This window comes from Calidris pugnax, unplaced genomic scaffold (genome assembly GCF_001431845.1).
Source record: "Calidris pugnax isolate Ruff unplaced genomic scaffold, ASM143184v1 scaffold27, whole genome shotgun sequence".
Classification (NCBI taxonomy): domain Eukaryota; kingdom Metazoa; phylum Chordata; class Aves; order Charadriiformes; family Scolopacidae; genus Calidris; species Calidris pugnax.
Genome location: NW_015090893.1, coordinates 924,037 through 994,319, shown reverse-complemented (window position 1 = coordinate 994,319; position 70,283 = coordinate 924,037). Strand labels below are relative to the sequence as shown.

Sequence of the window (70,283 nt, the reverse complement as noted above, 5' to 3'; positions counted from 1 at the left end):
CAGGAAGGTGTCCCATCTTCTGGCCTTGAGCATACTGTGTTGCGAGAACCAAGGAGCCAGAGCAGCCAATGTCCTATCAACTTTAGGACCTTGGTCTGCCTGTCTTGGACTGGATCTGCTCTTACTGTCACGGTGTTTTCACACCCCTCACCCCAGGACTAGGAGAGTTTAAGGCTGCAGCACCCCTTAGGTCTTTCTGCCCTTCCAACCTGGCTAAGCTTGGCTTTATATCACAAGCTTGGCCTTTGCAGTGGTTGCAGTTGAGTACTTGAGGACTTTTCTGATTTTTCTGGTTATCTCATACACATTTATTAGTGTGACAGTACTCAGATCATCTTAGCAGATGTTATGTCCATTGAGCTCCATCAGAGAATTCTGATTTTTCTGGTTATCTCATACACATTATTAGTGTGACAGTACTCAGATCATCCTAGCAGATATTATGTCCATTAAGCTCCATCAGAGAGTATGTGTTTTTGGAAAAGGGAATCAAAAGAGGGTGATAGCCACATGTGTTGTTCTAAAATGGTAAGTCTTTTGACTGGCATTATATAAAGAAGATGACTTAGAAAAGGATGTGATGAAAATTCACATTTCTCTCTCTGCCTTGACCCAGGATTTTGTGATGGCATTGTCCATTCTGTTGCGGGGAACTGTTCATGAGAAGCTAAGGTGGACGTTTAATCTGTACGACATAAATAAGGATGGCTATATAAACAAGGAGGTAAGGCTGGTTCCAACAAGTGGGGCTGATTGCTAAAGAGAGCCAACTGGTTTCTGTTGCAGAGCATAGTTAATTTTACATGTAGCTAATTAAATGCAAATGAGACTGGACTTGAGCATTTATCTGTGTAAATTGCACAGCGATCTTACATTGCATAGGTTTGTAGACATATTTTCTCTATTATACTGCCTTTAATGGATTGCCTTACCCAGGAGCAAGCCCTAGTTTACAGCTATGAGCAACATAACCTTTGCAAAGGGGAGGGTGATGGTGACAATAGCTACTCAGTGACTGAGTCGTGAGGGGTTTCAGGCTGCACTGGGAGGTATGGTGTGGGTTCACCTGAAGCACTGCAAGCCCCCAGCACCACTCCCTAATCCTGCATTATCATATGGTTTTATCTTCTTATTTGGGTTCCCTTTGTTCCCTTTGTGGGAAGCCTTGGGTTTTGAGCACAATAACCCAAATATTTTACCTGGGAAGCCTTGGGTTTTGAGCACAATAACCTGAATATTTTGCTAATACAGAATCACAGAATCATATGGGGTTGGAAGGGACCTCTGGAGATCATCTAGTCCAACCCCTGCCAAAGCAGGTTCACCCAGAGCAGGTTGCACAGGAACCTGTGCCATTGTGTCCAGGCGGGTCACGTTCTACAGTTGCACAGGAACGGGTCCAGGCGGGTCATGGTCTAGAATGTCTGTGGAAGAGAAGGAGACTTCACCACCTCTCTGGGCTGTCTGAAGCACTGCAAGCCCCCGGCACCACTCCCTAATCCTGCATTATCATATGGTTTTATCTTCTTATTTGGGTTCGCTTTGTTCCCTTTGTGGGAAGCCTTGGGTTTTGAGCACAATAACCTGAATATTTTGCTAATACAGAATCACAGAATCATATGGGGTTGGAAGGGACCTCTGGAGATCATCCAGTCCAACCCCCCTGCCAAAGCAGGTCCACCCAGAGCAGGTTGCACAGGAACGGGTCCAGGCGGGTCATGGTCTAGAATGTCTGTGGAGAAGACTCCACCACCTCTCTGGGCAGTCTCTTCCAGTGCTCTGCCACCCTCAAAGTAGAGATACATACATCTTGGTCTATCTTCTCAAAACTATTGTGTGTACCTGGAGGGTTTGCAATTGCTGCTACCAGATGTGTGGCAGTTTGTGCAAGGTGTGGGGAAGGGCTGGGTTCTCAGTGACTGCTGTGAAGGTCCCTGGCCTTGGAGGAGGCTCTGTCATGAAGGTCTGGGCCACAATACTCAGGACTGAGCATGCCACTTGCAGCCCAGCACTGTCCCCAGCAGCTGCTGTGTCAGTGTGAGTCCTGCAGTGCAGCCTGGGCAGAGGAGGGAGGTGAGCACTGCTGGCACCTCCCGTGGTGCTGTGGAAAGGTCATGGCACCATCAGAATGAAGCACTTGTGTTTTATAGACAAACCTGTCTATGATACATGTGTGTCTTTGTGCACATGTGTGGGCATTCTCTGTTCTGTTTCGTAACGGGAGGAGGAGGCTAAAGAAAAGGGTAGCAAAAGAAAGAATTGTGCTCCCATTTCTCTTAATTTCCCTTTTGTGTTTGTGCTGGCATGCCACTGCTGCAGGAAATGATGGATATTGTAAAGGCAATTTATGATATGATGGGAAAGTACACGTATCCAGTGCTCAAGGAAGATGCTCCAAGGCAACATGTAGAAGTATTCTTCCAGGTAGGTGATTTTTGATGTGTTTTTCTTAACACGTGAGCTATGCACTGATAGGTTCAATCCTATGCCCCACTATACATTCTAAAATAAACCCTGGCAGCCATTCAGCCTAACGTTACGGTGTCTGTTGATTTCCTGACTCCAAGGTATCCCATTTGTCCCTCAGCCTGATTCTTGGTATTGGGGTGTGCCACATCCAGCAAGTCTGAAGCCTCTGCATGTGTTGCAGCCCTTCTGTGCTGCTTCTCTCAACCAACCTTAGAGACAGACAGGAATATGGGTGCTGGTTGGTGAGGCAGTGAATGAATAAATGACCTAATGAGGGCGGAGGATGATGTGTATGTCAAAGAATAGTTGGAGATGACCTCAAAAGTGCTCCAAATACTAGAGTAAACAAGTAAATTGTTTACTTGTTTGGCAGTTGGCAAATTTGTCCAGTGACAGTGAGTCTGTAGTCTAAGCTTGTGAAGTCCCCTGGCTTTATTCAGGTGGCAACAAATAACATATTATACTATCACTGCAGTGTTACCTATGGAAATAAATGGGAGTTTTTTTATTTTATTTTGCAGAAAATGGACAAAAACAAAGATGGTGTTGTAACTTTAGATGAGTTTATTGAATCGTGTCAGGAGGTAAGGACAAAATTATAACCGTAATGAAAGGTCTAACTCATGCCATTGCTTTCCCTCTGGACAAACTCCATTTGAAACAAGATGCTGCTCAGGATCCCAGGTTTCCTTTGCCCTGTGAAAAAGCCAGCTTTGAGACTGAGTTTCTGGTGGTGCTCCAAGAAGTCTGTGACTGAATAGGGAAGTAGAGTCAGGCAAATCATGGAAGAGGACCACTTCATTTCCAGTGTTGGTGGCCAGTGCTTTAATTTTCCTGAGTGAACTGTAGTGCCTGATTCTGTAGACCAGCAGATAATTTTAGAGAAAGGTCATAATGTCCTTAATCTTCTTCAGTGGTTTTTTTTGTTGTTGCTGTTGGTTTTTGTGGTGTTTTTTTGTGTGGTTATTTTTTAAGACACTGATACTGTCTCTGTGTGCTACTCCTTATTAGATTACTCCTTAGGAGATACCATGTTGGTTGAACTATCTAGAGCTGAAGGTCTCTCAAAACCTTGGACTTACAGCACAGGCTTACAAAACCAGTTGGTGTTTTCATGGTCAAACATTAAAAAGAAATGCTGTCGTCATAGCAATGATTGGTTTTTTTTCTTTTTTGGAAATAAGGTCCTTCTTGCAATTCCATACGTTAGGTTGGCTGCAGTAAATATTGGCACAGTAAATATTTTTAGCGCTGGCACAAAGACATCTGCATTAACATGCAATTGCCAAGTGTCTGTTGTCTTAGACTGTAATCGACTCTGTGAATGTTTGTTCAGGTATTTCTAATATTTAATCAGTACAATAATGGCCTGTGCATTTTAGAAAATTTACAGTAGTGCAAATAATTGCATACGAGCCCTCCGGTGTATTGTATTTTCCCTGGAAAAGTCAGAGGGCTCTTCTGTAGCTGAGCAATGGGAAGGTGCTCACTGCGGGGGGCTGGGCTGGCTTCCCCTCTGTTCCTGCATTAAGTCTGGCTCTGGCAATACGCAGGTTACTTTTAAGTCAGGGACTTCAGGCAGCAAAATCCTTGTTAGCAGATGCAGAATACAAGATGATTTTTTTTTTTCAGTTACTTTATTATTCGTCCGTCCTGATTGTTTTATTATTTTTGGTCCTTATTTTTGGTCTCCTCTTGAATTGGATTATTTGTGTTGTGTGTTCACATCGGTAATTTGCCTTCAGGCTGGATGCATGTCTGTCATTAGTGGTCTCAGTATTGAAGCAGCTTTACTTCTGCCTGTTGGAGTGTGTTTAATTCTCTGCCCCAGGTTGGGTTTGGTTCCTTTCTTTGACATTCTTGCTCCTGGAGCTGTGCAGTCCCATATACTGCCATGTGTGGTGTCCTGGCAGATGGGAGTGAACCCTGTAACACTAAGACGTGGTTTTGGTTTGGATTTGCTTTTTTTTCTTTATGGGAAAGAAATCAAAGTGTGCTCTAGTGCTTGCTTCTGCCATTTCTGAGGGTGTGGCACATAGGAAGTGAACTCCTAGCATTGCTCTGGAGAGGATGATTGGTTTCCCGTGTAAGGTGGTACCTTGTACTACTACCCACCAAATTGTGTGAAAAGCGAGATGGAGGGATGCAGTCTCAAAATCAAGTAGAGGAATGAGATTCAATAGATCTCTTAGTTTCTTAATGAGGAACATTATTTTCATGTCACAGGCAAACAGTTATTCTAATTTTTGGAATAACTCAATTTCTAGAGGGAAAAAAATAACCATTATGTTTTTGAATATTACTCTGGTTATTACCTTGAAGTACAATTTCAAGACTTCATGAGAAACAGTCTGGGATTTCCCTTGTGGGTCTCCAACTTTCTTATTTGGATTTAGGAACCTCAGAGAGGCTGAGATTGCGTGTATTTTGGGTTTCAGTTGGCTGTATTTCTGGAGTGAAGTGGTCCTTCAGGGCAGCTTGCTTATCAGTTCAAAACCTGCAATTTCATTTGGACTTTTCATGAGTATTTGCATATTCAGGCTCAATGAAATGCAGTTGGACGCTGAAGCCTGAGGGTCAATGCTGGTGTCCGATTTTCTTCGTTAAAGCACAGCCCAGGCTGAATGTCAAGCTCATGAGAAGCTCCTGTGGTTGCATGCCTCAAACCATCTAAGGTGCCCAAGTAAGAGACTACTGCGTTGCTGGATCGGGATCTGATCGCTGAGTCGAATCCAGCTCATGGAGGATGAAAAGCGTTACAAAATCTAGGCTGTTGCCTGCAGGAGCAGCTGCAGAGCCCCTCCTGGGCCATGCAAAATTACCAGTTGTGCTTGGCAGTGCTGGTTTTATGAAAATGTCTTCTCCTTGCTTTCAGGACGACAACATCATGCGATCCTTACAGCTCTTTGAGAACGTGATGTAACCGTGTCTGGGGGGCGCTGGAGGAGTCAGAGACTTTCTGTGTAACAAAGACCTCCTTTCTGGGTGAAAGCTTTTTACAATTCAGCCATGTTCAGTGTGTGAGGATTTTGTATGACATCTCCAACCAAATGGCGACCGAATGCAACCGATCCCACCTCTTCTCCCCAAGAGACACCGGTGGACCTTTGTTTCGTTTTGGAAGCATGTGAATATTTTAATAAAACTCGACAAGAGAGGACTGCTGCTCGAAGTTCAATGAGTAATATACAGCATTGTTTGCTAGGCACAAATCCTGCTTTTAATCTAGCGAGCTTGATTACATATGATAGCACCTGTCGATAGCTTACTCAGCCATCTATTGTTCAGTGAAAAGCTCAGTCTATACTACCATTCGGCAAAATGTTTTATGAATGCCTTGCCGTTAATCTGCTTTGACAAAAGTCACATCTACAGGGCGGTCTGCTAAAAAATGAACAGTAAATGTACCCAGGACACTAAGGAGACAGCCTGCGTAGCCAGTATCCCCATTTCTGCAGAGATCCTGCTTTTCCTCTCACATGCACTGGTGCCACCACGCTGAGTTTGCTGGAGTTTTTCCTGAACACGTTAACTAGAGGATTAGAGCCAGGAAGGAGCAAAACATGTGTTGCACATACAAATTTCACACTACAGAACAAATCCTGTTCAATGATGGTAAGTTCTTGCAAGGGCAGGTTTGTAAAGGGCTGGTACAAGAAGATGAATACCTGCTCCAGTCCCAGCCACATTCCACAGTCCCAGCACATGGTGGGACACCAAGTGATTCTCCAGTGTGTGTCTCAGCAGCACCACGGGCATGTGCTCTGGGCCTTTAGGTGTAGTTTGGCACACGCTTCCTAGATTCAGCATTCAAACATTTGTATTTTTGCATTGGAAGTTACAGTAAGGTGTTACCCACTTTATGGATTTATTTAAGCTTTCCAGTTTTCCTTAGTGCAGAAGAGGGCCCAGATGGTGCCACTGTGTTTCCACATGCAGATCTTGGCACCCACAAAGTGCCCTGTACATTAACTGCCAGACCCGTATGTCCCTTTGGGTAATTTGACATTTTATACAGCAAATTCTTCTTTCCTACAAGGCAGTTGCATGACTTGTAAAAGTCCCATTTCCTTACTAATGCCAAATAGAGCATTGGTTTGGGGATTGGGGTTTTTTAATTAGTAAAGCAGAAAGAATCGTGTAGTGAATTTACACCAAGGTTGGGTTTTGCCCAGTAGATTATTTTTTCAGCTGAGGAACGTGTCAGAGCTTGCTTTGCAGAGGACTCTTAAGAAAGTTAGCACAGCAGAGTGCCGTTGCGGTCTCCAGGCAGCTGATGGCTGAGAAACCCAGGGAAGAAGGGAACAGCCAACTTCTCCAGCTGCTCAGACCACACAGAAAGGAGAGTCCCTGCCGTAGTGCTACATCGCTCCCGGCCAGTAAGCATATATTTTTATTATACCAGATACTATATTGCAAATATACTGTTAGCAGTGAAGATATATTTTAAAAATTATGTAAGTGGAAGCTTTTTATAATACAAAATATATAGAATGCCTCATTTCTGTAGCCCTATATTTTATAAAAATTTAATCTATGGAAGTATTCCTGACTATAGAAGTAGATCTAATCAGCACTAGTGAAATGCTATGCTAATTTCCCAAGATGGGACATTATCCCCTTTTACTGTCCTCCTCCATACACTTCTATGTAGTCTTTACTTCATTCCTTTCAGTTGCTCACAGGTCATCAAAAGTGCCATCCAAGTGAGTGAAGTTACACCTTCATGTGAATGACACCCTAGTCTATCCTATTCATTGCCTTTCATACAAATGCTGTTAATTAATTCCTTCCTGGCAATGGCACAGAGCACAGCAGCTCCAGTAACGTGCTGTGACTTGCAGAAGTGATGAGATGCTGTGGGAGTAGCTTTGTCCTCCAGTTGTCCGGTATGGTCTATTTAGTTTTTATTCAATAGGCACTTGATAAATACATCAGTTGTAGCTGAAATAAGGCACCATGTTTACACTCTTCCTTCTTGATTCTTCTTGCAATCGCTTTAGCAAATAACCGAATTTATTGTACTGAATAACCTGCTTTTTTCCCTACACCAAAAGAGCATTTATTATCAGTCTAAGCAGTTAACTTCAGCTGAGGGAAAAGTGGGCAAGATAATGGAAAACACGCAAATCACGGAATTGTCAGAGTTGGAAGGGACCTCTAGAGATCATCTAGTCCTTTGCATTGGGCTAGCACAGTGCCTTTCTCCTCTAACAGTGTTGCTCCAAACATGCTCATGAGATGGCACATACAGCCTGAAACATTTTGAATGTGCCCTTTTCAAAAGGAAACGTTATTAGTTGTGTGGCACCATAGTCCCTGAAGCTAGATTAATATCTGGAGTTACTGTGATGAATTTGCCCTCAGCAATGTTTTCTGTGTCTCTAGTAGCAGAAGTTCTGTAAGGGGGGAACGGGGGTGCCCGACTCATAGGGGCTACAACTGCTTTCTGTTGAGTGTGACCCCAGTTTGGCAACGTACTTCAAAGGTTTGGGTGTTCCTCTCCATACGTGCTGAAGTGCATTGCTGAAACCAGGCTCCCATCAGTGACCCTGCAGTTCCAGCATCTCCACAGCCTCAGTTTTCAGCTCCCAGTGCTGATGGGGGTGGTTTAGGCAGAGAGGGAGATGCTGAATGCCTGGTCCTGACTCTGCTCTTCAGGCATAATGATGATTGCAGTCCTGCAGGAGTCCAGACCCCACCTGTGCATACCTGGTGTTCAGCCCTGGGTCACTACCTCTCTGCTCCACTCCAGGTCCAGTGTAGCTGAGACAGGAGGGGTGGTGAAGTGACACCCAGCAGTTGTATTTTCACAGAGCTCTAGTCGAAAATGGTTTGTGGCAGAGTCATTGCCTTTGCAAAAGCATTTATTATCCTGTGTTTGCCTCTGATCCCACTGACACCAGCCAGAGACTGGTACATATCAGTGCATAGGTGGCCTGTGGGTTTTCTGTGAGTACCATACGTGTGTATGACGTGTGTGCTCCAGCCAACAGATGACAGAGCTCCAGTGACTGTGAGAGAATCGTACTCTGCATGGAAATGTCTTTGGGTTTGGTTTTTTTTATGTTTTCCGTGAATGTTACTTTGTAAACCTGCAAAGCCTCCCATCGCTCATAAATGGGGCTTGCAATATTTATGGCAAATACTTACTGCTGCAGCTTTCTAAATAAAACATAGTACGCTATTCTAATCTCATCCCATCATAAAGCCTACTGCCAGTATGTGGAAGGTAGTTACTAAGCTGGCTTCTAAGTTACAGTTAGACTATCTGTCAGTGCTATCAGCTGTGCACATTTTCTCAAAGTTGTGAATGTTTAAGTAACGTCTGAATCATTAGTCTGACTGTTTCGTTAGTTACAAACATTAGTCTGCACTTTTCATGCCAGCCTTTTCTAAAAAAAAAAAAAAAAAGTCTTTCTAACATGCATTTTAGGCAACCATCTGTTGAAAAATAGGAATGTGATTAATGATAATGCAAAAAAAAATAATAATGTGCCTGTTACTGTTGATGTTTGTTTTTCTGTTCCTTTGAATGCATTGCAATATTGTGAGTAATCACGAGTCAAGCTCTAATCCTGAGTACGGATATCCCAAGGCTCGAGCATTGTGGGCAGAACTGTGGCATTGCCTGACTGTGGCACGTGTTGAGAACAAGCATCTTTGTGTCCATGTGAGACCTCTGATAAGGTGGTAGCAGCAGTGTAACAACCTTTTTGCCTTCTTCGTGGAAGTGCCATGAAAGACCTGAGGAGATGTGCAAATAATATAAATTGTGATAACTAAAGCCATGTTAATGGAGCAGCAATGCATAGCTTCACAAATGCTATTCTCCAATGGTAATTTGTATGAAATTTTGTTGAATGGTTTTAAAAATGTTGGTTTTAATAATAAAAAGACAATATCTGTAGGAAGGTGTCCTTCCTTAAGCCAGTATGTACTTTTTTTTCTTAAGGGACACTGTCAGGTTAAAAATTTACAGGGAAACTTTTAAAAGCAGGACTCTTACAAACACATATCTATCTGCATAGAGGCTGTTAAACTGCTGAACTGTGCTGTGAGTGTAACATTTACATGCTAATGATTTATTTGCATCACTGATTCAGGGGTGCTCTTAGATTTGGTGCAGTGACATACGCCTAACTGATAGCCCAGCCCTTGTGTAAATAAGAGTTTAAAAATGTTCTACCTGCATCACTGATAATATCTCAGAGTAGTAAAGATTGAAGGCTTGTAGGCATGTGGTTTCTCTTCAGCATTTTTGCTTAAGTATAACTAGGGGAACAGGCAAGTAAGTAAAAAAAAAAAAAAAGGCATTTTATTTTAGAGATAAGAAAAATAAAACCTCTCTGTGTCCCTTTATCTCTAATTTGTTATAGACATCCATCCTGACACATGGAAAAATGCAGAAGAAAATTTGCAAGACTATATATATGTCTGTACATATATATATATATATATAAAAAGAATTGCTAAACTCTATTCTGTAGGGTATAGTATGTCTACCAGCACATCCCAGGAAAAAGAACATTCTCTTGCGTTCATGCAGAAATGTGAAAATAAAGATGTCTGTGTGAAACGTGGTGTTGGTCTCACTCCGGTGCCTGACCAGGTCGCGTGGCCCAGCCGAGCCCTCTCCCCCCGGCCGTCTCTTGGCTGCACAGACAGGGAGTGAGCAGCCTGGGGACAGCCACCTCTGCCACCCGGGCACCAGCCTGCTCAGAAGAGACACCAGTTTCCTGTGGAAAACACCAGACCTGACTTCTTGCTGTCCCTAGAAGGAAGAGGTGTTGAAGCTGCGTGCTCAGCGCCCCTCACTAGCTCCAAAGTGCGCCCAGCTCCTGCTGCGCCAAGCAGACTCTGGCTGACGGGCACGTGCGTATGCTTTTTATTCATTTTTCAGCATCAGGTTTGCTCAGATTGGTTGTCCAAAGTCTTAGTTACTGCTGTGAGACATTGGACACCTCTGATTTTATTCTTAGCCCATCAGCACCGCAGGCTGAGCATCCCATCCTACTGCCGTTGTGTCTGGTGGTTTGAGGAGACGGTGGGGAAGAGGGCAGGGATGCACTGGCAGTGAGAGCTGTCCCCACAGCATCTCTGGGAATGTTCTCCAGAGCATGGCAGGGTGAAACTGAGGCACGTTGTTGCAACTCAACACGTGAAAAAAGGTTACTTTTTAATGCAATAATAGCTTTTTCTTACTGTGAGATTAGTTGTGTAATTTTTGTTTATCCACACAGGTCTAGCAAAGCTGGAAACAGAAGAGACCTGAACATGTTGGCACATAAAGATGATCTGCTCCACACAAGTAGGAGTTATCACCTACCCACTTCTCTTGCATTTGGGGCTAGAAGATGCATCTCAGACAGAGAAAGATGGAGAAATCATACAGCGTTCTGGGGAAAGCGAGGCTTGTATCCCACTACAGCGAGATGGGACTGGGAGCACTGTGGGATAACAGGTATCTATCTGTATCTATCTGCAACCTCCACTTAATTTAAAAAAATTCATTAAGGGAAGAAATCCCGGATTATCATCATCTCTAAAGTCAAATATCTGGGATCAGTTCTGAGAGTTCCAAGCCTCAGTGGAGCTCAGCACTCCTGCTGGAAAGAGGGCAGATTGTTAACTTGCTGCTTTCTGTCCTGAATTGTCTCTTTAGCCAGAGTCTGTCTGGAACCACAGCACATGCCCCTCGATTCATTGCTCAGGATTATTTGAACTCCTTTGATTTTGTGAAGCAGATTCAAACTGGTGACAGACAGTAGAGTGGCAGCAGACAAGTACAGGGGACATGAGTGAGGCCATGGGATAAGGTGACTTGAATCTAGCATGCTATTCAGTCATTTAGGATGAATGAAAGGAATACTTAAGAAAGTCTTTATAAATAAAAGCTATTAAAGATAATAGACCAGACAAATTTAAAGACACAGCTGCTAATTGTGTGGCACTAATTAAAGGTTAAAGAATAATAAAAATGCAGTTAAAAACAAATTGGCAAGGTATCGGTAATAGTGATGTTAAATCCTCAATGTATTTAAGTCATCAATTTAAGTGGGAGGTTCTCAACCACAACGGGCCAGTCAAGTACAGACATCCCTTTCTAAGCTGCCCGTGTAGTGAGTGCAGTGAAATCAGTGTCAGCTAAAGCCCCATATTTGCTCGTCTCCTGGTGACAGCGTTGGCTCCAGCAGAGGTGATGCATTGTGATGTGTCCGGGTGACAGTCACCCCCATCTGCACAGCACAGGCAAGCACAGACAGGTTTCCAGTGGCAGTTTCTCTCTTTGAATTCTGTCCCAAAAGTGTGCATCTTGCAAGTCAGGAGTTAGAGTTTGGGTGGTGTAGGTGGAAGGGGTCAGGCACTGTCACCTCCCCATGGGGCTCTCCTGTTCATATCCAGAAATTGCTCAGTAAAAATTGTCAGAGACATTTTCAGCTCCTGAAATAACCAATCTGTGGGATAGCTCTTAAATACTTTAAAAAAGAAAAAGGGAGGTTAAGATAAATATGTATGTACGTAGGAGATCCAAATCGTTCACCTTTAACAAATCCAGGTATGTTATACCTGTATATATGTGTACTACACTGATTTTAGTTTGGAAAAAAAAGACTAATAATCCAATGAGACTGAGCAGCCTCCTGTTTGCTCTGAATTGCCATGTTTTTGTATTTGCTTGTATCTGGATGTGGCACAGACCCTGGAGCCAGGTTAGCTCACAGGAGCTCTGCCAGTAATGATTCTTGCTCTTCTCAGAATGAACCAGTTAGGTGCCCTGTCAGCGGCGTTTATCCCACACGGTGTCTCTCAGCTAGGAGAGCAGGTTTGGTTTCTGTAAAAATTCATGACCCTCATCATAATTTGTACCTCTTGCTTAAATAACTTGTGTTTATGTGGCCAATAAATAGAAGCCTGGGTTTCAGGAGATGGGTCTGACAAGGCAGTGGGGTGTGCTGCCTGCTGGGCTGTGGCAGGGAACACTAGATGTCACTGAGTTCCCTCCTTTCGTGTGTAGCTGGGACCAGCCAGGCAGGTTCCAGCCTGGACCATGTTTCCTTGTCCCAGGGGCAAGAGATGTCCAGTGTCACACAGTGCAAACTTCACCACTTTCATGCATAGACATCTTCCACAGCTGGCTTTGAGAACTGATTAAAGTAACGTGGGCATGTGATACTTTTTTATAAATGTGGTCACTGAAGATATATCTAAAATACAGATACGTCTATGGGTAGGGAAGATGAACTTTGAAGAACAGAGTCTAGAGGAAAGCAGTTGTTTCTAATTCACAGAAAAGGAACTGAAGCAAAATTTGGTGTCCTTCTCCTCAGGTTTGTACTGTGTGGGATAAAGCATTGGAGCTGCATAAGAAGAAATCCTGTATGTTCTAATTGTCTGGAGAGCTGGTGATGGGCCTGCTGCTTTGCCAAAAGGCTGGTTCTTTGCAAACAGGAGACTTGTCCCACTGACTCTCCAGGAGGTGGAAAATGAGCTGAGGATCTCCACATCCTCAGCTGTTGTGGTTACTTCCAACCTGGTTTGTTTAAGTTTTTCTTTCTGTCTGTAAAACAGAAGTATGTCATTGTCCATCTGTTATTGTAAAGACTCCATTGCTGTGGGGCTCGGGGTGGAAACCCCCACAGGGTTCCTCTGCCTGCAAGAGAAGGGGGCATAAGAATGATAAACCTGCGTTGCCACTTTCCTGTTGTTTTTTTTTTTCAGAGTGTGTATTTAGTTTTTATATTTGCAGGGAAAGCCAAGGAGCACGTACACTGGTGGTGTAAAGGATGGAGGGGAAAGGAGCCCTGTGAGTCATGTACAGTCAACTCTTCTGTTAAAGTGGCTGTGGAAAGTTAGTGCTGACCCAGAACTTTCCAGAAGGATGGTAAGTTATTGGAAATTGTTGATATAAACAAATCAAAGATTGATTTTTACTATCCTAGTATTAGATAGATTTTTATTGACGTTTTCACAGAAACTTATCCAACTTGTTGGTTCTAATTACCTTATTGATTTACTTACTAATCAATATAAATTGAAAATATATAACAATGTCAGTATACAAGGAGACAGCTTTCTGTCTGAGCACATACACTAAATTTTAGAGAACTTGGAACATGAAGAAGAGACTTAGGTTTCCTTCACATGGCTCGAGCTGTTGTGTAAAAGCATTTGCCATTATGTTACCAACCAGTTGTATGTAAGAAAAAATAGACAAATTTTAGTAGGAGGCCATTACACTGATGAGAGAAGACCTATCTGTGCTGTAGTTGATAATTAGTAAAACTCTGAGGGAAATCCTATGTGTTTTATGACAAGCTGAGCTGCAAAAATAATTCCAAGTTGTTCTCAATTTTTGTTTCATATTTTTTAAAATTTACCTTAAAGTAGTTATTTTGCCTTATATTTGTTTTATTTTGCACTAAGCAGTGATACTGTAAGGCTAAAATCTTTAAGGAAGTCTGCTACAAACGAGTTATTGAACTGTTTTCTAGATCTGTCTCCTTTTGTATTCTAATGCAACTGCTGGACACAAGCAAACAAGAGGCACTTTGAGATTAAAAAAAGGTAAGAGATTTCCATCAGAGCAATGTCTTGCACTGATTTTAGCAATAAATTAAAATTAACAGACTAGTAAGGCTTTTAGTTTGTCTTGCCCTAGCAGTGAATATTTAGTGCATGCTATAAAGTAATGTATCAGAACGCAAGACCAGGAACATATGGCCTTGATTTTACAGTTTCAAAGCAGAAAAAGCAGAATTTCAGAACTTGAAAATTCACATTTCCGAGAGGACATTTTATCCCCATTTGGAACAGAAATCCCATTACAGCCTGTGAAGAGGATGTTCCAGGGCTTGAGCAGCGCCCCCAGCAGGGCAGGAAAAGATCATTGCAGAAATCAGCGTGGCATTGCAGAGACCTCTAGGTAGAATCATAGAATGGTTTGGGTTGGAAGAGACCTTAAAGATCATGGAGTTCCAACCCCCTGCCATGGGCAGGGACACCTCCCACCAGACCTGGTTGCTCAAAGCTCCGTCCAACCTGGCCTTGAGTATCCCCAGGGATGGGGCGTTACCTCCGGGTGTTTTTAGATATGGTAAAAGCCATGTTCAGAAATTCAATTGACAAGGAGAGTACTGTTCCTTTACTGTAGCTTTACTATGGATTTGGTACAGTATTTATGACACTTGTGTGACCTTTATGTTGGCAGCATCTGAACACATTGCCATCTCCTGAATCTCCAAGAGCCCCCAGTGAGACTGGGAGGTGCTGCCTTGTGTCCATGTTTGTGTAGAAGCCAAGAAAAGCCATATGATTATGGAGGTAATTTTGACAGATCTGGGAACTAGACCAATCCTTCACAGACGAGATGAGTTCTTGTGCATTAGCTATTCCTTCTGTCCAAGGACAGGTCCACAGACTTAGAAGATGCCCTGCTGTAGTGGTTTGGAGAAGGCTAATGGCAGTGGGCTGGAGCTCCCTCCTGGCAGGAACCAGAGGTGCCTCATGGTACTGACAAAGTCTGGAAGGGATAGACAAACCCTGCCTGGGTCTGTTAGAGACCAGAGAGAGCAGAAAAATGTGGCAAAGCTGGTCAAACCTGTTCCCCGAGCTGGGATTTTTCTCCTTTGGCTTTTTTTTAGCACTTGGCAAAGAGGGGAGCAATAGGTGTTGTTTGGCTGGTCTTCTATGGTTTCACTCTCGAGGTATTTTTAGTGTACTGATATAGTTGCACGTGGGCCATGGCTGGGCAGGTTTCTTCCTTGTTTTCAATGAGAGGCAGCACCACAGCTCTCCCAAGCCCTCAGCTTCCACCCACAGAGTGGAATTAACCCAGAAGACAGGTGGCATTCAGATATTGTCATTATTGTGATGATGGAATAGATTTTATAGTCACCGGCTTTGTCCGGAAAACATCACCACACGTCAGTATAGTCTGAATTTCCCAGTACAATGTTTGTTTTTTTTTCTTAGCACCAAAGTGTCATTCATTAAAATCAAACAGCCTTCAAAGGCTCCTGTACTTGTACTTCTCATGTTGAGTTTTCAGGAGCAGCCATCTGGTACCTGCCACGGAGCTCCCAGCATTCAGGGGTGGTGTTGGGTAGTCAGGTAAAGGGACGGGCATAATAGTGCAGTGGTGTCTTTGGCCAGGAATAGAGGCTCTTAGGCAGTTATGGAAATGTATTTTAGCTTTTAGAGCAATAGATGATGGAGGATCTGAAGAGTGAAAGCAAATCAGCATAAGAAGAAATGACAAGATGTTGTAGGGGACCGATTTAACAACATGAGAATCCGACCGTAAGTCTGTCTGGTCTTTCAAAAGCTCATTCCTTTCTATGCACTATTATTTTTGTTGTCACAAATGCACTATACCCTCTGCTTGTTCTCTGAGGAAGTCCCACATCCTGAAAAATACCTTCAGGGGGCCTTGGTGAAACTCTGGTGAGCTGAGCTGGCCAGGGAGGAGCCAGGCGAGATGTCAAGCTTGAATAGAACCCACTGACCCTGGTGTGGGGTCCTAGGCAGCAGCTTCTGGACTGTAGTGTAGATGATCCCAGTGCAGGAAGCTGTTCACAGAGAAGAAAGGATAATTTTTCTTCTTGTTTCACCCACAAATAATCCACGCTGCATTGCTCCAACTTTGCAAAGCAGATTTTTCCTCTAAGCAGAGGCTGTTATGAGACATCTGGGGATCAAAGAGTTTGAAGTACCTTAGTACAGGAGTCCATAGTGAAAACCTCTGGCTCCTATAAATGAAGAACTGGCTCTGCCTCACGCAGTCCCTGTCTGGCAAACAGGGAACAAAGGGCCGTGTCGTTTGTTCAAGGCTGCTGAGAATGTTAATGAAAGGCAATTAGAAAAAACACAGTGGTGAGTCCCCACGTATTAATCTTTATTAGAGTTAAATTTTCCCTTGCAAATGTGACATGCCATCAGGTTTCTGTCTCAGGAGTGTGCTTTGTGGGACATTAGAGGGAAAGAGTGCGCAGCGTTCCCAAAGTAGCTATTAATCTCCCCAAAGCGCTTTTAGCAGACGAGGCTTGGAGAGAGCCAGCAAACCCCAGCCAGGGTGGCACCTGCTGGGGACAGCGCTGTCACTCTGTCCTCCTGCAGCTCTGAACCCTGGTTACAATTCACCAGGGTTGCCAGGCTGAAACAGAAACTGCACAGTGTGTTTTGGGGTGGAGCATCTCTCCTTAGCCATTTTGGGGTGTAGCATCTCTCCTTAGCCATTTTTATTTGAGTGGTAACTACTTCAATGTGGCAACAGAAATAAATTGTAAATAATCACGAGTGACAACGTCGATTTTATTCCTCCTCGTAGCCTTTTGGTGTACTGCACAGGCACCTATACAGCCCTACATAAGCAAATTCCCTTGGATAATTGTAGAGGGGCTCTGCCAGGGCCCCTGGGTACCAATGCTCCCATGGGGACACTGGTCAGTACTTTTCCAGGTGCCACATAACTTCCTCAGGGGTGTGTGATGGTCTGAGGTGACCGCAGCTGGAGCAGGAAATAGGCTATAGGGCTTTTAAGGACACCAGACATTTTCTCACTGTCAGATCAGTATCATACCAAAGGTCATGTTCTCCATCAGCTCACAAGTGTTTCGATGATTTTTGGGTAACAGGAACTTGTTATTTGTGCCAGGGCTGGAGGCACTATATACTGTAACAAACATAAACTGTAAATAATCACATGAGCGAAAATGTTGGATTTCTTCCTCCTTTTTGGCACTCTGCTTTTGTGTGTGTGCACTCCCTGCTGTACAGATTCCTGACAAATTTTAAAGATGCAGAATGACCCTGAGGAGGAGTGGCCTGGAGCCAGCTTTATCCCAGGTACACCAGGAGCATCGGTCTGGCTCCGACCCAGCGCCTGTGGGAAGCCCACGCCAGCCCTGTCACGCAGAAGGAGCAGGGGACTCTGCAGGTAACACCTCCTGAACTATTCAAATGCTCTTAAGACCATTTTCTATTCTTTTGAAATGCAAAACTGAAGGTAAGTTTGCGATTATTTCTTTTTATCCATTAAAATATTTTCATAGTCTTTTGGGAAACCGCCATCGTATGAAATTTCTCTCCTTTTCCTTATTTCTGCAGTGTTTAAAATAATCTACTCCAAAGGTAAACATTTCAGTGAATACTTCAATAAAACGAAAGGTGATACTGCTGAAACTCAGTTTTGAAGACCTCTGAGTTCATGCCCTGAAAAGAAAGCCAAGCAATGTTTTTGTTCAGGCTATTTTATATCCCATCATAATTCAAAGCAAAGTTAATGTTTCACCTCAGGCTGCAGTAAATTAGATAAAACAGTATTTCCTCATTCACAGCGTAACAGCAGTTACCCTTTTACTTTGCCCGCGTTGCTCTCTTGTGCTGATAAAGGGGGAAAAAAATTGCTTAATCCTTTCTAACAACAGTCGAGACTATTTTTAAACACAAAATATGTTTCTGCAGTGCATTGTCTATTGCAGAGGCATTTTTTAAGACTGCTAAACCTCAACCTGTTGTAGGTGACAAGAGCTGCCTTTCTGGTGGTAAACCTACCAAGACCATTTTCTATTCTTTTGAAATGCAAAACTGAAGGTAAGTTTGCGATTATTTCTTTTTATCCATTAAAATATTTTCATAGTCTTTTGGGAAACCGCCATCGTATGAAATTTCTCTCCTTTTCCTTATTTCTGCAGTGTTTAAAATAATCTACTCCAAAGGTAAACATTTCAGTGAATACTTCAATAAAACGAAAGGTGATACTGCTGAAACTCAGTTTTGAAGACCTCTGAGTTCATGCCCTGAAAAGAAAGCCAAGCAATGTTTTTGTTCAGGCTATTTTATATCCCATCATAATTCAAAGCAAAGTTAATGTTTCACCTCAGGCTGCAGTAAATTAGATAAAACAGTATTTCCTCATTCACAGCGTAACAGCAGTTACCCTTTTACTTTGCCCGCGTTGCTCTCTTGTGCTGATAAAGGGGGAAAAAAAAAATTGCTTAATCCTTTCTAACAACAGTCGAGACTATTTTTAAACACAAAATATGTTTCTGCAGTGCATCAGCTATTGCAGAGGCATTTTTTAAGACTGCTAAACCTCAACCTGTTGTAGGTGACGAGAGCTGCCTTTCTGGTGGGAAACCTACCACTGCTATTCTATAAGCTAAATAATACTTTTTTTAATATATATATATATATATGTAAATATTTGCATGGGCAGCTAAACCCACGCAAACCTCAAGGTGATTTTCCCACCTCATTTTGTTTCCCCCAAGAGCAGAATTGCTTGTCCCTTGGAAATTAATCTTGGAAATCATTTCAGTGCTCTGTGAGTAAGCTTGTCAGAGATGTCGTTTCCAGTGGGGACGGGGGACGTGCGTGTGCCTGGGCCCTGGGCAGCTGCCAGGCGTGTGCCTGAGTGACTTTGTGCCAAGGAGCAGTTCCTGTGCCCGCTGTGCCAGAGCTCCTCTGAGCGGGATGGGACGTGGTGAGTGACAGACAGTGAGAGCTTCAGGTAGGACATTTGTCTGCTCTTACTCACCTGCTGGTAGTGAGCGTTGATACTCTTCCTATGGATAACGTTAATCTCATGTCTTCTGCTATCCAGGACTCCTCAGCTCAAAAATGACAGTGAAATTAGTAATATAAAGTGTCTTCCTATAACCAACATGCAGCCACTTCGGAAGCAAAACACCGGAGTGTGTCCATATCAGCTCTCTGTGACTGTTTGGGACACAATGGAAAAGCAGAAGGTTTTGCATGGGGTGTGTTGTACTCCAGAAGATGCACAGAGGTGCTGAGGGGTCCCTGCTGCAACGTCACCTCCCCGAGGCTGTACGGCTGCTCCCGTGACACTGCTGTGCCTCAGCGGGCATGAATCCCACTGGTAAGTGCCATCTTGTTTGGAGGGAAGCATAAAGCATTCGTGTAGCAATTAAAATGTTCATCCAAGTATTTTGATATTTCTTCAAAAGTATTTCCCCTCCACTCCCCTTGAAAGAAAACAATACAAAAATTTAGACTGAGGTCCTTTAAGGGATTAAAAATTATTTCCCCTTCACTCCCCTTGAAAGAAAATAATACAACAATTTAGACTGAGGTCCTTTAAGGGGGAAAATTCTTACTTTCAAAAAACCAAGTCTCTTAATTAAGGTGCTTTTCTGTTTGTGATGGTCAGAACAGTTCCATAAACCATGCACTACCAATAGAGGTAACTTTCCTTTTCATGAACATACAAACCAGAAACTAGTAGTTACAGCAGCGTGGCTGATAAGTACATCTTGATCTGATCTGCTGTCTCAGAGTGTATTTCATCCTATTAATACAAAAATAAGCAATACTTTGCAATAGATCCTAATCTAGTGCCAGTTCAAATATCTGCCTGGCTTCTGACAGCTGAAGTCACTTATATGGAAGAAATATGTATTTAATAAGTTAAGGAGCAGAAAGGAATGACATCACATTAGGTAAGAGTTTTGGCCAAAGATTAAACCACAATTGTGCATTAATCTGAGATAATAACGAAATGTTGTGCTTCTGAAACTGAGTGTCCAATTAATTGTCTGTTCCCAAACTCATTCTTGTATCTGACAAGAGGTTACACTGACCTTTTTTTTTTTTTTTTTTTTTTACTTTTTAAGCATATTCTTTGTTTTAAAGTGAAGTTAGAAAGCTGTACAAGAATCTAGGCACGAACCTTGGGTGCTGATGTGCACACAGATAAAATAACGTTTTCAGGTTGTAACGGGCAATGTCATAATAGAAATAATGAAGTGGGTTTTCAGATTGGGAAGAACACGCCTGGTACCAGTCCAGAATTTTTGGTCCTAATTGAAATGTGTTTTTTGGTGTCAGTGTCAGCAGTATTGACATGCTAGACCTGTTAAGAACAAGACACTGTTGGTGACAGAGAATTTGTTGTTAGTGTTGCTTGTTTTTCAAAGGGCAGCTGGAACCTGAAATGTGTGTTAGAGTGAACAGCTGCCTGGCTGTGGATAACTGCCAGCCCTGGGTGAGGTTTTGCAGGGTGCTGGACACCAGGCTGCTGTGAGGTTGGCTCAGGGCAGCCCAAGGGTGTTGGGCTGCTCTTGGGGACACATCGGCTGAGGAAACCATGCTGTCAGGCAGCTGTCCCACCACCTGGGTACCCTGTGTCACCATTCACTGGTGGTTCATAAAGCATTCACATATTGCAAGGGTTTTAAATACAGGGTAAGAGGTGAAATGTCACCTGTTGCTTCTGTGACACATAAATGGTGGTTTGGAGTAGGATGCCTTGCTGCTGGGGGCAGCGTCCACGGGCAGCCTGGGCTCACGCCAGTCTCTAGAGGTCCCTGGCAGACAGTGTGAGCAGCTATTATCTTCATTTTTCAGGTGGGTAACTAAGGCATGGAGCAATGATGGACCTTTTCACAGAGGCTCACTCTAACCTCTGACACCGCTCAGCAGCTCACCTCCCTCCTCTACCCCATTCTTTTCCTGGAGGATGTCTCTGTCCCACCATGTGTTGGGGTGCAGCGTGGGTATTTGAGGCACAGGGAGAAAAGAGCTGTCTGTTTGCTTGTTTTCTAGTTAATCAATTAAGAACACATTAGAAGGCGGGGAGACAAAAATGCTGTCATGTAATTAATAAGAAAAAATATAGCCATGCTAATTACATCTCTCAGCCCTTTGGTTTTCTGAGCTGGTGGCAGGTACCTTCTGCATTAAAGTCCCTTTCCCAGTGCAGGAGGAAACTGCAGAGCAGAGGTGATGTAGGGACAGGAGCTGAGGGTGTTGGTGTGTCCTGCTCTGCTCACATCAGAGAGGTGGTGAAGGGAAGTGAGAAGAAAGGGTCACCACCTGGATTTACACCTGGCAAAAGGCCTTGGACAATGGTCATGGCTGACCTGCATCACGGGCAGGGCTGGGGGGCACAGCCAGGGACCAGAGCCCTGGGTGGGAAAGCACCTACCAGAACATGGTTCCTGGAGAGTCTGGTTTCAGGTTTGTGTTTGCTTTATTATTCCACCTAAAAAGAGCACGCTGGTAAGGACCAAGTGTTTTATTTTCTTTGTTGCTGTAGACACCGTCGTCAAGCCACAGAGTTTGCTATAAATAAGTCTACAGTAGAAAATGACATTTTCTCACAGTATCAGTTTTCTGCCTCCTCTTTCTATCCTGTCTTTCAGGCGTTTAGTTTAGCAAAGCTAGAAAGATAAGCTTTGCAATGGGTCTGCATTGACAGTTGCCTTAAATGCTGAAACGGGGCAGAAATGCTGCTGGTGGGGTGGTGTCTGGCTCCAGGTCACTGCTGTAGCTGTGCCACCACCTGGCCCTGCCTGCAGGGTGGGGGCAACCTCTCCTTTCTGCAGGTAGCCTTTGGCAAGAGCCCGATCTTTATCTCTCCCTGTAGCAACAGTGGGTGTCACTGCTGTTTGAAGCTGCCAGGAGCCCAGCGCGTAGCTGCAGAAAATAAACGTGGTATGAGCTGATTGATTTATCTGTGTTTTCTAACCCAGCAATTAATTCTGCTTTTGGGAGGCAGAGCCCGAGCAGCAAACACGCTGTGATGCCAGATCAGAGCTGATAACACATCCCTCCCTTCCGCTGTCTTCTGTGAGCGCCCGGACCAGCCTATTAAGGAATAATCTCCCAAGGCCTCGGTGAGGATCATCGCCGGCTGCACCACGGCGGAGCAGAGCCTGGCAGGGGCTGGAGACAGAGCGGGGAGCCACAGGTGCCAGGGGTGGGAGGGAGGTGGCCACAGGGGCTCGGAGGGGGTGGCCACCACAAGTGGCACAAGTGCCACGATCCCAAGAAGCCACCAGGCTGCAACCAGCTGCGCAGAGCTGGGAGGTCACTGATGTAACCTTGCTTTTTGCCAAATTGCTTTGAAACATTATTACTACAGATAGATTTTTTTTCTTTTTTTTTTCTTTTTTTTTTTTTCCCCTCGTTACCTTAAAAGCTAAGTGGCCCTAAGTGTGATGTAGCTGGTTGGTGGTGCTGTCTGCGTGGGCTGTCCATGGCTGGGGCCAGCACGTGGGGTGGCTCGTGTGGGGGGCAGCTGCAGCTGGTACCTGCCTACCCCTGCTCCATGCGAGGTGTGTGGGGGCACTGAGGCAGGGGGGGTGTTTCTGAGGTGGGAGCAGGGGGTGGGAAGTGGTGCTGGTGGGTGCCCAAAGGCCCCGTGGCAGCACGGGCACAGCGGTGGGCTCCCAGTGCTGGGGATGGGGGCCTTGGTGAGGGTGGGAGGAAGAGAAAAGGGGAGCTGCTCCCCTCTCTGCTTGCCTCCCCCCCAGCCCCAAGCAGGCTGCACCCCCTCTCCGTGCCCACACACCCCCTTTCTCTCCATGTCTCACTTGTGTAAGCCCCGTGTGACCAGCCCGGCAGCGCTGGTGCCTCAGCTGGGGACACAACAGGTACAAGGGCCAAGTCAGCGCAAGGAAGCAGAGACGCGGAGGAGGCGGCTGCTGCCAAGGCCCTGATCCGCTCGCAACATTCCCTGTGTCTGTGTCTCTGTGGGTGGCTTTTGATGGAATTGCTCTCTGAGGCAAAACAAGGGAGTTGAATCTGTGGTCTCGTTTACAAACCTTTCTGATTCAGTCTGCTGGAATCAGGGGGGCTATTTTTTTCATCCTGACTTGTCATCTTTGTGTATCCTGCAGTCTGGGATGGAACTGTTCATGTAAGAACTGGAAACATTGCATCCGTTTTCGAGGCATGCTTGATCTTAAGCCAGGACCAGGGAAAGTCACGTGAGCTCTTAACCAGCAGATAGTACTTTGCTTATCAAAAATCAGAATCTCATCAAATCGATACCTGAGCACAAAGAAAAGACAGAGGCTTTGTCTTCCCCGTCTTCTCCCTGTTAATTATTATCCCCCAAAGCATCTGTTTACCTGCATGTCTTAGGAATGTGTGTCTTTACACTGTGTTTTGAGCCAAGGCATGTCCTTTGGGGAAATGTGGTGCTTGTCCTTTGCTGCAGCACAGCTCGGGGTGTGCCCCTCTCTGCGGTGGGACGTGGCTCTGGATGTCCCATAGGCAGGTGGTGACACCTGGCAGCCGCTACAGGCAGCTGACCAAGCCACGGGGGGCTACCTGCACATCTCCTCAGGTTGCAGACTGCCTGCCCGGGGCTGTCCTGTCCCTAAGGATGGGACAGGTAGAGCAAACCAGGCTGTGCTCACCTGAGAAGATCAGTTTCTCAAGTGATGCATTGGAGGCAGTGCAACAGTGCACAGAAAAGGCTGTGTGTGTTCCTGTCCCTAAGGATGGGACAGGTAGAGCAAACCAGGCTGTGTTCACCTGAGAAGATCAGTTTCTCAATGATGCATTGGAGGTAGTGGAACAGTGCCCAGAAAAGGCAATGTGTGTGTGCAATTTCTCCAAAAAAAGTGGCCAAAAATGCAAATGGAGGGAGTGTGCACAATGGAGAGCCAAGGTGTTACTCAGGTGATGCTCCATGTCCATCTTGCCAGCTCAGATTCGTAAAAGGACGCAGAGCTGTAATATTCTTCTTGAAACATGAGGGGCCTTCGGTGTGAAATGCAGCTGTAATTAAATCTGACAGTGGGGCCTTCACGTTGCGGCAGTCGATTCATCGATAGGAAGAGGGCAAAAGCTTTGACAGGAGGTTGGGATGATTAATGGGCTTGTGCTGCTTATGTTTTGTTGAAGCCACAAACACTGCTAAGGCTGAAGCTTTATTGACAGGCGCTCTGTGAACTGTGGGGTCTTTGGGTGTGTGTAAGTAGAAGATGGTGGGTTGAGGCTGAGTGACTCCTGCTGAATGAAGCCGTGTCACGTCAAACCTCATGGTTTTAAAGTCCTCTGGTCTTGGCTGAAGCTCAGGTGACCTGAGGCCAGGTGAGAAAACAGAAGCAGAGTGGTCTCCAGCCTGGCATCTATTTCTCAGCATTAACAGAAACTGTTACACTAAATGTTTGTTGTGTTATCTAACCCTGGGTAGGTAATGGCCACCTGAGCTGGCTGCAGTGTAAAAGCAGTTTTTCAGGTTTGAGAGGCTGGGGCTGCACTCTGTGCCCTGGGAGCAGCTCCCGGCGTCTCCCCGGGGCAGACACCCCTGCGTGGCATTTCTTGGCAAAGGTTGTGTTGCACCCCGGGTTAGCAGCTGCTGCTGGTGGGAAGTTCTGGCTCAGCTGCCACTGCTGGGAAGTCCAGCTGCCCCCCCAATGCCAGCAGGACGTGGTCATGGCTGCAGGAGGCCAGACTCTGTGCCCTGGGAGCAGCTCCCGGCGTCTCCCCGGGGCAGACACCCCTGCGTGGCATTTCTTGGCAAAGGTTGTGTTGCACCCCGGGTTAGCAGCTGCTGCTGGTGGGAAGTTCTGGCTCAGCTTCCACTGCTGGGGAGTCCAGGTGCCCCCCCAGTGCCAGCAGGACGTGGTCACGGCTGCAGGAGGCCAGTAAAGTCATAGGATCATAGAATAGTTTGGGTTGGGAGGGACCTTAAAGGACATCTAGGTCCAACCCCCTGCCATGGGTAGGGACACCTCCCACTGGACCCAGTTCCTCAGAGCCCCATCCAGCCTGGCAAAAAGAGCTCCTCTCTGCCAAAATTCATCCTGGGGGTGATGGCAGAGTGGCTCCCTCCAGCCTTGGGGATCCAGATGTGGTTTCTGGGAGCTGGTGGCCTGTGCCCAGGCTGCCAGCAGTGACAGCAGGCAGCCAGCCGTGCCGTGCTGCTGGCTGGGGACACCGGCCCGCTCCTGTTGTCCTTTGTGCCCCTGTGCCCCACAGGGACGTGGTGCTGATGGTGCTGGGCAGCCCCTGCCGAGGCTGGTGTGCTCTTGGCCCAGAGCTGCCTTTGGTGTTGAGCAGAGATGGGTGTGTTTGCAGAATTGAAACTGTGCAGCCCAGTGTAAGAGAATGTAACAACTTCATAAAGATTTCCCCCTCCCTTCCAAAAGGGATGCCTTCAGTGTAAAGAAAGGAGTCCATTTAAAAACAAAAGACTAATGAATATGGTAGCCCTTCCTCCTTTTGCAAGTTTAAACACCTCATCTTTCCTCAGAGAACAGCTCTAAATCATTTTATTTGCAAGCCCTAAGCAGGAATTTGTATTCATGGTAAGACATTTATTGAGTTAATTTATTTAAGGCTGGGGCATAATTTCTAATAATGGAAGAGTCTCTGGGCCCGGTGAAATTGTCTCCCTGATAGGGCATTAATATTTTAAGGGGTTATAATAATCTGTCAATTGATCTGCGTCTTCCAGGGAGTAGGTCAGCAGTTATTGATGATTGCTCACGTGAAGGATTATCTGAAATAAAGGCTGCCACGGGGCGGCATCGCCGGGCGGCTGGGAGCAGGGGGTCGGGGCTGGGTAAAGGAAATGAGGAAAAATAACCCCGTGCAGATGTGCAGGGTGGGGGCTGCTCCCAGCGCGGGGGGAGCCCACGGGGGTCCCTGTGTACGGGCTGTCACTGCCCAGAGCGTTTCCTGAAGAGCCCTGGGACCGGGCACGGCTGGAGCGAGGAGTGTTGGCACGTGTCCTGCAGGAGCCTTCTTCCTCTTGGCAGGCACTCTGACTGATACTTGGCCTCTTACTACCTTAATTTCGCTGTTCTTAGAAACAGGAAACATTTATGCTATTCCTTGAGTGATTTATAAAAGAAGAGGAAGAATCTTCCTGAAGAGCCCTGGGACCGGGCACGGCTGGAGCGAGGAGTGTTGGCACGTGTCCTGCAGGAGCCTTCTTCCTCTTGGCAGGCACTCTGACTGATACTTGGCCTCTTACTACCTTAATTTCGCTGTTCTTAGAAACAGGAAACATTTATGCTATTCCTTGAGTGATTTATAAAAGAAGAGGAAGAATCCAAATTAAAAAAAAAAAAACCACCAACATTCTTGTTTGGTTTACTGCTGTATTAAATCATAGAATCACAGAATGGTTTGGGTTGGAAGGGACCTTAAAGCCCCCCCAGTGCCACCCCCTGCCCTGGGCAGGGACACCTCCCACCACACCAGGTTGCTCCAAGCCCCCTCCAACCTGCCCTTGAACCCCTCCAGGGATGGGGCAGCCACAGCTTCTCTGGGCAACCTGGGCCAGGCTCTCACCACCCTCACACCAAACAAGTTCTTCCCCACATCTCATCTCAATCTCCCCTCTTTCAGGGTCAAACCCTTCTCCCTCCTCCTAGGGCTCCCCTCCCTGATCCAGAGTCCTTCCCCAGCTTTCCTGGAGCCCCTTGAGGGACTGGAAGAGGCTTTAAGGTCTCCCCGGAGCCTTCTCTTCTCCAGGCTGAACCCCCCAGCTTTCTCAGTTGGTGAGAGGTTGTCCGGAGGTGACTCTTTCCTGTAACAAGCTCTGGTGGCTGTGAGGTCACACAGCTAACAGGCACACATCTCCAGGCTGACCCCCCCCAGCTCTCTCAGTTGGTGAGAGGTTGTCCAGAGGTGACCCTCCATGTAACAAGCTCTGGTGGCTGTGGGGTCACACAGCAAACAGGCACATGGGGACCAGCCTGCCACTCATCACAGCCAGGTAATGCTGCCGTGCCAAGGCGTTGTGACAGCTTTAAAAGTGTACTAGAAAAGGTAAATTGTTCATATCAAGCTGCAGTGGCCTGCTGCGGGTGTGTTCACTGCCTTTAAGGTTTTATTTATTCCTCCTAATGCACCAGGTATAAGGATTGCTAAATGCTGGCACTCTGTGTTTCTGTGTGCGTGGTTTTATTGTGGATATTGAGTGTTTATTGAGGAAAAATGAATGTTGGCTTAGAACATGCAGCTGCACAGCAGCTCTGACTGTGCTGGATGTGAGAGCAAAATAAATGCATTGGGGAGGAGTGGGCTGTGGGTGCTTTCAAGACGTTTCGTGGCTGGTTTTCCCCTAAAACCGACTGTGGTGAGGAGTTTCACCGCCCCACAGAAATTCAGACTGATCTATGTGTGAGATGAATGATTACGTCTGAACCGTGCTCCTCGGGGCCCCAGCTGATATTTTTTTCTTACATGCTCATTTGTCAGAGCGTTGGCAAGCCCTCAATTAGCCAGTCACTGGCAGCTCTATTCATCCTTCACCCCCCTTCACCCACGCTGGGTCCTTCCCCTCCCCGGGCAAGGTGCTGCTGAGGTTGGCATGCCCCGGCACCCCTCTGTGCCACGCAGGGAGATGCTCCGTGAGGAGGAAGACCAAGTCCTGCTCGGAGAGGTCAGCCAGTCCCTCTGGCTTCTCCTGCTGGCGGGGCAGGCTGGGGCACGGACCAATTGCCCAACTAAATCACACTCCTTCCTAACAGCCCCGTGGGTCGGCCCTCAACGCGCCCTCAACGCGCTCCAGGGGATGGCACGGAGAACCCTGCGGTGGCACCAGCCCTCGGTGCTGCAGGGAAACAGCTCCCTTGGTCATGGCCACCAAAGGTGAGCAAGGAAAGCAATCCCACATTACCCAGGGCAGCTGTGGGTTTCTTATTTTACATTTACCTGTTGCCTGGAAGGAACATTCCGCATGTTCACTGTGGATTTTGTGGCTGCTGCAGCCTTTTGGTGTGTCCACCGTGCCCTTGGGCTCACAGAACGCGAGAAAAATCAGAAACCAGCTGTCTGATGTATTTTCTCTCTGTATTCCTTTATTTTAGCTTTGTGCCCCTCCGGTTCCTTTCTACTAAACGTCACGCTCTCATTCTTTCCAAATTCTGCTCACGTGAGAATCTTCCCATAATAATTCCGGTTTATTTCCCATTTCCTGCTCCAGCACACCCAGAACTGAGCAGAGCGCTCTGTTTGCTCCCCAGCAAACCACCTGTGCTTTATTCACCATTAACCTAACGAGCACCTACAGTCATTATCCTCCTCCTCGCACGTGCTGTTCGGAAGGTACTCGGGGTGCTGTGCCCCGGGAGGGACTTAATCCTGTCCCTGCTCGTCTCAGCCCGTAGGAGCCAGAGTAATTATGTCTCCCGTGAAATACCTGCACACACACAATGGAGGAGACTGGGCGAGCAGAGCCGCCGAGGGGGGAGGGACCCTATATATAGGGTTACAGGAGAGAGCAGAGCCAGAGAAAGCAGTGAGCTGCTGCCCCCAGGGAGGATGGAGCTCCTGCGCCCAGCGCTGGGTCCCTGCCCGCAGCCAGGGGCAGGGCTGCCCAGGGAATGAAGGCGGAACGGCCCCAGGGGACGGAGCAGAGACAGCTGAGAGCTGAGGGATCCGCAGCCGCAGGAGAGGGACAGGCGCAGGCAAGTCGAGATCAGAGCTAGAGTGAAGTTTCTACTGCAGGAGAAAAGGAGCTGCCTGATTTCTGTATGAAACCGTAATTATTTATAAATTTTATGTACGTTATCCTTGCTCACACAGAGCAAATTGATTGACCGAACAGAAGCCAAACTTGACATTTTGAAGGAAGAACTTATTTCACGTAAGTAAATCTCAGAAACCTCGATTTTGATATCATTTAAGACTTTCTGAACGTATTTAAAGAGCCGAGCCCTGCAAGCTGCAGGCAGCGTGTGTGCCACGTTGGGTGGGCAGAGGTGTGAGCACAAGCTGCCACTTCCCACAAGCAGCTTGAGGGATGAGAGTTTACATCATGAAAACAGAAATGCATTACTCGGGCATGGTTTTCACATTCTTACATAAGGGCTGATTCTAATTTTAGGTAAACCCTGCTTGTATCTTGGAGTTTTGGAGTTTAATTGGAATAAGACAGGCAGGAATGGGGCCTGCAGTCTGTGGGTGTCATGTAAATAACAGGCCTGGTTCCCCTCCCTCATGCTAAGAGTAATGCCATGTACAACACCCATGTGTATAAATGTGTTGCCACTCGTGGTACCAGCACATATGAAATTAGAACCATGGAATGGGTTGGGTTGGAAGGGACCTTACCGCCCATCCAGTGCCACCCCCTGCCCTGGGCAGGGACACCTCCCACCAGCCCAGGCTGCTCCAAGCCCTGCAGCCCCAGGACTCACCTCGGCAGCGCCTGAGGCTTTTGCCAGTGAGAGGTGATTCTTCATGTGATGTAACGACAGTGACGTGGATGGAAAGAATCCCTTTGCTCTGACACGCACCTCCTGCTCTTCCCGGCAACCGTGGGCCAGCGATGGCCTTCTAGGCTTGGCCAAGTTGTTAAACAACCTGCCTGAATTCAGATTTTGTCACGCAGGGAAAGGAGCAGGGCAGGAAAAGGCTCAGTTCCAACCCAAACAGAAACTGAGGGAGGATTTGACAGAACACAAAACCATGAAAGACTGCAGTCAATAGGAGACATTCCTTTCAACCCAAAGTTACGTGCTTTGTTTTACCTTCTCTTACTTAACAGACTTGAAGTCTTTTCGCAATTTCTTGTTTTAGTCACAAAATATTATGAGCAAGAAAATAAATTTTTGAAGGTAAAAGATGAGAAACACCTAATTTCTGTATTACCCACCTGCTGGCACAGGTGCTGCTTCCAGGTTGTCCCATCCCCTTTTCCTCCATCGGCCCCTGATGTCCTCACCAGCCGAGGAGGGAGCTCCTGAACCTGCTGACGTGTGACAGGGTCCCACTGGCTCTTCAGTTCTGTAATAACGGGATTTGTTCTGTATAAATTGATTTCAGTGTGAAATGGCTCAAGTTTTCAGTAAAGTGGGTAGTATAACAATGTTACAAAAAACTGTTTCCCTGCTGTTCACTCCGTTCTCTTCCTTGCAGTTGCTTCAAGTTATCTCCTGGCCTGCCAAAAGAGATTTTCAATAGTCAAAAAATAAAAACATAGCAATGAAATATTTTTTCTGGGAAGAACAAGCTTTAAAATAAAAAAAAAATAATTCAAGTTAAAGTTCAGGAAATTGAGATGAAATAATTTAATATGAAATAATAGGAAATAATTTTAGATGAACTTGAAAGCCTTTAATGATTTGTTTGGTCAGCAATTTGAATGGCTCTCACAATAAATGCTCGGAATCCCCAGCTCTTTCGCAGCAGCTGTGGTGCCATGAACCTTTCATCCCCAAATCCCCTGCACACGCACATCCCCAAAGTTACTGTCTTTCAAGATCAGAAAAGTGCTCATGGTTCAGCCAGGGCAGGGGGAAAAGAAACCTTACAAAAGGGAAGACAGATGAGATCTCTCTTGAATCACTCAAAACCTCTTTAGATAAACAAATACGGTGACCTTGAAGTGACATTTTGGCAAAGCCAGTGAAGTCTGATCCTGGGGCATATGATGCTCTTTGCCTCTTTTCATCATTTTGGAATTGCATTTGGCAACTGGTGCCTGGTACCACGTGTGGTGTGTTCCGCAGTCATAGCGCTTGGGCTCTAGTAAAATCTGACCCTCTGAGTTACTATCTGAAGCTTAGTACCCTGCTCAGGTGGGTTTGGTCCTCCAGTGGCTTTTTGGATTCTCATAAATGCTCCTGTGTCTGGTGTTGGGATGCCAGCAGCTGGTAGAAGGTTAGGAGAACATGCTCCTTTTTTGCTCTGTGCAGTGAGACACAAGACAGAAGTGAGGTGGGAGGTGAGGCAGGAGGGCAGCAGTTCCTGCCGGCCTCCCCTGTGGCTCAGGGCTGCCAGGGGGTGGGGGTACCCCAGCAGGGGTGTGCAGGAGCCCAGGTACCACTTAGGGCCCTTCAGGTGATTTTTCCTCCTTTTGTGTTTTCATTCCTACCACCCCTCAGAGGGGAATAAAGCAGCGTGAGGAAGCAGAGGCGGAGCTGTAGGGCAGACATGGCTGCTGTTGCTCGGCGTAAAGAAGCCTTATTTCGTGAAATTCTCTGGAAGTGGACACAGGCTTCCACAGAGGACTCTAGTTGGATCTATTTTACTGTAGTATTTGAATCTTTGTATGATTTTCACAGCCCATAGGGAGAACACACAGCTGAGTAAGTGCTATATTCTTGAGGTTTTCATTATCTCTGAGTCTACATAATGATTTTTATAGAACTTTGGCTCCAGCAGCACCTCCCCACCAGCTGTACTAGTGCTGCCTTCCTGACTGCTGCTCTCCTGCTATGGCCCGGCCCTGCTTTCCCTCCCCACAGGGAACATCCAGATGAACCAGTGTTTGAGGTTTGTTGGTTATTTGGCTCTGGGGACTGGTGTCACCTTTTCCTGCCCGTGAGCACTTTGGTAGGCCTGGTTTCTAGCTCCATTTGGTACTTACAGATCCCCCTTCCGCAGCCTCACCATCTTTGATGTATTTATTACCTTCACAGCCACCCTCTAAGGGAGGAAAAAAACATTTTCCTGGTTTTGCAAAGAATTAGCAGAGTTGTAGGGAAATTTAGACTGTGTAGTTCACTCAGGTGTGTGGCAGCAGCAGCTGTACATTTATCTAAGCTGGTTTGTTTCAACTTCACCGTACAGCAGTAGCACCTTCCCTTCCATTGACTGAAGACACGACAGGGTCCCAAGGAGGCTTTTTGCTTCATAAAAGGTCAGTCATCAAAATAAATAGAATTGGTTTGCTTTTTTCAAAATAAGGTCTTAGTACCTAGGATCAGATAGAATGAAACTGCTTAGAAACTTACTCCATTGCGCCAAAATGCCAGCACCCACCATCCCTCTGTGAAACAGATGCTCATAAGGGGCTGTTCCTCAGCTGAAGTCCATGAATTCTCATACTTTAATTAAATGCTAATTTCTAGAATTATCCTTTCTTCCTCGAAGCTCTTCTTTGAACTGCCTGCACTCATCCTCCTCCTTTGCTATGAGAATTGTGGTCTAACATTGCAGTGAGCGGGTCAGTGATTGTAGCCCTGTTGGATCACCTTATGATGAGGATCACTCCATAATGCCTGGAAACATCTGAACACCATGTTCAGAGAAAGAGCTAGAATTGCAAAGCCTTGTTAGGAATTCAGATTTTGGACAGATAATAGAGTATATTTTATTTTTAAAAATATCCTTTCTCCAGTGGGATGCCCTGCATTTGTGGTACTTGAATGTTGAGGTGTTTTTAGTGGCTCTGTCTGAGCCAAGATGTTCTCCTTGCCTGGAACCCTGCTGTCCATGGCACAGCACCAGAGCTGTACGACTGGCCGAGAAGGCAGAGTGCACTCTGGTGAACTACCCCAGGAAGAATCTAAGCCAAGCAGCAAATTCCTGATATTTGGGTTTCGGTGGATCCGACAGATTTGAAGTTGAGGCCCTAACTCTGCTGTTCATGATGAGAAAGACACTGAATCTGAAGGTGGGATCTTGTCGAGGCGCAGGGACTAATGATTCGAGTAGTCACTCCCAATTTGTATTGGTATAATAAAGAGGAAACCTCATATCCATCCCAAAATGATGCTGCCTTGCCGGTATCTGCAGGGAAAACTCTTGACACATGGGGTACACTTCAAGCAGGTGGAGAGGTGTTGTGTCTCCAGCTCAGATGGACGATGGCTGGGTGAGGGTGTCCCCTGGGCAGCTGTGGCAGCCGTGCCCCCCAGCCCACCCTGCAGAGCGCTGTCCCTGTGCCCACGAGAAGGCATTCCAGGTGGGATGCCACAGGGCAGAGCAGAGCAGTGCTTGGTTGAGAGTTGCCCGTGGTGGCACCTGCTCCAGGGCCAGCACCAGCCCCTGGGAGTCTGGGGCCAGGAGCCAAGATTTGGTTCCGCTCCCAGAAAAGTCAACGAAACCCATTTAAAGCGGGATGATTTCATCCTGTACTGCATGCTGGGTGACTCCCCAGCACGGCTATTAATAGCACGTGTTTATCCCAGGTACAAGCTAATGGAGCGTGGAGACGCGGCCTTTCTGCGGGGCCGGTCAGCGGAGCCCGGGACTGAGAGATGCTGAATCTGTCACACGTGGGCAGGGTCTCACTCGTGTCAGAGTCCGACTGCTGGAACACAAATCCCTTCCCACTGTGCCATTCTCATCTGCTAATCGCCATCCCGTGCTGAAAGAAGAAAAGCCCTTTCTAAAATTAGGTGACAGCTAAATTTTGGTGACCCTGTCAAGGACTTGAGGATCTCTGTTGTCACTAGTGTCTTATGTGGAAGGCATTAAGATAGAAGGAAGGGTGCTGAAACCAACACATGCTATCAAAAAGGGCAGGAGCCACTATGTGTTGGGAACGTAAAACATCACACAGTGTGTGGGTCTCACTCTGTGGGATTTCTTTTCCCCGTCCCCTTCCCTTAAAATACTTTTAACCCACAAGACTTTGTGTTTCTTTTTTTCTTCACAGACAAGCAGAGCAAATACAGAAGTAACCTCCAGAGATGTTGTGCAGATACTTTTGCTTCCTCAGTCTGTGTCTTTTCCTTCCAACCCAGAGGTAAGGGAAGCATTTGTTTTGTTTTACAGGGAACATCTGAATTATCTTTCATGTAACTAAGGTGTGTCAAAAGGAAGCTTTGCTCCTCGTTACCCAGCCCGTCCCAGCACACCTGGGTGGCACAGGAGAGAGCAGCCCGCACAGGTCCCCGAGCCCCAGTGTGCCCATTAACTCTGCAACCTCTTATTTCCTGTTCAGGACCAGAATAGTTTGCAGTTTTTGCTAGAAATGGGAATGTCCCTGCAGGACTCCCAGCTGTTATTGCCCTCCCTGGACCTGCAACTCCTAAATATCTCGAATGGTTTATGTTTATGCTGTGCACAAAATGCTTTGGTTCTGCTGTAGGGTCCTTTTTGGTTGAAAACCTGCAGCAAAGCTCCAAGGAGCACTGACCCAGCTTCACAGGGAACAGAAGGCAAAGACCCATCAGAGCTTTGAGTAACTGTCTTGCTGAGGGTCTTACTGCACACACTGTGGCCCTGAGGCTCTGGGAAGAGATGAGGCACCTCCTTCAGCCCTTCACAAACCAGTGACAAAACTCTTAATGACTCACTCATTTACATTTCCATCAAGTGATCACAAGACCACACAGGGACTCTGCACCATAAAACATAACTTTTACAGTCCAAAAGCCCTGTCTCCCTGGCCACCTGTGTGATGGTACAGACTTGTGAGCCTCACCATGCCAGGTACCAGCTTTATTGTCCATCCCCAAAACGTGAATTTTGACGTTGTAAATGAGAGTTGAAGCCTCTGTGTGCACAGCAGCTCTAGGGGTGGTGCAGCCACCAGAGCTCTGATGGTGTCTGAAGCACTCAGTGCTTTACCTTCCCCGTCGGTGTGCCCAGAGGTTTTACTCCTGGCAGCAGCTGTAGGGAGCTGCTGACACTGACACACGAGGCTGAAAGCTTCTTTAGGGGACTGGTGATTAGGGAGGAGGAGAAGCTGGTCAGCACCATTTGTCACAAGCAGGAGGAAAACAGAAATGTGGGTACCTTATAGAGAGCATGTGAGGGGTGGGAAGGGGAGATTGCGGGTTAGTATTAAGATTAGTATTAAGATTTGTGAGATACAGACCTTGCTTCATTTGTCTGGGACATTTTAAGACCATCTTTAAGCTACTGTGTGTGCAAACCTGTAGCTATCAGCTGAGGTTAATTTGCTGTTTTCCCCCCTCTTTAAGGTGCCAATTATTCAGCCAAGATAAGGAATATGAGCGAGTGCTTGTGATTTCAATGATCTGCTTATTTTTAATAACCGTTTTATGCAGTTTGTTTGCTTGTTTGAGCAGGAGCTGGCAAGGCAGCTGTGGCTGCACCCCAGATGTGCCCAGCACGCCCGGGCACACCTAACGGTCCCTGTTTGTGTCCCCAGGAGGTGCTCCCTGGGTCACGTTCCCGACTTGCGCAGTGGAGACACAACCTCCCTCCCCGGATTTGAGAACCTCACCATGGGATACAACAAATACCTCAGGCCCTACTTTGGTGGTACGTTGGCTCCGTGCGTTGGACCGGTGGAGAGCAGCCTGTGGGGCTTGTGGGAGGGGAGGGCGTGCTGCAGGCTGTCTTTGGGATGCCCCAGTCCCTTTGGTTGTACTCCTTTTAAATGAACAAATAGCCCAGGCCTCACTCCTTTCTGTGCATCTGCTGTTGTCTTGAATAGACTGTGTGTGCACGAGTGGGGCATGGGAGCATCCCCACCTAGGAGGTTAGGAACAGGGAGTTTATATATATATATCTCTGACAGAGTAACTAAATTCTGCTCTAATTGTACAGGCTTTTGTTTAGAATCTGACCCTTGTGATTTTCTGCCTTATTTTTGTTCATGCATATCTGTTTAGTAGGTTGTGGCTATAGAGGAATAAAGTTATCCTCCTTGCCAGAAATACTTTTGATGGATGCTTTCACTTTGCACTGAGACGCAAACTAAACCTGCTTGAAACCCTGGTGGAATTCTAGGGAGCAGGGAGCACCTGAAGGACAGTCAGGTATTTAGGAAAGTTACTGTCTTTCAAGATCAGAAAAGTGCTCATGGTTCAGCCAGGGCAGGGGGAAAAGAAACCTTACAAAAGGGAAGACAGATGAGATCTCTCTTGAATCACTCAAAACCTCTTTAGATAAACAAATACGGTGACCTTGAAGTGACATTTTGGCAAAGCCAGTGAAGTCTGATCCTGGGGCATATGATGCTCTTTGCCTCTTTTCATCATTTTGGAATTGCATTTGGCAACTGGTGGCTGGTACCACGTGTGGTGTGTTCCGCAGTCATAGCGCTTGGGCTCTAGTAAAATCTGACCCTCTGAGTTACTATCTGAAGCTTAGTACCCTGCTCAGGTGGGTTTGGTCCTCCAGTGGCTTTTTGGATTCTCATAAATGCTCCTGTGTCTGGTGTTGGGATGCCAGCAGCTGGTAGAAGGTTAGGAGAACATGCTCCTTTTTTGCTCTGTGCAGTGAGACACAAGACAGAAGTGAGGTGGGAGGTGAGGCAGGAGGGCAGCAGTTCCTGCCGGCCTCCCCTGTGGCTCAGGGCTGCCAGGGGGTGGGGGTACCCCAGCAGGGGTGCACAGGAGCCCGGGTACCACTTAGGGCCCTTCAGGTGATTTTTCCTCCTTTTGTGTTTTCATTCCTACCACCCCTCAGAGGGGAATAAAGCAGCGTGAGGAAGCAGAGGCGGAGCTGTAGGGCAGACATGGCTGCTGTTGCTCGGCGTAAAGAAGCCTTATTTCGTGAAATTCTCTGGAAGTGGACACAGGCTTCCACAGAGGACTCTAGTTGGATCTATTTTACTGTAGTATTTGAATCTTTGTATGATTTTCACAGCCCATAGGGAGAACACACAGCTGAGTAAGTGCTATATTCTTGAGGTTTTCATTATCTCTGAGTCTACATAATGATTTTTATAGAACTTTGGCTCCAGCAGCACCTCCCCACCAGCTGTACTAGTGCTGCCTTCCTGACTGCTGCTCTCCTGCTATGGCCCGGCCCTGCTTTCCCTCCCCACAGGGAACATCCAGATGAACCAGTGTTTGAGGTTTGTTGGTTATTTGGCTCTGGGGACTGGTGTCACCTTTTCCTGCCCGTGAGCACTTTGGTAGGCCTGGTTTCTAGCTCCATTTGGTACTTACAGATCCCCCTTCCGCAGCCTCACCATCTTTGATGTATTTATTACCTTCACAGCCACCCTCTAAGGGAGGAAAAAAACATTTTCCTGGTTTTGCAAAGAATTAGCAGAGTTGTAGGGAAATTTAGACTGTGTAGTTCACTCAGGTGTGTGGCAGCAGCAGCTGTACATTTATCTAAGCTGGTTTGTTTCAACTTCACCGTACAGCAGTAGCACCTTCCCTTCCATTGACTGAAGACACGACAGGGTCCCAAGGAGGCTTTTTGCTTCATAAAAGGTCAGTCATCAAAATAAATAGAATTGGTTTGCTTTTTTCAAAATAAGGTCTTAGTACCTAGGATCAGATAGAATGAAACTGCTTAGAAACTTACTCCATTGCGCCAAAATGCCAGCACCCACCATCCCTCTGTGAAACAGATGCTCATAAGGGGCTGTTCCTCAGCTGAAGTCCATGAATTCTCATACTTTAATTAAATGCTAATTTCTAGAATTATCCTTTCTTCCTCGAAGCTCTTCTTTGAACTGCCTGCACTCATCCTCCTCCTTTGCTATGAGAATTGTGGTCTAACATTGCAGTGAGCGGGTCAGTGATTGTAGCCCTGTTGGATCACCTTATGATGAGGATCACTCCATAATGCCTGGAAACATCTGAACACCATGTTCAGAGAAAGAGCTAGAATTGCAAAGCCTTGTTAGGAATTCAGATTTTGGACAGATAATAGAGTATATTTTATTTTTAAAAATATCCTTTCTCCAGTGGGATGCCCTGCATTTGTGGTACTTGAATGTTGAGGTGTTTTTAGTGGCTCTGTCTGAGCCAAGATGTTCTCCTTGCCTGGAACCCTGCTGTCCATGGCACAGCACCAGAGCTGTACGACTGGCCGAGAAGGCAGAGTGCACTCTGGTGAACTACCCCAGGAAGAATCTAAGCCAAGCAGCAAATTCCTGATATTTGGGTTTCGGTGGATCCGACAGATTTGAAGTTGAGGCCCTAACTCTGCTGTTCATGATGAGAAAGACACTGAATCTGAAGGTGGGATCTTGTCGAGGCGCAGGGACTAATGATTCGAGTAGTCACTCCCAATTTGTATTGGTATAATAAAGAGGAAACCTCATATCCATCCCAAAATGATGCTGCCTTGCCGGTATCTGCAGGGAAAACTCTTGACACATGGGGTACACTTCAAGCAGGTGGAGAGGTGTTGTGTCTCCAGCTCAGATGGACGATGGCTGGGTGAGGGTGTCCCCTGGGCAGCTGTGGCAGCCGTGCCCCCCAGCCCACCCTGCAGAGCGCTGTCCCTGTGCCCACGAGAAGGCATTCCAGGTGGGATGCCACAGGGCAGAGCAGAGCAGTGCTTGGTTGAGAGTTGCCCGTGGTGGCACCTGCTCCAGGGCCAGCACCAGCCCCTGGGAGTCTGGGGCCAGGAGCCAAGATTTGGTTCCGCTCCCAGAAAAGTCAACGAAACCCATTTAAAGCGGGATGATTTCATCCTGTACTGCATGCTGGGTGACTCCCCAGCACGGCTATTAATAGCACGTGTTTATCCCAGGTACAAGCTAATGGAGCGTGGAGACGCGGCCTTTCTGCGGGGCCGGTCAGCGGAGCCCGGGACTGAGAGATGCTGAATCTGTCACACGTGGGCAGGGTCTCACTCGTGTCAGAGTCCGACTGCTGGAACACAAATCCCTTCCCACTGTGCCATTCTCATCTGCTAATCGCCATCCCGTGCTGAAAGAAGAAAAGCCCTTTCTAAAATTAGGTGACAGCTAAATTTTGGTGACCCTGTCAAGGACTTGAGGATCTCTGTTGTCACTAGTGTCTTATGTGGAAGGCATTAAGATAGAAGGAAGGGTGCTGAAACCAACACATGCTATCAAAAAGGGCAGGAGCCACTATGTGTTGGGAACGTAAAACATCACACAGTGTGTGGGTCTCACTCTGTGGGATTTCTTTTCCCCGTCCCCTTCCCTTAAAATACTTTTAACCCACAAGACTTTGTGTTTCTTTTTTTCTTCACAGACAAGCAGAGCAAATACAGAAGTAACCTCCAGAGATGTTGTGCAGATACTTTTGCTTCCTCAGTCTGTGTCTTTTCCTTCCAACCCAGAGGTAAGGGAAGCATTTGTTTTGTTTTACAGGGAACATCTGAATTATCTTTCATGTAACTAAGGTGTGTCAAAAGGAAGCTTTGCTCCTCGTTACCCAGCCCGTCCCAGCACACCTGGGTGGCACAGGAGAGAGCAGCCCGCACAGGTCCCCGAGCCCCAGTGTGCCCATTAACTCTGCAACCTCTTATTTCCTGTTCAGGACCAGAATAGTTTGCAGTTTTTGCTAGAAATGGGAATGTCCCTGCAGGACTCCCAGCTGTTATTGCCCTCCCTGGACCTGCAACTCCTAAATATCTCGAATGGTTTATGTTTATGCTGTGCACAAAATGCTTTGGTTCTGCTGTAGGGTCCTTTTTGGTTGAAAACCTGCAGCAAAGCTCCAAGGAGCACTGACCCAGCTTCACAGGGAACAGAAGGCAAAGACCCATCAGAGCTTTGAGTAACTGTCTTGCTGAGGGTCTTACTGCACACACTGTGGCCCTGAGGCTCTGGGAAGAGATGAGGCACCTCCTTCAGCCCTTCACAAACCAGTGACAAAACTCTTAATGACTCACTCATTTACATTTCCATCAAGTGATCACAAGACCACACAGGGACTCTGCACCATAAAACATAACTTTTACAGTCCAAAAGCCCTGTCTCCCTGGCCACCTGTGTGATGGTACAGACTTGTGAGCCTCACCATGCCAGGTACCAGCTTTATTGTCCATCCCCAAAACGTGAATTTTGACGTTGTAAATGAGAGTTGAAGCCTCTGTGTGCACAGCAGCTCTAGGGGTGGTGCAGCCACCAGAGCTCTGATGGTGTCTGAAGCACTCAGTGCTTTACCTTCCCCGTCGGTGTGCCCAGAGGTTTTACTCCTGGCAGCAGCTGTAGGGAGCTGCTGACACTGACACACGAGGCTGAAAGCTTCTTTAGGGGACTGGTGATTAGGGAGGAGGAGAAGCTGGTCAGCACCATTTGTCACAAGCAGGAGGAAAACAGAAATGTGGGTACCTTATAGAGAGCATGTGAGGGGTGGGAAGGGGAGATTGCGGGTTAGTATTAAGATTAGTATTAAGATTTGTGAGATACAGACCTTGCTTCATTTGTCTGGGACATTTTAAGACCATCTTTAAGCTACTGTGTGTGCAAACCTGTAGCTATCAGCTGAGGTTAATTTGCTGTTTTCCCCCCTCTTTAAGGTGCCAATTATTCAGCCAAGATAAGGAATATGAGCGAGTGCTTGTGATTTCAATGATCTGCTTATTTTTAATAACCGTTTTATGCAGTTTGTTTGCTTGTTTGAGCAGGAGCTGGCAAGGCAGCTGTGGCTGCACACCAGATGTGCCCAGCACGCCCGGGCACACCTAACGGTCCCTGTTTGTGTCCCCAGGAGGTGCTCCCTGGGTCACGTTCCCGACTTGCGCAGTGGAGACACAACCTCCCTCCCCGGATTTGAGAACCTCACCATGGGATACAACAAATACCTCAGGCCCTACTTTGGTGGTACGTTGGCTCCGTGCGTTGGACCGGTGGAGAGCAGCCTGTGGGGCTTGTGGGAGGGGAGGGCGTGCTGCAGGCTGTCTTTGGGATGCCCCAGTCCCTTTGGTTGTACTCCTTTTAAATGAACAAATAGCCCAGGCCTCACTCCTTTCTGTGCATCTGCTGTTGTCTTGAATAGACTGTGTGTGCACGAGTGGGGCATGGGAGCATCCCCACCTAGGAGGTTAGGAACAGGGAGTTTATATATATATATCTCTGACAGAGTAACTAAATTCTGCTCTAATTGTACAGGCTTTTGTTTAGAATCTGACCCTTGTGATTTTCTGCCTTATTTTTGTTCATGCATATCTGTTTAGTAGGTTGTGGCTATAGAGGAATAAAGTTATCCTCCTTGCCAGAAATACTTTTGATGGATGCTTTCACTTTGCACTGAGACGCAAACTAAACCTGCTTGAAACCCTGGTGGAATTCTAGGGAGCAGGGAGCACCTGAAGGACAGTCAGGTATTTAGGAACTTACCTGAGGGTTTGGGTGCCCAGTTGGGTGCCAGGTCTCCCGCCTTCCAGATGGGTGCTGTAACCACTCGGAGGAAAGAGTTTCTCAGAATGACATTCAGCACCTGAAAAATATTGATGAAAGTTTTAAAAACAGCTATTTTTAAAATTTTTATCAATTTTGCTTTCCTGCCAGAACCCATTAATGAAACTATGCTCAGTAGAACAATTCCCCATCAGCCTTCACCAGGAGTGGGATGTTTCCCATTGTAGCTCCTGCAGAGTGACCTGCTACTGGCAGCTTTGATCTTCTTCCTTTTCCTGACCATGGTGATACATTTCTGGGACAATACACAATTTACCAGCTTGTTATGCCTGGAATGTCTGATCTCATGCAGGAATAGAAAAGCTCTTCTAGATCCCATCACATCAACTAGTAAAATCTGACCCTCTGAGTTACTATCTGAAGCTTAGTACCCTGCTCAGGTGGGTTTGGTCCTCCAGTGGCTTTTTGGATTCTCATAAATGCTCCTGTGTCTGGTGTTGGGATGCCAGCAGCTGGTAGAAGGTTAGGAGAACATGCTCCTTTTTTGCTCTGTGCAGTGAGACACAAGACAGAAGTGAGGTGGGAGGTGAGGCAGGAGGGCAGCAGTTCCTGCCGGCCTCCCCTGTGGCTCAGGGCTGCCAGGGGGTGGGGGTACCCCAGCAGGGGTGTGCAGGAGCCCAGGTACCACTTAGGGCCCTTCAGGTGATTTTTCCTCCTTTTGTGTTTTCATTCCTACCACCCCTCAGAGGGGAATAAAGCAGCGTGAGGAAGCAGAGGCGGAGCTGTAGGGCAGACATGGCTGCTGTTGCTCGGCGTAAAGAAGCCTTATTTCGTGAAATTCTCTGGAAGTGGACACAGGCTTCCACAGAGGACTCTAGTTGGATCTATTTTACTGTAGTATTTGAATCTTTGTATGATTTTCACAGCCCATAGGGAGAACACACAGCTGAGTAAGTGCTATATTCTTGAGGTTTTCATTATCTCTGAGTCTACATAATGATTTTTATAGAACTTTGGCTCCAGCAGCACCTCCCCACCAGCTGTACTAGTGCTGCCTTCCTGACTGCTGCTCTCCTGCTATGGCCCGGCCCTGCTTTCCCTCCCCACAGGGAACATCCAGATGAACCAGTGTTTGAGGTTTGTTGGTTATTTGGCTCTGGGGACTGGTGTCACCTTTTCCTGCCCGTGAGCACTTTGGTAGGCCTGGTTTCTAGCTCCATTTGGTACTTACAGATCCCCCTTCCGCAGCCTCACCATCTTTGATGTATTTATTACCTTCACAGCCACCCTCTAAGGGAGGAAAAAAACATTTTCCTGGTTTTGCAAAGAATTAGCAGAGTTGTAGGGAAATTTAGACTGTGTAGTTCACTCAGGTGTGTGGCAGCAGCAGCTGTACATTTATCTAAGCTGGTTTGTTTCAACTTCACCGTACAGCAGTAGCACCTTCCCTTCCATTGACTGAAGACACGACAGGGTCCCAAGGAGGCTTTTTGCTTCATAAAAGGTCTCCATCCATTAGTCAGTCATCAAAATAAATAGAATTAGGTTTGCTTTTTTCAAAATAAGGTCTTAGCCCAAGGAGGCTTTTTGCTTCATAAAAGGTCAGTCATCAAAATAAATAGAATTGGTTTGCTTTTTTCAAAATAAGGTCTTAGTACCTAGGATCAGATAGAATGAAACTGCTTAGAAACTTACTCCATTGCGCCAAAATGCCAGCACCCACCATCCCTCTGTGAAACAGATGCTCATAAGGGGCTGTTCCTCAGCTGAAGTCCATGAATTCTCATACTTTAATTAAATGCTAATTTCTAGAATTATCCTTTCTTCCTTGAAGCTCTTCTCTAAACTGCCTGCACTCATCCTCCTCCTTTGCTATGAGAATTGTGGTCTAACATTGCAGTGAGCGGGTCAGTGATTGTAGCCCTGTTGGATCACCTTATGATGAGGATCACTCCATAATGCCTGGAAACATCTGAACACCACGTTCAGAGAAAGAGCTAGAATTGCAAAGCCTTGTTAGAAATTCAGATTTTGGACAGATAATAGAGTATATTTTATTTTTAAAAATATCCTTTCTCCAGTGGGATGCCCTGCATTTGTGGTACTTGAATGTTGAGGTGTTTTTAGTGGCTCTGTCTGAGCCAAGATGTTCTCCTTGCCTGGAACCCTGCTGTCCATGGCACAGCACCAGAGCTGTACGACTGGCCGAGAAGGCAGAGTGCACTCTGGTGAACTACCCCAGGAAGAATCTAAGCCAAGCAGCAAATTCCTGATATTTGGGTTTCGGTGGATCCGACAGATTTGAAGTTGAGGCCCTAACTCTGCTGTTCATGATGAGAAAGACACTGAATCTGAAGGTGGGATCTTGTCGAGGCGCAGGGACTAACGATTCGAGTAGTCACTCCCAATTTGTATTGGTATAATAAAGAGGAAACCTCATATCCATCCCAAAATGATGCTGCCTTGCCGGTATCTGCAGGGAAAACTCTTGACACATGGGGTACACTTCAAGCAGGTGGAGAGGTGTTGTGTCTCCAGCTCAGGCTGACGATGGCTGGGTGAGGGTGTCCCCTGGGCAGCTGTGGCAGCCGTGCCCCCCAGCCCACCCTGCAGAGCGCTGTCCCTGTGCCCACGAGAAGGCATTCCAGGTGGGATGCCACAGGGCAGAGCAGAGCAGTGCTTGGTTGAGAGTTGCCCGTGGTGGCACCTGCTCCAGGGCCAGCACCAGCCCCTGGGAGTCTGGGGCCAGGAGCCAAGATTTGGTTCCGCTCCCAGAAAAGTCAACGAAACCCATTTAAAGCGGGATGATTTCATCCTGTACTGCATGCTGGGTGACTCCCCAGCACGGCTATTAATAGCACGTGTTTATCCCAGGTACAAGCTAATGGAGCGTGGAGACGCGGCCTTTCTGCGGGGCCGGTCAGCGGAGCCCGGGACTGAGAGATGCTGAATCTGTCACACGTGGGCAGGGTCTCACTCGTGTCAGAGTCCGACTGCTGGAACACAAATCCCTTCCCACTGTGCCATTCTCATCTGCTAATCGCCATCCCGTGCTGAAAGAAGAAAAGCCCTTTCTAAAATGAGGCGGTAGCTAAAATTTGGTGACCCTGTCAAGGACTTGAGGACCTGCGTTGTCACTAGTGTCTTATGTGGAAGGGACTAAGAATGGTGCTGAAACCAACACAAGCTATCGAAAAGGGCAGGAGCCACTATGTGTTGGGAACGTAAAACATCACACAGTGTGTGGGTCTCACTCTGTGGGATTTCTTTTCCCCGTCCCCTTCCCTTAAAATACTTTTAACCCACAAGACTTTGTGTTTCTTTTTTTCTTCACAGACAAGCAGAGCAAATACAGAAGTAACCTCCAGAGATGTTGTGCAGATACTTTTGCTTCCTCAGTCTGTGTCTTTTCCTTCCAACCCAGAGGTAAGGGAAGCGTTTGTTTTGTTTTACAGGGAACATCTGAATTATGTTTCATGTAACTAATGTGGGTCAAAAGGAAGCTGTGCTCCCAGTTACCCAGCCCGTCCCAGGACAGCTGGGTGCAGCAGGGGATGTGGCACAGGAGAGAGCAGCCCACACAGGTCCCCAGCATGCTGGGTGACTCCCCAGCACGGCTATTAATAGCACGTGTTTATCCCAGGTACAAGCTAATGGAGCGTGGAGACGCGGCCTTTCTGCGGGGCCGGTCAGCGGAGCCCGGGACTGAGAGATGCTGAATCTGTCACACGTGGGCAGGGTCTCACTCGTGTCAGAGTCCGACTGCTGGAACACAAATCCCTTCCCACTGTGCCATTCTCATCTGCTAATCGCCATCCCGTGCTGAAAGAAGAAAAGCCCTTTCTAAAATTAGGTGACAGCTAAATTTTGGTGACCCTGTCAAGGACTTGAGGATCTCTGTTGTCACTAGTGTCTTATGTGGAAGGCATTAAGATAGAAGGAAGGGTGCTGAAACCAACACATACTATCAAAAAGGGCAGGAGCCACTATGTGTTGGGAACGTAAAACATCACACAGTGTGTGGGTCTCACTCTGTGGGATTTCTTTTCCCCGTCCCCTTCCCTTAAAATACTTTTAACCCACAAGACTTTGTGTTTCTTTTTTTCTTCACAGACAAGCAGAGCAAATACAGAAGTAACCTCCAGAGATGTTGTGCAGATACTTTTGCTTCCTCAGTCTGTGTCTTTTCCTTCCAACCCAGAGGTAAGGGAAGCGTTTGTTTTGTTTTACAGGGAACATCTGAATTATCTTTCATGTAACTAAGGTGTGTCAAAAGGAAGCTTTGCTCCTCGTTACCCAGCCCGTCCCAGCACACCTGGGTGGCACAGGAGAGAGCAGCCCGCACAGGTCCCCGAGCCCCAGTGTGCCCATTAACTCTGCAACCTCTTATTTCCTGTTCAGGACCAGAATAGTTTGCAGTTTTTGCTAGAAATGGGAATGTCCCTGCAGGACTCCCAGCTGTTATTGCCCTCCCTGGACCTGCAACTCCTAAATATCTCGAATGGTTTATGTTTATGCTGTGCACAAAATGCTTTGGTTCTGCTGTAGGGTCCTTTTTGGTTGAAAACCTGCAGCAAAGCTCCAAGGAGCACTGACCCAGCTTCACAGGGAACAGAAGGCAAAGACCCATCAGAGCTTTGAGTAACTGTCTTGCTGAGGGTCTTACTGCACACACTGTGGCCCTGAGGCTCTGGGAAGAGATGAGGCACCTCCTTCAGCCCTTCACAAACCAGTGACAAAACTCTTAATGACTCACTCATTTACATTTCCATCAAGTGATCACAAGACCACACAGGGACTCTGCACCATAAAACATAACTTTTACAGTCCAAAAGCCCTGTCTCCCTGGCCACCTGTGTGATGGTACAGACTTGTGAGCCTCACCATGCCAGGTACCAGCTTTATTGTCCATCCCCAAAACGTGAATTTTGACGTTGTAAATGAGAGTTGAAGCCTCTGTGTGCACAGCAGCTCTAGGGGTGGTGCAGCCACCAGAGCTCTGATGGTGTCTGAAGCACTCAGTGCTTTACCTTCCCCGTCGGTGTGCCCAGAGGTTTTACTCCTGGCAGCAGCTGTAGGGAGCTGCTGACACTGACACACGAGGCTGAAAGCTTCTTTAGGGGACTGGTGATTAGGGAGGAGGAGAAGCTGGTCAGCACCATTTGTCACAAGCAGGAGGAAAACAGAAATGTGGGTACCTTATAGAGAGCATGTGAGGGGTGGGAAGGGGAGATTGCGGGTTAGTATTAAGATTAGTATTAAGATTTGTGAGATACAGACCTTGCTTCATTTGTCTGGGACATTTTAAGACCATCTTTAAGCTACTGTGTGTGCAAACCTGTAGCTATCAGCTGAGGTTAATTTGCTGTTTTCCCCCCTCTTTAAGGTGCCAATTATTCAGCCAAGATAAGGAATATGAGCGAGTGCTTGTGATTTCAATGATCTGCTTATTTTTAATAACCGTTTTATGCAGTTTGTTTGCTTGTTTGAGCAGGAGCTGGCAAGGCAGCTGTGGCTGCACACCAGATGTGCCCAGCACGCCCGGGCACACCTAACGGTCCCTGTTTGTGTCCCCAGGAGGTGCTCCCTGGGTCACGTTCCCGACTTGCGCAGTGGAGACACAACCTCCCTCCCCGGATTTGAGAACCTCACCATGGGATACAACAAATACCTCAGGCCCTACTTTGGTGGTACGTTGGCTCCGTGCGTTGGACCGGTGGAGAGCAGCCTGTGGGGCTTGTGGGAGGGGAGGGCGTGCTGCAGGCTGTCTTTGGGATGCCCCAGTCCCTTTGGTTGTACTCCTTTTAAATGAACAAATAGCCCAGGCCTCACTCCTTTCTGTGCATCTGCTGTTGTCTTGAATAGACTGTGTGTGCACGAGTGGGGCATGGGAGCATCCCCACCTAGGAGGTTAGGAACAGGGAGTTTATATATATATATCTCTGACAGAGTAACTAAATTCTGCTCTAATTGTACAGGCTTTTGTTTAGAATCTGACCCTTGTGATTTTCTGCCTTATTTTTGTTCATGCATATCTGTTTAGTAGGTTGTGGCTATAGAGGAATAAAGTTATCCTCCTTGCCAGAAATACTTTTGATGGATGCTTTCACTTTGCACTGAGACGCAAACTAAACCTGCTTGAAACCCTGGTGGAATTCTAGGGAGCAGGGAGCACCTGAAGGACAGTCAGGTATTTAGGAACTTACCTGAGGGTTTGGGTGCCCAGTTGGGTGCCAGGTCTCCCGCCTTCCAGATGGGTGCTGTAACCACTCGGAGGAAAGAGTTTCTCAGAATGACATTCAGCACCTGAAAAATATTGATGAAAGTTTTAAAAACAGCTATTTTTAAAATTTTTATCAATTTTGCTTTCCTGCCAGAACCCATTAATGAAACTATGCTCAGTAGAACAATTCCCCATCAGCCTTCACCAGGAGTGGGATGTTTCCCATTGTAGCTCCTGCAGAGTGACCTGCTACTGGCAGCTTTGATCTTCTTCCTTTTCCTGACCATGGTGATACATTTCTGGGACAATACACAATTTACCAGCTTGTTATGCCTGGAATGTCTGATCTCATGCAGGAATAGAAAAGCTCTTCTAGATCCCATCCCATCAATGAACAGATGCTTCTGAACTGTGTAATGGAGATTAACTGCATCTGCACCAGCCCATGCCTACCTGAGACATAAACGTTAAACAAAAATGGGCAGGACTCTGGTTTGATCCCCTCCAGAAGCCCTGAGTCCTCACAGATCTACCCTCTGGTCATGAATTTGGGTGGGCTTCGAGTGTCTAAATACCTAAAAATAAGATGGACAATGTCAATGACAGCTACTTTAAAAAATACACGTATTTTGCAAATGAAATGTATTTTGGATTTTTGAACCGTTTAAAAGAAATGAACAAAAAAAACCTCAACAAAACTACAGAACTAAAACCACCCAGATGGAGATTTAGAAACTGTGTCTCTTGGACTTTCCTAAATGTGATCTAGGTGACGAAAAGGAGTTTGAGCAAATCCCACAAGGCAAGGTGTTGCTGTGTTGTCACCTGGGGAGAGAGGGTTGCCTTGGAAAGCGCCAAGCCCTACTCTGAGCCCCAAATTCATCCTGGGGGTCACACAACCCAGGCACAGTCTAAGGGAAAGCTTGTGTCTTTCTGCTCGTTGAACAACCACCCCTTCAGAGCCCGCCCTGCGCTCCCCGGCAGGATCCAGCCCCCGGCTCCGGCATTTCCTGGGGAGGAGCTGCCCTCTCGTGGCGGATTTTAAGACTTTGAAAAGACTTTAAGACTTAGAAAACGGGGGACTACCAAGGTTCAGGACTTGAGTGCTGAAAAATTACTTGTAAATAGGACGGTAATACAGTAAATTAAAAGAGGCAGAGGCTGTTGCACTCTGGTTGTAAGCCGCTGCGTAGTCTCGGGAATCACCTGAGATTTCTCTGCCTCTTAGTTTTCCCCTCTGGAAAAGGGGGGTGCTGGTTGCCACCTGCCTGGGGAGAGGCCCCCGAGAGCTGTGCAGAGAACTGCTTTGTGCAAAGTTTGCTGTTGTTGCCTCTGTGCGGGTGTTGTGTGCTGGGTGACAAGGGATAAAGTGGCCCTGCCTGCCTGCCCGTCCACAAATGCCACTGCAATGCCACCTGTCTAAGCTGATCTTCATAGCCAGGGCTGGTGGACACCATGCTCTCTGCTGCCAGCACAAGTACACAGCTCTGGCTCCCTAACAGGGACAACTTCATTTTGGGTCACGATGGCATTTGTGAGCCTGATGCTCTGAGGCTGTGTCTAACCCCTTGTGGGAGGGGAGGGCGTGCTGCAGGCTGTCTTTGGGATGCCCCAGTCCCTTTGGTTGTACTCCTTTTAAATGAACAAATAGCCCAGGCCTCACTCCTTTCTGTGCATCTGCTGTTGTCTTGAATAGACTGTGTGTGCACGAGTGGGGCATGGGAGCATCCCCACCTAGGAGGTTAGGAACAGGGAGTTTATATATATATATCTCTGACAGAGTAACTAAATTCTGCTCTAATTGTACAGGCTTTTGTTTAGAATCTGACCCTTGTGATTTTCTGCCTTATTTTTGTTCATGCATATCTGTTTAGTAGTTTGTGGCTATAGAGGAATAAAGTTATCCTCCTTGCCAGAAATACTTTTGATGGATGCTTTCACTTTGCACTGAGACACAAACTAAACCTGCTTGAAACCCTGGTGGAATTCTAGGGAGCAGGGAGCACCTGAAGGACAGTCAGGTATTTAGGAACTTACCTGAGGGTTTGGGTGCCCAGTTTGGGTGCCAGGTCTCCCGCCTTCCAGATGAGTGCTGTAACCACTTGGAGGAAAGGGTTTCTCAGAATGACATTCAGCACCTGAAAAATATTGATGAAAGTTTTAAAAACAGATATTTTTTAACTTTTATCAATTTTGCTTTCCTGCCAGAACCCATTAATGAAACTATGCTCAGTAGAACAATTCCCCATCAGCCTTCACCAGGAGTGGGATGTTTCCCATTGTAGCTCCTGCAGAATGACCTGCCACCGGCAGCTTTGATCTTCTTCCTTTTCCTGACCATGGTGATACATTTCTGGGACAATACACAATTTACCAGCTTGTTAGGCCCGGAATGTCTGATCTCATGCAGGAATAGAAAAGCTCCTCTAGATCCTGTCACATCAGTGAACAGATGCTTCTGAACTGTGTAATGGAGATTAACTGCATCTGCACCAGCCCATGCCTACCTGAGACATAAACGTTAAACAAAAATGGGCAGGACTCTGGTTTGACCCCCTCCAGAAGCCCTGAGTCCTCACAGATCTACCCTCTGGTCATGAATTTGGGTGGGCTTCGAGTGTCTAAATACCTAAAAATAAGATGGAGAATGTCAATGACAGCTACTTTAAAAAATACACGTATTTTGCAAATGAAATGTATTTTGGATTTTTCAACCGTTTAAAAGAAATGAACAAAAAAAAACCGCAACAAAACTACAAAACTAAAACCACCCAGACGGAGATTTAGAAACTGTGTCTCTTGGATTTTCCCAAATGGGATCTAGGTGATGAAAAGGAGTTTCAGCAAATCCCACAAGGCAAGGTGTTGCTGTGTTGTCACCTGGGGAGAGAGGGTTACCTTGGAAAGCGCCAAGCCCTACTCTGAGCCCCAAATTCATCCTGGGGGTCACACAACCCAGGCACAGTCTAAGGGAAAGCTTGTGTCTTTCTGCTCGTTGAACAACCACCCCTTCAGAGCCCGCCCTGCGCTCCCCGGCAGGATCCAGCCCCCGGCTCCGGCATTTCCTGGGGAGGAGCTGCCCTCTCGTGGCGGATTTTAAGACTTTGAAAAGACTTTAAGACTTAGAAAACGGGGGACTACCAAGGTTCAGGACTTGAGTGCTGAAAAATTACTTGTAAATAGGACGGTAATACAGTAAATTAAAAGAGGCAGAGGCTGTTGCACTCTGGTTGTAAGCCGCTGCGTAGTCTCGGGAATCACCTGAGATTTCTCTGCCTCTTAGTTTTCCCCTCTGGAAAAGGGGGGTGCTGGTTGCCACCTGCCTGGGGAGAGGCCCCCGAGAGCTGTGCAGAGAACTGCTTTGTGCAAAGTTTGCTGTTGTTGCCTCTGTGCGGGTGTTGTGTGCTGGGTGACAAGGGATAAAGTGGCCCTGCCTGCCTGCCCGTCCACAAATGCCACTGCAATGCCACCTGTCTAAGCTGATCTTCATAGCCAGGGCTGGTGGACACCATGCTCTCTGCTGCCAGCACAAGTACACAGCTCTGGCTCCCTAACAGGGACAACTTCATTTTGGGTCACGATGGCATTTGTGAGCCTGATGCTCTGAGGCTGTGTCTAACCCTTGGGGTTCTGGGGTTTCAGGGACAGCACGGGACGCTGTGCGCGGAGCCCGCGCTGCGCAGCATCCCAAGTGGTTTTGTTGTGCTTTTTGCTCTTCTCTTTGCTCAAGCTTTTCTCTCCCTCCACAGGGGAACCTGTTCAAATTGCGATGAGTCTGGACATCGCAAGTATTTCTAGTATATCCGAGAGCGACATGGTAAGTGAAAGAATTTTTATTTGATGAGTAGGATCTGCCTGAGAGACTTGTACATTCCTGTGTGTCAGATTCAAGCTGGTTTGCTTTTCTCATGAGCTGACCACATTCAGAGGTGTGATGAGAACAGGGCTCAGTTATGACTGCAGATACCATAGCAATGTGGGCTTGTAAGTAAACAGAGATGGCTCCAAAGCTCCCACTGGTCAAAAACTCAGAGATACTATAGCAATGTGGGCTTGTAAGTAAACAGAGATGGTTCCAAAGCTCCCACTGGTCAAAAACTCAGCATTTCCTGGAAATCAGGCTCATTTGAAATGGAAAAAATGAACCCTGTGTGGTGTTTCCTCTCTGTTACCTTTCCTCTACGTAGGGAAGGTGTGGCCTCTGTTGGATGTTCTGGCACTGACTGAAGACACAGGGTTTCTTCTCGAGGAGGAGAAATGAGGTTTTGAGCTGTGACACTGTCTGAGGCCCAAAGGGCTGTTCATCCCAAGCAACAAAAATAACAATTCTCAAATGTACAGAAAGCATTTTCCCACCACTGCTGAGTCTGGTTCCCTCCACTTCTGGTAACAGCTGGATCTCAAACACCGGCTGCTGAAAAATCCTGGTTTGGGTTGACCAAAACTGTGGGTAACTTGGGTAAATTCAGGAAATAGTTTCAGTCCAAACGGTCTGAAGTTCAGTCAGGAACAATTTCAATGCCTAATTTCAGTTTTTGCAAGAACACCACTGACTTATTTTTTTCTCTCCCCCCAAAAATTAAACAAGCTCACTAAATATATTGTAACTTTTTTTTCTCTCCCCCCAAAAATTAAACAAGTTCACTAAATAAAATATTGTAACTTTGATAAAGGTATTAATTTTGGGGAAGTGGCAGAACCAACAAAATCAATTATTCAGATGCCTCTAACTTAATGAAAGGGCCTTGTAAATTAGCTCCTGTTCTGAAGTTTTTCTTGATAGTCCGTTTAAATTGCTCTGATCACATGGAAAACATCGCAGAGGCTTACTCTGGAAAACTACCAGGATTCTTCACTTTTGTCACTTTATAATTCACTGTATTATCTGACACGGTTTTTCCTCTGTCTAGGCTGACAGCAAAATTTTAAAAGTTGCAAAAGATAAATGCTGATGCCTGATATTTACTTAGACTTTTTCTCTTAAAGCTTTACAAACTATAGATCAAGTGAAACAGAAATGCTTCATCCTCTGAAGACAGGTAGCAAATCTGTGGTGAAACACAGAGCCTTCACGCTGTTAACACCATCGCCAGTATCTGTCTGTCTGTGACAGAGATGCTTTGAAAACAAAAGGCATTTTACTGGTTTCATTCATTTCATCGATAAGGAAGGAAGGGGAACAGCAGAACAGTGCCCTGTGCCTGTCCAGAAGGCTCAGGAAAGCATTATCTCTAGAGCTGGGTACTGCTTATCCTCGTACGATGGGGCACTGAAAATACTGCAGTCACTGCAGGTAGATTTTGGCAGGCTAAGCTCAATTTAATCCTAGTGTCCTTAGATTCAAAACTCCTATTTAAAAAGATGCTACAGTTTTCTTCTTCCATTTATTTGGTGTTTTTTTTAAGACCTCAGAGTTGCTTACCTTTTTGCTCCAAAGTGCTGATGTCTCTTTCACGATCGCATTTATAGCACGTGTGTGATTTTCCAACTGTGGACAATGACTGACTTTTAATGTAAGCGACTTGCTGCGTGCCCTCAAGTGTGCACTGCCCATCTGTTGGCTTACCTTCCTAGTGTCCTTAGATTCAAAACTCCTATTTAAAAAGATGCTACAGTTTTCTTCTTCCATTTATTTGGTGTTTTTTTTAAGACCTCAGAGTTGCTTACCTTTTTGCTCCAAAGTGCTGATGTCTCTTTCACGATCGCATTTATAGCACGTGTGTGATTTTCCAACTGTGGACAATGACTGACTTTTAATGTAAGCGACTTGCTGCGTGCCCTCAAGTGTGCACTGCCCATCTGTTGGCTTACCTGCAAAATGGATGGAAAAATATCAATTACAATAATTGCTCATTAAAAAAAAACAAACCAACCTGCAAAATGGATGGAAAAATATCAATTACAGTAATTGCTCATTTAAAAAAAAAAAAACCAACCCAACAAAAAAAACCCCAAAACAAACAAACAAACAAATCCAAAAAACCAAAACTATGAGTATAATCTTTAGTCCTCAAGCACTACACCTGAGGGTGTAATGTCGTAAATAAAGCTGTGATGAAAATCTATCAGATTGACTGCATTTGAAGCTGAGTTTTGATGAGTTAAACAAAGGTGTGTCCTGCCTCTGGCCGCCCATGGTGTGCCCACAGCTGTGCTGTTCTGGACCCCCATCCTCAGGGGTTTCCCTCTCTCTCCCAGGATTACACAGCCACCATCTACCTGCGGCAGCGCTGGACAGACCCCCGCTTGGTCTTCCATGGCAACAAGAGCTTCACGCTGGACGCTCGCCTGGTGGAACTGCTCTGGGTACCAGACACGTACATTGTGGAGTCAAAAAGGTCCTTCCTGCACGACGTCACCGTGGGGAACCGCCTCATCAGACTGTTCTCTAACGGCACTATCTTGTACGCCTTAAGGTAGGTCAGCCTTTGGCTTTGGTGATGATGGCTCTGGCAGGGGGGTTGGACTAGATGATCTCCAGAGGTCCCTTCCAACCCTATGGGATTCTGTGATTCTGTGGTTCAGAACAGATTTCCAGGATTGTGCTGCACAGCAGATACCGACTGTCACGGGTCACGGGTTTGGGGTCAACAAGCCAACTGTGACCATACTCTTCTGATCCATTGCCACCTGGAAATGCCAGGGAAGGATCAGGACTCTCTCCTTCATGGTGTGTGCTGTGTCCTGAGCGCAATGCCTGCTCGGAAAGCTCACGAGTTTAGATGTCACCCAAAACAAGTCAGATGGAGGTGGAGGAGGAAGGGAGGGAGGAAGGACCTCATAACAGTGAAAGTTTAACAGATAGCGGGGAAACGATTTGCTTATCCCGTGCCACAGAGCCATGAGTTCTGCTTTTAGCAAAAAGCATATAGAATCATAGAATCATCTAGGTTGGAAGAGACCCTTGGGATCATCGAGTCCCACCATCTCCCCTACTCTACAAAGTCCTCCCCTACACCATGTCCCTCAGCACTGCATCTAAACGGCCCTTAAACACAGCCAGGGATGGGGACTCCACCCCCTCCCTGGGCAGCCTGTTGTACATATGTGTACATGGGTGGCAGGGCTGTGCACTGTAATTGTGTTAGCAATCCCTAGTGTTCTCTCTTCTCAGCGCACAGTCACCATCTCCCAGTTACCCAAACTGCAAAGTAAAGCTCCTACAAACTCACTCACTCACGCACCCTCCCTCCACGTGGGAGCGAGCCAGTGTGTGGGACAGGTAGTCCCTGTGCCTCAGCTGACGAGTGGTAACTTCCCAAGACAAGATGTGCAAACCATAGTACTGGAAAACGTGACTTTGCACTAAATCTCCCATCACGGCAAAGCAAAATTCCTCCTTTGCTTACATTTTCATCAGTATGCCTGCAGAGAGTGTACTTTTTTTAAGGAGGGTTCTCTCTGATGCTATCAGTCCATTCATTTCCTAGGTCAAAATTACCTAAATGACAGAGCAGAGTCCTTGCAGTCCAGTTTGCTGTGGAAAACAGAGATATTTCATTACAGGCTTTAATCTCAACTTTCAGAGTTCTTTCTCTTCCTACAGAATCACCACAACTGTTGCTTGTAACATGGACCTGTCAAAATACCCCATGGACACACAGACGTGCAGGCTGCAGCTAGAGAGCTGTAAGTACAGCATTCTAAACAGATCTGACTTGACATGAAGTTGGTTTATTCCTAAGTAACTATGTGTTTGGAATATTTGGATTCATCACAGTGGCTTTCTGGAGCAGACTTTTATTCCTGCAAACACTGATATCCAAAAGAAAACAACTTTGCTTCATCACTATTCAAGTGCTTGTGTTGTAATCCACGGTTTAGAGGATTCCTGTCACTCTGCAATTTATTTAAGAAGAGTGGTAATTAATTGTATTTTTATTTAAGAGTAGATAGTTCAATTTTGCACGGAAAGGATGAAATAATAATGGCTGGTTTTCCAAATTTGGTTGCTTTTGCACACACAGCTTCTTCCAAACTAAGTTGTGGGGTGAGTGCAGGGGCTGAAGTACAGCAAGGAACAACTCGTCACATTTTTAGGTGTCTGCCACCTGTTGCACCTCCCAAACCTCCACTGTGACAAGGCAGTGTGAAGGGTGGTTCTTACTAGAACGTGAAAAGAACTTGTCTCTCAAACTCAGGAACAGAAACTAAGGCCAAAGCCAACGGGGTGGTATTTACTTCTCCACGAGGGCTGTCTCTTACAGTGATGATGGGACCCCCATCCACAGGAGGAGTCTCGGCCTTGGAAGCCTCGAGAAAGGGAATAACCAGTGAGTTCTGCTCTCAGTTAAATTGAAAGGCTGGCTGGGAAAGTCTGCAGGAAAACTTGGGACACCCCAGGGCTTTTACAGACAGTGGTGCTGCTCTGTGTCTGTGGAGCTCCACGAGAAGCCAGCAGGCATCTCCCACGTTGTGTCCCAAAAAGAAACATCTAAAATCTCAGCGCTGAAAAGACCAGGTTTTAACTTCAGGGGCTGCAGCACGAAGCACCTATGGAAGCACATATTATTTCCACATTAAAATCAGATTAGTTCACCGTGGTTAACTTTATTACAAAGAGTAGCTTCTGAAATAACGACGATTGGCCTCTTCTGCTAAAGCATAGCTTGCTTGGGCCTGTTTTAAAAGTGATTGGGTCCTACATCATGCTCAGTTGCTGCATAATTCCAATGAAATTGCATGCACATTGCCCACTGGAGATTTCATTAGGATAAGTGCCCAGAAATAATGCTATTTAAACACACGCCAGATGAATTAACAACAATCTATCATTTATTATACAATTTTCCTGAGTAACCACAATTTGTAAAAACTGCTTAGAAACTTTGAAAAGTCACGTGCTTAGGATTCTACACGGGGATTCATACCCTGGACAACTCATTTAGGAGTTCATCACACTCAAGCTCTGGTAATTTGTGCCTAATAGGAAAATGCAATTAGATAAAAATGGAGCTGCAACCGCATCTTATTCCTTCTACCAGGACGAACAGGTTATTATCAGAATCAAAGCGGCCTTACTCATTTTCTCAACGAAGGGCACTTAATAAAAGAATCAAATTAGTGAGATTGATGGGCTTGTTTCTTAAATTAAGTGAAGTTTTAGAAGTGAATGGCAGTGAAAGCTCGGTACAAGCTTCATCCCTCAGTCCAACCTGAGGTCACGTTATGCCGGCATTTACGTTCCTGGAGGCAATCCCTCAGCTGGTGTATGTGGAGGTTACTGGGCACTGCTGGAACCGTTCTGAGGCAGGAATTCAGTGTTACTGAAGTGTCAGATGTATTTATTTGTCCTCAGTAACTTAAAGCCTTTGAGGACAGGAGGAATGGTTTGTAGAAAAGCTGCTTTTATAAGTAAGTTTTCTGGACAATATGTGAATAGTCAGAAGATCCTGGAGTCTCAGCTCCAAGCTCTGGACTAACTGAAAATGCCTTTTCTCATATTTTTAAGCACTTAAATAGCGAAAAGTGCTTCTGCTACCTGGTAAGGGGCTCAATGGGATCTATATCCTCTTCTTTTAACCACTGCATTTCTCCTGCTCTCCTCTAATGACTGAAGTGACTATGTTTGAGGGTTGATCACTGCAGTAGCTTTGTCCTGCTGCATGTAATCAAACTGTGGATGACGGGAATATATTATCTCTTAAAATGTTAAAACATTTTAAAATAGAAATACCCCTTGTAAATAATTGAAATGGGTCTGAGCAACTTCACATCATTCACCATGGCGTGTGTTTTTACTGAAATCTGAACCAGCAGACTCGACAGCAAGGAAAGAACAGCCAAGGTCCACCCATAGTGTGACAGAGTTAGAGGGTCTTTGTCCAGCCTGCAATGGCTTCGTCGTGTTTTTGTCCCCACCCAGGAGACGGGGCAGGGCAATAGCTGGGCTTTTACTGGCTAAACCACAGAAATACAGGTCTTTATGTTCTCTTTAGGGGGATATGATGAAAACGATGTCATCTTCACATGGCTGAGAGGGAACGACTCTGTCCATGGCATAGAGAAGCTGCGTCTCTCTCAGTACACAGTGGAACGTTACTACACCCTGGTCTCCAAGTCACAGCAGGAAACAGGTAAATCAGGGACAGAGGAAAGATCTCAAGTGTTTCCCCTCCCACCTCCCTTCCCTTCTATGGGCTGGTGTTTTCTGACTTCAGCCTGAACCAGTGAAGATTTAGCAAATCTTAATGTTACAAAAAGAGATAGACAGAAAGATGCTGAAATCCAACTAATTACAATCAGGGTATTCTGTAAGATGGGAATCTATAGAAAAGTGGAGTTTTTAGTAAGCCATATTCACCTGATGAATTTTCAGTTATTTTTTTTAAGTTCTCCACTTCTTTTCTGCACATGCCTGAATAAACTCTCTCCCTTCCTCCCAGTTGTGCAGGCTACAAATACTACAAAGAGCCATGTTTACAGTAACTGGGTTTAAAATTAACTTTTAAAATATACTTTTGCTTGTAAATTACAATTCTACCACGTTATCATGAAATAAGACCCTTCTGTATGTCAGGATTCAGTGCCTGTTTCATTATCAGTGTAAATACTCTTCTCTCCAATCACAGATGCTATGAAAGGGGGCAAAACTTCCTTAGAATGACCAGCTTTTAAAAATAACAATGTTTTGTTGTTTACTGTGGTGCACATAGCCCACAGACAACATGGCTTTTGTTTCTGCGTTTCAAAGGGAACTGTTGTTTAAAAAGCCAATGTATCTCCCAAAAACACTCGCAATCCAGCCCCAGAACCCTTCTGTCAGCATTATAACAAACTGTTTTTTAAAAATTGACTAATTTTTTTTTTTTGGAGCACAGAAAGATACAGTTATCCAAGATCACAAATTACTAATGATTTTTTTTTTTTTTTTTTTTTTGAGCACAGAAAGATACAGTTATCAAAGATCACAAATTACTAACGAATACAGGGGGTGTAATTCCCTGTGATGATAAGATACTGGGATACTTTGGGACGTGAGCCAGAGCCTGCTGAAATTGAGAGAAAAATCTTTTGTTTATTTCTCAGCCATCAGATAAGACCGAACTTGGCAAAGCCCCTTCAAAGGGGTTATTTGGAGAAACGTGCTGTGCTGAGTGTGAGACAGTAGATGAAAGCATCAGCCCTTCTCTACTCTGAGTTAAGACACCAGTATAAAAGATTTCCACTGCTGATTCAGTTCAGGAGCCCCTTTGCCTTTAGATGTCTCCTGCCCAGCAATGGTCTGTGTGAGTGTGTCCTCCACCCTGGGGCACGTGAGATGAGCTGAGTTAAGACACCAGTATAAAAGATTTCCACTGCTGATTCAGTTCAGGAGCCCCTTTGCCTTTAGATGTCTCCTGCCCAGCAATGGTGTGTGTGAGCGTGTCCTCCAAGAGCTCTGTGGGGTCAGGCCTGTACAAGTCACACCTCTCCCACCGCTGCAGCACAGCTCTGCTCAGCTGGGCCATCTGTGCTGGGTCCCCCAGTTCAAGGGTCCTTGGGAAACTCACATTCACTGTGGTTTCTTCCTCTCCTGAGCAGGCAGTTACCCACGGCTGATACTGCAGTTTGAGCTGAGAAGAAACGTCCTTTACTTCATTTTAGAGACCTATGTGCCCTCCACTCTGCTCGTCATGTTGTCCTGGGTTTCTTTTTGGATCACCTTGGATTCAGTGCCTGCAAGAACCTGCATTGGTGAGTTATTTGGGAGGAGATTTAAGCAGGGAGAGGAGCCCCTGAGGGCTGTGTAGAGGGTGGTTTTTTGAGCTCTCTAGTGATAACTGGGCTGCTCCCGTTGTGCTTCTCCTTGTGGCAGGGCTGGGTTAGCAGTGTGAAGTGTGGAGGACACGCTGGGGCTGGCACAATTACACCCGCAGAGCAGTGTAAGGCCAAGCCTCCCAGTAGATTCACAGCAGAGGGCACAGCACAAGTTGTTTGTGATGTGCTTTTTTACTGAAAGCAAGAAAAATAAAGGAGCCAAGTGCTCTTAAAGCCAAGCTGTCAAAGGCAGGGAGAGCCTGTGTGAAGCTAGTAGCTAGTGCTGCAACAGCGTGTCAGGTGATGGATGATTTGGTAAGAAGGGATAGCAGCAGAGTGACAACACGTGCAGGAGGCCTTTTGCAAAGCCTCCACTAGAGAAGATCTTTCCTTTTCTGCTTTCCCAGGAGTCACGACGGTGCTTTCCATGACAACTCTGATGATTGGCTCACGAAGTTCACTTTCAAAAACTAACTGTTTCATTAAGGCCATTGATGTGTACCTCGGCATCTGCTTCAGCTTCATCTTTGGTGCCCTTGTGGAATACGCAGTGGCTCACTACAGCTCATCTCAGAAGTGCGCGGCCAAAGCACCTCAAGAGGTAAAGCCTCATCTACCTGAATAAGCCTGGATAGCTTGGACTGACAGTAGCTAGTCCTCCATTGACTGAATAAGACAAACAGTCTTTCTGTTATGGATACAGTAACAGTTGCTTCTCCTAATTGTTATTAAATCTAAAGATGATTCAAGGATTGGAGCATCTCCCTTATGAGGAGAGACTGAGAGAGCTCGGACTCTTTAGTCTGGAGAAGAGAAGGCTGAGGGGAGACCTCATCAACGCCTACAAGTATCTCAAGGGTGGGTTGAAGGAGGAGGGAGCCAGACTCTTTTCAGTGGTTCCTACTGAGAGGACGAGGGGCAACGGGCACAAGTTGGAACATAAGAGGTTCCACTCAAATATGAGGAGAAACTTCTTCACAGTGAGGGTGCCAGAGCCCTGGAACAGGCTGCCCAGGGAGGGTGTGGAGTCCCCTTCTCTGGAGATTTTCAAGACCCGCCTGGATGCTCCTGAGTAACATGCTCTAGCTCTGGGCAATCCTGCTTCAGCAGGGGAGTTGGACTAGATGATCTCTATGGTCCCTTCCAACTCTAGAAATTCAGTGAAATTTCAGTGAATAAATTTCAGTAAATTTGTGTGTGCAACAAATGCATGGAGAGCAGCAGACCTCTGGGGCTGTGGCACAGACGCCTGCACACCAGCCCAAGGAGCAGCAGCCTTAGCTGAGAGTCATGTTGGGTTCACAGGACCACGCTCAGGAAGGCACTTTGGCCTATTGCTAGAATTTGGGTCTGTTGCCTGGAGCTGAGCTCATGTGTGAGCACGAAGCACCTCTGCTCCCTTCCAAATGCAGGCAAAGAAGAGCCAGTGTAACTCACCTCTTTGCTCTTCTATGGAATAACTCTGAGTGGGACACTGATCTGGAGGGTAATTTCCTCTACCAGGGGAAAGCTGAACCCTTCTTCCTCCCTTCCCAGAAAACATCAGTCCCACAATGTTCTGTGGGAGTTGTGAGAGAGCGTGAATTGTTCTAAGTGCTCTGCTTTAGTGGGAGAAATTAAATAGTCAAGTTTGATGATAGTCCAGTGGTCACTGAGAGCCCAAATCCTGTCAGAGGGAAAAGAGGTTTCCCACATCACTGCTGAGCTCCCCTGCCATTGAGTTACTGTGTAGACATGAGAGATGGGTGTCCTGTAGGAGATGGATGTTGGATTGCTCAGTGACACAGAGTGATACTCACTCAAAGATCTGAAAATACCCCCAGAAGTACAATGGTGAGCACAGGCACCTCTGGGACTTCAGGCACTGCTAAAAACAGGCAGCAGCTGATAGGCCTGTTGGACTGTTGGGGTTTTTGATGAACACGTATGAAGCTGTGTTCTTTTATCTTTACTGTCTCCTCTTTGATTAAAGCACTTTTCCTCTGCAGGAGAAGACAAACCCTAAAACTAACTGCACGCTTGTTTCCTAGGGGCCTGCAAATGAACTTACTAAAGAAATGGAAGAAGTCAACATCACCAACATCCTCAACAGCTCCATCACCAGCTATAAGCGGAAAATCAGCTTTACAAGCATCGAGATTTCCAGCGATAACGTTAACTGCAGTGGCTTGACCATGAAAACTCATGAGAAAATCAAATGTGTCTTGAGAAACAAAATGCACAGGATTATTGGTTATTTCACAATTCAGAACCCCAGCAATGTAGACCACTACTCCAAACTGCTTTTCCCTTTGTTTTTCATGCTGGTCAATGTGTTCTATTGGGCTTATTACCTATATTTTTAGTAGAAAAGAGTTGCTTCATTCTTCTACTTCAAGAAGAGAGGAACCATGCCAATGAGCATCTAGGTATCTAACCACGGTGAATCCAACATGGACAGAAGGCTCTGTTGTGTTCCCTGGGGCACAGAGCAGAGGAGTGGTGAGATACACAAGATGTAAAGCCTTCCCGGTACTTCAGCACGAGCAACATTGACTCTGGACAACCTCTTGTTCAGCTGAGTGGCTGTGCTGGGCTCCTGTGCTCGTACCTGCTTCTCATCCCAGCATCCAGCCTCCCTCCTGGCCGGAGATGGGGGTGCAGGACTGCAGGTGGCAGCCGCAGAGCACAACGGGTGGCAAAATGATCCAGGTTTTATCAAGCAGGTTGGAAGCTTCTCGTTTAGATTTCCAAGAGGCTGTAGGATTGTCACTGTTATTCATTGTTTGCCGGAGACAGCAGTGACAGAGGGGCTGTGATTGCTGGCTCAATAGCCCCTCTGTTCAAGGGGGAGGACCCGGTGGCAGCACTGTGCCATGCACGGAGAGGAACGGATCCTGGGAACGGTGCTCCCCGGCGCCGGGGGTGCCAGGCTGGTGATTTTGGTGCTGCTGCCATCAGCGCAGCCTGCCTTCCATACCTGTCAGACTCACCGAAGCAATCCTCACTGGCTGGAGTTACCCATCCCCGAGACAGACAGGGCTTTTCATTTGTAGAGCTGTGGGGTTTTTTCAGAGATTTGGGAACAGAAAATATAGGCAGCAAAATTGTTTTGTAACCCATCTCTTAGACTCTTCCTTCCTCTTATGGGCTGCCCAGGGAGGTGGTTGAGGCCCCATCCCTGGAGGTGTTCAAAAGACGGGTTGATGTAGTGCTGGGAGGTCTGGTTTAGTGATGATGCTCCTTGTTTGTTGTGTGGGTGTCTATTTTTGTCAGTTAGGTTGACGGTTGGACAAGATGATCTTTAAGGTCCCTTCCAACCTAGAAGATTCTGTGATTCTGTGATTCCTGTTGTGCTGCAGTTGAACAGATCCTACCACCTTACACATCTTCCTCACAAATTATTTCTCACCCTGCAGAGTGCCTCCTTCAGCTTTCACTGCTACAAGCAGCTTTTGTTTCTTGCCAGCCAGATGCAAGAGTGGCAGATTTGTCATCCCCTCTTGTGTGTGGCTGTGCAGCTGTGGCCAGTCAGCAGCGCTGCTGGGTGAACAGCCCATGTGGGGGCTGAGGTATGATGGTCTAAATCAGCCTTTTGCTCTCTATTTTAGGCTGAAAAACTACTACGTTCCTGTACAAATTGCGGTTCTAAGTGGGCTCTGGAAACTGCAGGTCAGCTTTGTTTATCCTGCCATCAGCAGGACAGAGCTTTGCTTTAAAAATGAACTAAATATGTGGCGCACACACTTACATTTGAGAAACAAATGCCATTTGGTACTATGTACCTTAAGGCTACTGGAAGTCCTTAATTTTCTGCTTTTAAAATTAATGTTGTATGGCAGGTTTTTCCCCCCTCTTTTTGGTCTATGCAACTTTCATACCTTAAGGGTGTAATCCTGCAGTTACGTGGGCAAAACTGTAACTGCCTGCAGTGGGTACCATTCAGCAGGAGTTTTGGCTCAGTGAGGTCTGTAACACCAGCCTCACGCACACAGTGTTTGCTCAGTAGAAGTGTCTCCTACTGGGGCTTCCTACAGGAGGTGGGCAAAGCATGCGAAACTATAGATTTTTTTCTTTTTACTTTAATAACTTTTTATCGAACCACTTTACCACGCTATATTGTGATAGATCTAAACCACATATTCATAAATCACAGCTTTTACAAAGAGCAGCACAAGAAGACAAAGGGGAACGGCCTGACAATGGCAAGCAAATAAACACAAACTCCAATAATGAAATGTTGGCTTGTATATACTGGCATTTAAAGCCCATTCCATAAAATGTAATAAAGTGAATGTTTGTGATATGAACACAAACCCCCAGAGAGATCCTCTATTAAAAAAAAAAAAAAAAATCACTGCCTTCTTTCTGTGTCAATTTCTTTCTTTAAAGCCCAACTAAAATGCCCTAATGTGTTCTACACCGGCCGCCAAATATTAATGTTAACAAAAGGAATTTCTTTGTACGTTACAGTAGACTGCTGCTCTCAAGGCTTGCTTTCATTAGATGCAGGTTTCATTACAACTTTGCCGCTTTGAAGTTGCTCGGAACTTGTTCTGAGTTATACCTCTGTGCAGTGAGATGGTTTTTATTGACCCAGCCTAACGAACAGCATGTTGTCTTGAAAAGCGTCAGCTCTGTCTGTTCTCATTTATTGCTGATTTTGGTAACTTCAAGAAGGAAGGGAGGGACAGAAGACAGCAGGGGAAGGATGTGTTTTGGGATACCTTCTGAGGCAGGTCAGCTAAGCTGCACTGGTGTTCTGGAGCAGCTTGGTGTTATTACTGGTGGTGCTGTTGTCCCGCATGTGACACTGGGCAGAGGGCAGTGACAGATGAGCATTGTTATCCCAGATATGTTCTTTAGAGCAGTCAGGATGATGCACTGCACAAGGGAAGTCATCGTGCCTCTGTACTGGGCGCTGGTGAGGCCTCACCTCGAGTACTGTGTTCAGTTTTGGGCCCCTCACTACAGGAAAGACATTGAAGTGCTGGAGCGTGTCCAGAGGAGAGCCACCAAGCTGGTGAGGGGCCTGGAGAACAAGTCCTATGAGGAGAGGCTGAGGGAACTGGGCATGTTTAGTTTGGAGAAGAGGAGGCTGAGGGGAGACCTCATTGCCCTCTACAACTACCTGAAAGGAGGGTGTAGAGAGGCGGGTGTTGGCCTCTTCTCCCAAAGGACGAACGACAAGACCAGAGGAAATGGTCTGAAGTTGCGGCAGGGGAGATTTAGATTAGATATTAGAAATAATTACTTTACTGAGAGGGTGGTCAGGCACTGGAACAGCCTGCCCAGGGAGGTGGTGGAGTCACCATCCCTGGAGGGATTTAAGAAACGTATAGACATGGCTCTTCAGGGCGTGCTCTGGTGCCCAAGGTTATTGGTTTATGGTGAGGTGTTGAGTGTGGGGTTTAGTTGGTGGGTGCGGTGTTTTTGGTGGGCGTTTGGTGTGGTGTGTTTTGTATTTGTTTTTTTGTTTTGTTTTTTGTGGTTGGACTCGATGATCTCAGAGGTCCCTTCCAACCACTAAGATTCTGTGATTCTGTGATCCCAAGTCCTTCCTGTCTCTTTCAGGTGGTATCTAACACAAGCTAACACACCACTGAATTCAAGATGAGACTTTTGTATCCTGATAGGTACGGAGCGCAGAGCGGCTTCCGCGTCACCGCTGTGCAGAGATAAGCCCTGATATCTCAAGAGGCACCAACTGAAAAGCCACCTTTCCCCCAAAGGAGTGGTGTGTGACAGGCTGGCTGTGGGTGAGAACAAAGCCGTAGGTAAGCACTGCCCACCCCTGTGTTTTGCTGAAGGGCTCAGCCTTGCACAAACTACACAGAAAACAGGAGGGGGTGAGTAGCAGCCCACTCTCTGAAAGAGCCTCTGGTTCCTGAGCTGTTTCACCAACCACCAACCACACCTGCCCTATAGCTCTGAGGGGACCTGGCACCACAAATCCGGATGGGCCACAGGACACTTACCCCTAACATTTACTGTTTCACCACGGTGCCAGACTGATTGTGCTCTTGGCAGAACGTGAATGTATGGAGGGAAAAACTGACTTGCTCTTTGAGGTAATTCTGCTTTGCAGTGATGTCCTGCTCTGCTGTAACCTTTCCTTACAGGTACTTGCTAAAGCTGCAGCTTCTGCAATCTTTGTCTCTCTTTAAGACCACTTGCACTTATTTTTAAGCCTTTGTGGACAAATGAATGTGTGTGAGGATAGGAAAGCATGAGGGATAGTGAGCAGCACTCGGGCAACACGGGTAACTTGAGGAGCTTTCAAGAGATGCAAATGCTTGTATCTGGTGCAGCCCAGAGGAACATAAAGCCTCATAATATGCTCTGGAGAGTCACCCTAGCAGCTGGCACAGGGACCAAGTCTAGCCACAGCAGCATAAAGAATTTGGGGGATTAGTTTCTCCAGTTTAAAACACGAAGGAGCTGCACTAAAGAGGAGAGCTAATAAAGGCAAACACATAATACATACATGTCCAAGAGTGTAGCAGCAAATGATAGAGAAATACCACCTCTTAGTATATCACAACATCCCCCTGCTTCCCTCTATGGCCCCCGCTCTTGTTTCCCCCTAATTTTTCTTGTGCCCACCTCACCCCAGCACAAGCAGGAGCTGGTCCTGCTGCAGCAGCCACCGGGCTGAGCTTGGAGAGTGTTATTTTTCATTTTCAGGAGGATGAAAGGTTCAGCTCAGGAATCCTATTGTTTCGGAGCATGTGGTTTACATTATGATTTCCAAGAGGTATTTGTATATGCAAACATTACCATCTGCTGTAAGGAATACTTTGCATTTTTAAAAGGTTAATTCCATTTCAAACCTACTGATTGAATCGGTAGCAGAAACCACTCTCGTTTGCTTACTGTATTTAGTGTCACAACATGCAGCCAACCAGCCATGTGTTTACAAGGAAAGACTGCTTAATGCTGGTAATTGGCAAAGGTTTTCTCCAAATTCTCACTGAAATAACTTTTCTATTCATTAATGAATAAAAGCTGTTTTAAATTACAGCCTGTTGTTACACTTGGGATCAGACAATGGGCTTCTTGTTAATCTGAGGTGAGTGTTAAGTCTGTAATGAATAATTTGATGAATTTTCTTTCTTTCTCCTTCCCCTTTTGAGATCTGTGTCTCAAACAGACTGCAGTTTTCCTCAAAGTTCCTGTGGTCTGAAACTCTTTTTAATTGTGTCTTACTTGCTTAGCAACTCACCAGGAGAATTCAATATTGAACTGCAAACTGCTTTGGCTGGGCACAAAATCTGTCTTAGGTCTTCTTTTCTGCATCACCTGCAAACTGCTTTGGCTGGGCACAAAATCTTAGGTCTTCTTTTCTGCGTCAGATTAGTGCAGGTACTTATGCCTGCAAACAAGAAATCCATGTTTTGGGAGCTAACATTTCCGTGATCATCCCTGCTAGTAAGGTAAATCAACAGAAGAGTTATGAATTGTTAACTGAGAAGAGGAAGGAAATTTAGTTCTAGATATGGAATGGTCTTTTTCTCCTCTAAATAGAAAGGTTTGCATGTGATGTGAGCGTACTCTACAGGGAGATTCCAGCTCCTAAGCAGAGGTGTGTGTATGCTGGCTCAATTTTGAAACAGAAGAGATGTTCAGGTTCAGGGTGTAACTGCACAATGAGGTCCTGACTCCTGCCTTTACAGGGAAAGGGCTTCAGCTGGGACCCCTGGGCAGCTGCTTGTCTGGAGGCCCGACCTGAGAACTTGCCCCTCTGGAAGCCTGTGAATCCAGAAGTCACCTAGTTTTGTTTTTTCCAGTATTTTATAGGGGTTGTATTTTCAGTCACGCTGCAGAGTCCCTCCATTTATCCAGACCTCTACCAAAAGAGATTTGGAAATGGCCTGTGTATGTTTAAATGTTTTTTTTTTAGTTCCACTAAACTACAAAAATGTAGATTTGTATTAATTTGGTACTCTATTATACTTTTATTGGATTGAGACCCCCAGAGAAAAAATCCTTAAACTTCAGAGAACATAGAATTAAAGCTCCACAGGTAGGGTCAGACCATGCAGGTGGCTCTCATCACTGCTGTAGGACCAAGTACTCCCCCAGTCCAGAATTTTAAGTTTATCCAGTTTGAGACATATGCCCACCTGCAGTGCCTTGGTTTAAATATAGATGTAATTTCTCTCCCCTCAAGGAGACAGTAAGTTTGGGCTTTATACCATCCTTCAGAAAAATCCTGCCATGTTCTTCCCCTGCACTCCACACCCCCTGGCTCTAAAGTGCACACACGAGTGGGTCTGCCTTTGCAGTGTGCTGTGGTACAGGAGAGCAGCAAGGCAGCAGTGCCCTTTTCACTCTGCTGATAATAATAAGAGCAATCCACTCCTGCAGCATCAACAGACACCACTTGACTGGTATTTTCTGCATTAGAAAAGCCTCTTTAGTGCAGGTTTAGATTCGTGTCAGTTGTCGTGAAATACAATGACAAATATAAGACCAGAGCAGCTCTTAAGGGAGAGCTTGTGCTTTCAGACAAGTAGGTCAGTATTTAATGCAAAACCATGATGTATTTCAGTGCATGCGAGATGTTTGTCTTTGGTATCTCTAGACACTGGGGCTGGGATAGACTGAGGCTTCTGAGAGTGTTTCATCAGCCTGGAGAGAAGAGCAATCTGAGGCACGCCCCGCTGGAGAGGGACAAAGCCCTGTGCCCTGCCAACTCACACAGGAAGCCGGCCGAGCTAAAAGCACTGGGTGCAATCCCGAGCCCATTTCAGATAATGGGAGTCTGGCTATCGATTTACATGGGCTCAGCCCTTTACTTAACTCATGCTCGTGCAGTTTTCATTCATATTCCTTCACTTAACGCTGCTTCCAGCTTCCGTGCCTTTTATTAGAAGCAAACATGCAAAGCTAAGGGCTGTCACAGATGAACTACCCACGTGACTGCCACCCCCAGAAGCAGCAGGACAGTAAAGGGGCCAGAAGTAGTGCTTGGCTTCTAGAAATCGGTAAATCCAACCCAGAGCCCTGCCCCATCCTGCCCCCAGGAGTATATGCATTAATGAAAGGTGGGAGTAGCAAATATCCCTAGAGAAGCCTCCTCTTCCCAGAGGTGTAACCTGGTCTCCAGCATTTTTGATAGAGATCCACCACTAATTTTTGCGTTTGTTTTTTAACCTCCAAGTATTTAGACAAATGATCATCTGGAGATTACTCCTGTGACTGGAGCATGAGCCCAGAAGCCTGGGGTGCCAACCTGCAGGATTCTTTGATGCAGTCCTGTCTGCAGACAACACATGGAGTCTGGAGAAGAGCAGGAACTCCAACAGCAAGAAGCACTGCCTGTGCCCTCAGCCCTTCCCCGTGGTAAGTGCTGCCCCTCTGAGCTTCTCTCAAGCTCTGCTTTCTGTCCTGACTCGCTCTGCAGCTTCCTCCTGCCCTCTCTCACAGCTCCCACCTCCTGAGGCTGTGTGACAAATGATCATCTGGAGATTACTCCTGTGGCCAGAGGCATGAGCCGTGGTAAGTGCTGCCCCTCTGAGCTTCTCTCAAGCTCTGCTTTCTGTCCTGACTCGCTCTGCAGCTTCCTCCTGCCCTCTCTCACAGCTCCCACCTCCTGAGGCTGTGTAACTCACGGGTGCACAAACCATCCCAGACCAAAGCCAGAAAAGCCTCCCCTCCTCACACACAACCTGCATCTCTTTTTCAAGCTCTCTGGTTACAGATAAAACATAAATGTCTGTCAGAAGTGTTAAATTCTGCAACAATTCCAACCAAGGCATGGTGGTGGGAGGCAGACTCCTGCCCTCTTCTCTAGCTCCTTTGCTGGGTCACTTTCATCTGACCACCATTGTCCAGGCAATAGGCTTTCTGCAAGACTTATCTGGAACCTGTATCACCAGGGCTCAGGGCCTCACCATGTGTCTGTTGCAGACTTGTTTCCCTTTGTGACGAGGGTCAAAGTCAACTGTGTCTTTGAAGGATACAGGAAGAAGGGCTGGAGCCTGGTTTATGGTTTAGCCTGAGGAAAGGGAGGCTTCAGCCCAGCTGGCCACTCCAGGAGGTCCTACTTTGCCTTTCCAGACTGTTGCAGGATGACAGGAGCCCTACCAACGCCATGCGGGCTGGGGGCCTCGCTGACTGCAGCCCTTGGCTCTCTATGCTCTGAAGAAGCAAGTGAATCATTTCAGAATATCCCAATTCCACCACTGCTCTGGCACAAACCAAGAGAGACTCACACCCTAAAAAACTCGCACCCCAAAGTTTCAGTGGGGGTACCAGTAACCTCCTCCTTAGCCCTTCTCCTGCACAGATCTCAGAGCAAGACTGGCCTGGGTGGAGGGGATGGCACTGGGTGTGAATCCTGTCTCCCTCGAGATAAAAGTCTTTTATGCAAGATCCATGTGCAGCAGAGAAAAGCTGCTACAAGAGGCAAGAATTTTACTTTATATCAGGAATTGGTTTTCGAGTGGCTTTTCTAGAGAAGGATCATTACAGTCCATCTGTTCATTTGCTGTAATGGAAAACACCTCTTTATTCAGTATTGCTGTGCGAGAGAAAGCAGGTGAAGCTGAAGGCAAATCCTCCAAGTTTCCTCTCTGTGCCTGATTTCCTGGATGCTTTTAGGGACAGGTAGTTTTTGCTAATGAGACTTTCCATTATAAAGTTTCCATTGCTTTGAAAAATATTAACTTTGCTGGGTAGATCAAACAGGCCCTGCAGTTATAGTTAGAATATCCTAAAGATTTAGTTCCCAGTAATAACAGGGCTAAACCACAGCACTGCCAGAGGCAAAAACTATATTATTTGAAATGAAACTTCTCATAAATATCCAGCTATGAAGTCATTTTATATCAGCTGCTCTTATATAAACTGGACAAGGCAAACTGTCCTATCCATCAACATTAAGGCTGCCAAGAAAAATGACTCTATATTCATTGTCTGCAAGTTTCAGAGACTTCCCTCTCTCTGTCAGGCTTTCCCAGGAAACACTGTGTTTTGCTCTTTTTAAGAACTTTGCTGGTACAAGTAACTGGTAGCACCTCCAGTGTCATCTTCAGAGGCTTAAATCTACTTGTCTAGTTCCTCTCACTGTCTTTCTGCTGGGAAAAGGATGGACATACATGCAAAAACACACCTGGTTTTCAGCAGCCACTGGCCAGAGCTAACATTACTTTTCAGTCTTTGTTAGGTGGAAGGACCTCAAAAATCAGCAGAACCATGTTGGGTTTTGGTTTTTATCTTCCAGCCCCTCTCCAAATGCTTACAGCTTGTTTGTGACAGGTCTGCAAATAAGGACCAGGCCAGTCTTCAAACACTCTGCTGAAGGTTGCACCCAGGAGGGGCTGAGAACAGCAAGGAGCACACGGGGACATTGCTAGCCACTCTCACACTCATACCATCCATCCTTTGGGGACATGGGTATGTGGGTGCCACCCA

General features: G+C 46.5%; 3 protein-coding genes and 2 long non-coding RNA genes across 6 annotated transcripts in view; 4 read left to right on the top strand and 1 right to left on the bottom strand.

Moving 5' to 3' along the window:
* Positions 1-9,379, top strand: part of LOC106891549 (Kv channel-interacting protein 1) — a 14,310-nt gene extending 4,931 nt beyond the window's left edge. The window contains exons 4-7 of the mRNA XM_014948183.1: positions 617-724; positions 2,320-2,424; positions 2,991-3,053; positions 5,345-9,379. Of these exons, the coding sequence (XP_014803669.1) occupies positions 617-724; positions 2,320-2,424; positions 2,991-3,053; positions 5,345-5,392 (324 nt within the window). The 3' untranslated portion in view covers positions 5,393-9,379. The remainder of the gene's footprint in view (positions 1-616; positions 725-2,319; positions 2,425-2,990; positions 3,054-5,344) is intronic.
* Positions 9,380-21,995: 12,616 nt separating this feature from the next.
* Positions 21,996-35,155, top strand: LOC106891506. The gene is made up of 3 exons (XR_001412699.1): positions 21,996-22,186; positions 33,578-33,667; positions 35,042-35,155. It is a non-coding gene; the product is annotated as an uncharacterized LOC106891506 (long non-coding RNA).
* Positions 27,610-52,699, bottom strand: LOC106891507. 2 transcript variants are annotated; one of them, XR_001412701.1, is made up of 4 exons: positions 52,567-52,699; positions 49,182-49,282; positions 29,846-29,976; positions 27,610-29,628 (listed from the first exon to the last, which is right to left on the bottom strand). It is a non-coding gene; the product is annotated as an uncharacterized LOC106891507 (long non-coding RNA). The 2 variants fall into 2 exon arrangements; XR_001412700.1 differs by having other exon boundaries at positions 27,610-29,976.
* Positions 44,571-61,580, top strand: GABRP (gamma-aminobutyric acid (GABA) A receptor, pi). Its single transcript, XM_014948096.1, has 9 exons — positions 44,571-45,124; positions 46,499-46,611; positions 50,894-50,961; positions 53,343-53,560; positions 54,691-54,773; positions 57,083-57,220; positions 58,668-58,820; positions 59,291-59,484; positions 60,914-61,580. Exons 1-9 carry the CDS (start codon positions 45,069-45,071, stop codon positions 61,226-61,228), a joined length of 1,338 nt encoding a protein of 445 aa, XP_014803582.1. The 5' UTR covers positions 44,571-45,068; the 3' UTR covers positions 61,229-61,580.
* A 6,539-nt stretch (positions 61,581-68,119) lies between these two features.
* Positions 68,120-70,283, top strand: part of LOC106891505 (kazal-type serine protease inhibitor domain-containing protein 1-like) — a 17,153-nt gene continuing 14,989 nt past the window's right edge. The window contains exon 1 of the mRNA XM_014948097.1: positions 68,120-68,210. Within this exon, the coding sequence (XP_014803583.1) occupies positions 68,141-68,210 (70 nt within the window). The 5' untranslated portion in view covers positions 68,120-68,140. The remainder of the gene's footprint in view (positions 68,211-70,283) is intronic.

Excerpts from the sequence above, each read along its gene's own strand:
- GABRP (XM_014948096.1), top strand. The coding sequence starts at position 45,069 with ATGTTGTGCAGATACTTTTGCTTCCTCAGTCTGTGTCTTTTCCTTCCA. Across the intron at positions 57,221-58,667 it reads CAAGTCACAGCAGGAAACAG|GCAGTTACCCACGGCTGATA; the intron begins GTAAATCAGGGA and ends TCTCCTGAGCAG. Across the intron at positions 59,485-60,913 it reads CGGCCAAAGCACCTCAAGAG|GGGCCTGCAAATGAACTTAC; the intron begins GTAAAGCCTCAT and ends CTTGTTTCCTAG.